This window comes from Colossoma macropomum, unplaced genomic scaffold (genome assembly GCF_904425465.1).
Source record: "Colossoma macropomum unplaced genomic scaffold, Colossoma_macropomum, whole genome shotgun sequence".
NCBI lineage: Eukaryota > Metazoa > Chordata > Actinopteri > Characiformes > Serrasalmidae > Colossoma > Colossoma macropomum.
The window spans coordinates 34,177,664-34,249,752 of NW_023494805.1; the positions used below are offsets into that span (position 1 = coordinate 34,177,664).

General features: G+C 37.9%; 4 protein-coding genes and 1 non-coding gene across 5 annotated transcripts; 4 read left to right on the forward strand and 1 right to left on the reverse strand.

Moving 5' to 3' along the window:
* Positions 1-7,082: 7,082 nt before the first annotated feature.
* plag1 (pleiomorphic adenoma gene 1) lies at positions 7,083-13,295 on the forward strand. The gene is made up of 2 exons (XM_036597191.1): positions 7,083-7,311; positions 9,604-13,295. Exon 2 carries the CDS (start codon positions 9,608-9,610, stop codon positions 10,559-10,561), a length of 954 nt encoding a protein of 317 aa, XP_036453084.1. The 5' UTR covers positions 7,083-7,311; positions 9,604-9,607; the 3' UTR covers positions 10,562-13,295.
* A 7,211-nt stretch (positions 13,296-20,506) lies between these two features.
* Positions 20,507-22,655, forward strand: rps20 (ribosomal protein S20). Its single transcript, XM_036597215.1, has 4 exons — positions 20,507-20,639; positions 21,540-21,639; positions 21,824-21,897; positions 22,409-22,655. Exons 1-4 carry the CDS (start codon positions 20,637-20,639, stop codon positions 22,589-22,591), a joined length of 360 nt encoding a protein of 119 aa, XP_036453108.1. The 5' UTR covers positions 20,507-20,636; the 3' UTR covers positions 22,592-22,655.
* LOC118826807 lies at positions 21,688-21,755 on the forward strand. Its single transcript, XR_005008809.1, has one exon. It is a non-coding gene; the product is annotated as a small nucleolar RNA U54 (small nucleolar RNA).
* Positions 22,656-24,155: 1,500 nt separating the features above from the next.
* zgc:56231 (uncharacterized protein LOC406257 homolog) lies at positions 24,156-34,897 on the forward strand. The gene is made up of 19 exons (XM_036597684.1): positions 24,156-24,272; positions 25,557-25,681; positions 25,963-26,055; positions 26,154-26,273; positions 26,369-26,507; positions 26,878-27,062; positions 27,500-27,593; positions 27,913-28,092; positions 28,627-28,738; positions 29,110-29,172; positions 29,246-29,392; positions 30,580-30,745; positions 31,635-31,814; positions 32,120-32,259; positions 32,814-32,979; positions 33,281-33,407; positions 33,486-33,556; positions 34,153-34,272; positions 34,343-34,897. Exons 2-19 carry the CDS (start codon positions 25,559-25,561, stop codon positions 34,574-34,576), a joined length of 2,460 nt encoding a protein of 819 aa, XP_036453577.1. The 5' UTR covers positions 24,156-24,272; positions 25,557-25,558; the 3' UTR covers positions 34,577-34,897.
* A 177-nt stretch (positions 34,898-35,074) lies between these two features.
* Positions 35,075-49,968, reverse strand: LOC118826647 (tyrosine-protein kinase Lyn-like). The gene is made up of 13 exons (XM_036597674.1): positions 49,828-49,968; positions 48,033-48,147; positions 45,683-45,725; positions 45,276-45,381; positions 43,681-43,779; positions 41,482-41,585; positions 40,701-40,850; positions 40,038-40,190; positions 39,119-39,301; positions 38,283-38,359; positions 37,871-38,024; positions 37,204-37,335; positions 35,075-36,084 (listed from the first exon to the last, which is right to left on the reverse strand). The coding sequence occupies exons 2-13, from the start codon at positions 48,144-48,146 to the stop codon at positions 35,882-35,884; spliced, it is 1,518 nt and encodes a 505-aa protein (XP_036453567.1). The 5' UTR covers position 48,147; positions 49,828-49,968; the 3' UTR covers positions 35,075-35,881.
* Positions 49,969-72,089: the final 22,121 nt, after the last annotated feature.

Consider the following 72,089-nt stretch of genomic DNA (forward strand, 5'->3'; position numbering starts at 1 on the left):
GAAAGTGTTCCATATCTTTCATTTTTATCCTGGTTTGTTGCATTTTCAGTTTCAAAATAATTAAAGCTGTGAATGAGAGAAAAAGCACCTGGGCTGGTTTCACATTGAGTTATTTTCTCGCTGATAAGTGTTGTTTTTGTGGTGTATAATAAAGTCACAGTTCTGTTTTTGTGAATAAAAAATGTTTAATTAGGCTTTAAACAGAGAAATTTAAGTTTATAAAGTAAAAATATGTAAAGTTTAAGTGTGCATGTAAAAAAATGATGTGCAAGAAATTCAGGTTATAATTGTGGTTATTTTCTGTAATTTCTAAAGTTGGGCCATGAAAATTATTCATTCAGTTTTTAAAAACAACTTTTGTGGTGATTTTAAATTTAGATTCTGTTATTAGATCATTTCTGACTAGAATAAAATAAATCTGATAAATTTACAGCTCATTAAAATCATGAATGAATATTAAACACTTCTGAGAAATGATCTGAATTTTGGAGGCTGCATCGTCCATAATTAATGTGAAACTAACTTAATATGGAGCACTGTTTATCTAGTTCCCTCTGTTCATTCAACACAACTTATTACTAGTTTATAAATTACACATCTCATGATAAACCTGAAAAAAGATTTTCCTTATAATTAAATTAGTGATTTTACTGAATTCATGTCAGATTTAACTGTAAATTAACATAATTTACACCACAGAATTGAATCCAGTGTAGATAATTCCACAATTCCATTAATCTCCATTACTTGCAAACATTTTACCTAAAAAAGTAGGAATATAATTTATAAGGAATAAAAATGCATTTCTAATTCTTTTTAACTTAAAATGTCTTTATATTTAAGGTAAACAGTTATTAGAAAAAGTAAAGCTGAATTGAAACTGTAGAATGTAAATATAGAATTAAAATGCAACCTAAATTTTTTTCTTTAGTTTAGTGTTGCTGTCTGCTGAGTACAGTCAGGCAAACTGTGCAGGAGAACTATACAGCCAAATTTCAGAAGGTAACTGAAGCACCATGCCATAGAAGAACCAATTTTGATTCCCTGAAGAACCTTTTAATGGATCTTTCCTTTTGGAAATGAGATGTGTATGTTTGAAGAATTTTGTAAAAATGTATAGAAGCTCCAAATAAAGGAGAGGTTGTGTACCAATTATAGTTTTTTTTAGAACCATAAATCCAAGACTAGAACCATTCAGGAACCTTTACTTTTAAGCGTGTGGACAATATAGTCTCAAAGTGCTGCTGAAAGTGAAGCATAAGATAAAATGATGAATAGAATAGATATAGATGATTAATGAAAGTATAAAGCAGCTGGAGAGGATGAGTATGTAGTGTTAGATGAAGAAATACGAAGGTTCTCTAAAGTCCATGAAAGAAAAAGAACACTTAAGCAGTGCAAAATATCACTCACTGTCTTAATGGGGGTTCTTGGGCTGTCATTTTCTTCCCTATTTCCAAAAAAATATGATATTGGTATATATTATTATATATAAACTAAGATTATCATATCATATATAAAATATGTTGGTAAAATACTATTAGAGCATCAACAACACCTGCAACACAGAATCTTAATAACTTTACATTATTTTAGACAACATTAAACACTTAACATTAGTGCTATTTGCAAAACTTTGATTTTTGTTTGTATTTTTCTTTTTTGAAAAGCAGTATTTACATAGTCTGTTTATTGAGTAATTCTGCAGTGTGATCTACTGCTTAGATGTCCAAAATTCCTTTTAGTGAATGTGTTGTTTAGTGAATATATGTGCTTGTTATAAGTCCAAAATAGCCTTTTATTATTCAGCCTAAGAATTAACAGAATGGAAGAGGGTTTGTAATTTAATACACTGGACAGCAGTTAATGAAGGACACTTCAGGGCAAGCTTGCTGTGTGAAAATGAAGAAAATGTAAAGTTTGGTCATCAGACTTCATGGCCATTTGCCTTGAACGGTGCCACATGGTATTACATTGTACCAATGGATCATGGACCGCTTAATACATAGAATATGATTAATCTCTTTCCCGTGGGGTTGTAAATAGCTGCAATAGGCTGTTGAAAGCTGCTTGCCTAAAAGCTGTGCATGTTTCAGTGTCTGATCTCTGTAATATCACAGTCATGCTGCCACCACAGTCTTCTGCCTGCCAATCAGAAGCCCCAGGCATTTGGTCTACCTAGGCTACCACCACATTATTGTGACTTTTGGTGACTGCTGTCATTTCACAGTATCTCACACATGAACAGTCAGTTGTGATCTGGTTAGTTTTTTTGAATGCAGTGTACTTTATTCCTGTAGTTTCCTATATTCCAATATGTCCTATACTTTGTTCAAGCTCCATACTGGGTTCTATACACTTAGGGAAGCTTAATTATGCTCTCTTATGGTTGCTTCCTAGTCTGGACTTGATGCAGGACAAAGATTGATATTGTTAAAGAATGTGTCTACTTTGAAATTGCACAATCATATGTTCTAAAATGTAATCACTTGAGGCTTATGTTGGCGTTTTGTTGCTATTTTCATATTTCATTTATGCCTGACACCCAGAGCAGTATTTATCTTTATTTATTGTACTGCACTGTGATAACTGTAGTTGTTTTGACTGTTTCATGTAGATCAACAGATTTTAAACAAAACTATGAAGCTGACATGCTGACTGTGAACTGTAATTTCATTACATGTACAGTCATATGCAGATATATAAGTTTCAACATCCCCAGTCAAATCATGTTTTGTTGTGTGTGAATGTAACATCATCTACAAGAAAAAAAAAACGAAATATGGCAAACTCCTAGTTCAAAGGTTCTATTTATTTGCTTAGTTTAACATACTGAGGGGGAAAAAAAACATAAAATACAAATTTTGCACAGGCCACGTTTTGTTTCCCCCCCCCAATATGTTAAATTCAGCAAATAAACAGTATTTGTGCATTAAAGTGTACAGACGTGTGTTCTCTGTAAAGGATGTTTTCACTTTGAAAATCAACAAAACGTCATTTCACCAGTGTTGCCCAAACAGAAGGTCTAGGATTGATTCTACATGTGGCATTTGCATCTGAAGTTGCTGCTGTCTCTCAATATGAAGTGTCAATGTAAAGTCGGCAATCATGATTATTGCTATGAGTTATATCAACTGTTTGGTACAGTGTCAACATAAGTTACAAAACGTAAAGCACTACACCATGAGAGGGCATGCATTACTGTGGTTTTATCACAGGTAAGGGCTGTTCTTGGGCATGAAGCGAAGAACAGCCCATTATCTATGGAAAAATGTCATCAAGTGTGGCATCAAGCAGCATATTGCTTTTGCTAAAATGTATCTAAAAAGCCTGTACAGTTCTAGGACAAGGTGTTATGGACAGATGAATTGGTGATGATCTTGGACAAAAAGTGATAGGAAAAGTGTGGTGAATGAGACCATCTCATCTTTGAAACATGGTAGCATGGGCATGTAAGCCCACTCTCTCACTTCAAACTCTACCTTAATTGATGATTTGACTGGTAGCAGCAGCAGGATGAATTCTCAAGTGTACAGAAGAATCTTCACTGCTCAAATCTGACCAAATGCCTCAAAACTCAGAAAGGTTTTAAAATGTTCTTGACTGGTCACCTGACCTGGATCTTACTGTGCATGCATTTCACTTAGTAAATACAAGACTTAAGGCAGAAAGTACCTGAAATAAACAGGAAGTGACATTGGCTGCCTGGCACAATATCAGCAGGGATGATATGCAGCATCTGGTGATGTCTATGGGTCACAAACTGGCAGACAAGAATCTGACAGTTTTATTATTGTAAGATTATTTTAATTTGCTGTTTGGTTCCCTGACCATTAGGACTACACGGATATTTTATATAGCTTTGTCAATATAGATGTAAAAGACCTTAAAATGATTTTAAAAATATTTAAAATAATAATTGTTTCAGCATTTGGTTACATTCTGTACACACTCCCCTGTATCACCTAAACAGAGTCATCTGTGCACACTTAATTCCCCATCTTAAAGGATTTGAATACACGTGAAATATCTGTCTGAGCCCGACATTACACGACTATTTCACGGTGGGTCAGATTGGGTTCTGATAACAGTTCTCAAATGTTTGTCAGGCTCAATTAGGGTTAAAATTTCACAACTCGCCCCTCTCACAACTCCTCCCTCACTTTTAAAGTATTTTAGCCTGCATTTACTCCTGCGTTTCTTCTGATTTTATTATTACTTGTTATTGGTTCTTAATACTGGCACTGGATACAAGGGAACCCTACCAAGCGCCCTCATTAGGACTTAGAACTGAAGGTTAAAAATCTTTATTTTGTGCAGTTCATCGCGACTAATCGCATTTGTCTTATTTTGTCAGGTTTGACCCTAAAGAGAGACTTGTTCCATTTAAAAAGCAGCGCATTATGTTATGTTATCTATATAAGACTTTTCCTAAAAGCTGTTGTAATTCAAAGTGCTTTACAGATTTGAATGAAGAAAAATGATGACTATTCAGTTGTGGCATGATCTACTAATGAGACAAGAGCTGAAAGGTTGCTGGACTGGGCTGTTGTTTGGTTCTGGTAGGTTGCAAATTTTAAACAGTCAAATTACTTTAGATGGAAAAATTAAAGGAGAATTTCATTGATTTTTCAAAAGTTTTGCCTAAATGAATACCTGAGATGGTTACCAATATCATTCATAGTGGTTTGATCTGAAATGGTTCATTGTGGAAAAACTTACAGAATCTTTACAGTAGTGGTGAAAGGAATTAGAAGTCCTTAATTAAGTCCGTAAATTAATGTCCAAAACAACCAGTGAACCTACATGTGTCTTCTGGGTTTTTATTTGTAATGTTGAAAATGGTAAAAATATTCAAAATTACAAATATTTTGCCTCATAACACCCTGCATGTACATCTCCACCATGAATGGATTTAAAAAGTATCTAATGTATCTCAAAACTATCCATTCATATCCACTTTGTAACTACTTCATGCAACAGCTTTGTCATGTTGCCTTTAGATGCTCTGATTCCTGTCACCATAGCTTTGAACTTTAAACTAGACTTTACGTTTCTCTAGAACAGAGCTTTTCACAACAAACTATGTTGATGTGAAAATACTAATAATTAGTGTTGGGCGTTATCTCCTTTTTTAATACCTTCAAACGATTTAGGCAAGCAGCAAACAATATAGGGAGGCGGGGGATTTGAGATAATGCAAAAAGCATTATGTCTGTTATTTCAAAATAGAAAAAAAAAGTAGTTCACTTCACATGGCTACCAAATAAGTGAACACAGTGCACAATTTTCAAGCCATCATTCAAAACATCTGTCGAACAATTAATATATGTTAAGCAGTGCTGCTAGCTAGGAGAATATACTAACTAGCTCCTCTCTTCTGGCTAGCAGCACTGTTTAACATATATTAATACTATGCTAGCAGCTCTGGCTACCACAGAACATGACCACAGACCTAAACAGTGCCGCACATCACAGTACAGTTTTGATTCTGAGAATTGGTACTCTGTTAACGCAAGTTTAGATGGTAAAAATGCTTGAGAGAGTAAAAGTAGAGAGTGACAGTTAGCGGAAATTGAACCTGTTCTCTGGTGTTTTCGGAGAGAGCTTAGTTAGGAGGTGTTTACAGAGAATGTGGTTCTGATACTAGCTTTTTGCCATGGTTAAGTTGCTATCATGTAGATGAAACTGTGCGGTATAAAATGTGCTGGCAATGTTCAAAACATACGGATACACATAAAAACAATTTCACCAAATTGTATATTGAAAACCATGAATTAAATTAGCAGCACTATGCACTTTTTGTTTGTGTAAACATTAAAATAATAATACAGCCAATACCTTATTTAAATATATGAATATCATATCAAATGGCCATATCAAATGTGCAGTAACAGTAGAGGTGGTACCATTTGGCCATGAGAGGTTCAAAAGGTTCAAACATGAGAGCTTTCAAATGTTTTACCATGTTTTTAATGTTAGTTCAGTACAGACTCAGCTTAATAATGGCTCTGATTTCCCCCGTTTCTGTTAGTGCTACCTATAGGTGAGCTCCTACAACACCAATCAGTGAGCCCTCTAAAATATAAATGTACGGAATGTGTTTATATATCTGTTCAGATGTGGAACAGCAATTTGACACGTAAATTTAAATAATTGTTAAGTACTGAAGTATACCGTATTATTGTCATACCGCCTAACTATACTCTGAATGACTTTGTTTACACTTTAGCCATTTAATCATGCTGAATAAACGCACACACACAAACATGTCTCCATGAGTGTAGCCTCTTGCTTTCAAACTGGAATTCCTTTTGTCAGTTTCTCTCCTGTGAGCACTGTCCATCATAGTGGGCTGAATTTTCTGATATTGCCACATTAGCAGTGTTTTGCTCATAAACAATTCTTCAGACTTGGTGTACTTCAACAATAAATAAGTTCACGGCATTTTGGTAGCTATATCTTTGTTTTATATCAAGAAAGCCATCAATGGAACTGTCCATTAAAAGTTATACTTGTATAAAAGGACTACAGTAGACAATCGTCCAAGCAGCTGGGCTTCAGGGTGGAACTTAAGATGGTTTGAAGGACAAACTAAAAAAAAAAAGTATTAATTGCATTAAAAACTAGTGATGTTAATAATTTATCATGGTAATTTGTCATTAAACGAATGTTTAGTTATATTCAGTCTCCGGTAGGTGGAGGTTAGATTCGAGTCGAGTGTGGACACATTTTTGTCAGGCTACAATTGGATTTGGCTTCAAAACATGGTGTTGTGGGTCAGGCTGGACTCCTGCAGAATGCTTTCAGGCTGTTTTGTTTAAGATTAAAAATTCAGGCCTGATTAAAACTTTAGTTAGATCTCTGCAATGCTGGGATCAAGAGTAAGAACCAATGTTCGATTTTGCTCTTTGACTATTATTTTCCTTCACTTTTTGGAACTCAGCCAGCATCCTCTCTTATTCCCTCAGGGCCTGGTCTCTCTGTGGTGTTGAAGATTCCGCCTCTCTTGCTCTGTCAGCATTCGGACACATTTCTCGTGTCCACCGCGTGGCTGGCCCGTGCTAAGCTGCCATGGCCACGGTCTCCCCTGATGATGACTGCCCCAACCCGGCAGAGCGCGACCGAGTGAGGAAGAGGAGGCCAGAGGGCAAAGGGAGGAAGAACTTCCTGTGTCAGCTGTGTGAGAAGGCCTTCAACAGTGTGGAGAAGCTGAAGGTGCATTCTTATTCACATCACGGGCGAGAGGCCGTACCGCTGCACGCACACCGACTGCACCAAGGCCTTTGTCTCCAAGTACAAACTGCTACGGTGGGTCTCACAAGCCTTTTTCTCAGTCTCATTATGGCTAACAAAAGCACAGCAAACACACATAATGAAACAATGGGTGCTCTCTTACGTTAAAAGAGAGGCAAGCATTAAAACAAGATAAAGACCTGCTACTTTATCCTTGGTGGTCCCCAGCAGAAGTGCACCAAGTTCTCTTGAGGGGGCACATTTTTACAACTTCATGACCTTGCGCAATATTGTCACAACTCCAAAAATACCCAAGCTATGCAGGGATAAGTATATAGGATCAGATAAAAATATCTTCTGAAGCAAGAATCAGGATGGTGGACATGAAAGTCCAACATACTCCAAAATACTGTACGTGAATTGATTCAAGTTCAAACTGACTGAACAGCTTTATCCAGTAGAGTCATGTTCACAAAGTTTCAGCCTCAGACGCTCCATTTACGTATTTTTACATGCTATTCTGGCCACCACTGTAGGGATTTTGTCAGTTGCATTCTGATTGACTATCCACACTTACGTGTGTACACAGTTCCATGCAGTGGGCTGTATCTGTCCAACGAGAAACACAATTACAAGAACTGTGATTGAGACTTTCAGAGCAAGGACTGGACTGAAAAAATACAGTTTGTGACAATCGCAGCATTACATCTTTAAAGGTTAGAGTTTTTTCAGAGGCATTAAGTAGCTTTAAAGTGAGTCATGCTTCTGAGTTTGTTTCCTGAGGTTTTTTGTTGCAGTCCTGTTTTGAAAAACTGCCCACCCAGACTCGTCATGCTGAACTAGTGGCCTGTGGCTGGTTATATGAGGTGATCCCCAAATGGCCTTTCCTGTCATAGTAGCGGTTAAGTGGCAAAATGTACCAGACTTTCTGATGATATGCAGAAGTCTGGCTTATGAGACTATGGTGCACATTATTTATGAATTAAATGATAAATACTTCAGTCACTTGCGTGAACAATGTAATGCCATATCAAATTGGACCTTCTGTGGTGTCCTGTATGGAAGAAACCAAGCCAGTTCCCAAGAAAGGTTAGCCTAATGAAAGTGGGAAACAAATACAGTAGCTACACAGAAAGCATTGTTTCTCTGTATTATCACGGTTTATCGTAGGCCTGCGCCTGGTGACGGTTAACCGAGGTGCAGCGACAGCAGTTCTCACTGATGGTTAAAACTTGTTTACCACAGCTTTATGGTCAGAACATGACAATCACTATCCAAACAGAGGAACATTATGCAAATCTGTCCATGATAGATGGGAGAAAATTTCCCAGGTTAGCTGTTTTTACCAGCTGGTTAAAGCAGCACTCTCACATGCACAGCACAGCCACGATTTTTGTAATATGCATAATTTAAAAAGAAAACAGATTATTTATAGCTGTCTGGTGAAAAATGCTAGGCCATCTGGTTACAGGTGCTAACCTCAGCAACATCAGCTTAGTGTGAGCAGTAAACATGTTATTTATTAACATATATATCATATAATAATAATATATATATATATATATATATATATATACATACATATATATATATATATATATCATATTATATTATATATATATTAAATGTATAATATATATATCAAATATTTATCAAACATTTTTATCAAGGAAATTTATGTCAGAATAATTATCGTTATTGTTTTATTGCCCAACCCTACACTGATACCACATTAATTGTACCTAGTATAGATAAACTTGTACTATGAATGCAGCTGGGTAAATGTGCTCGGTGCAGCAGACCTAACATGCCTGTACAAAAAGCTGCTTATGTTAAGGTGTACATTTTAGCACATCCTGAGGCCACAGCATCAAGTTTCACACAGGTAAAAAAGTAACGTCTCGGCTCTTGTAGATCAGGCAAAACTGGCCTTTTCAAACAGCCTCAGGCGAAATAGCTTTGAAGAAGACGGTATCAGACGAAGTGACCAAAAAGATTGTGCTTGTATACAGTTTTGTTCTTTCTTACTAGATTAATTACAGTTTTGTGGCCAAATCTAAGATGACAATATACCACAATGTTCTTTAACTTGACAATGATTAAGCTTCAACTCACATGATATGTGCTTCCTCCTGTGTCTGCTTCAGTGAAAGGACCTGTCACAAAATTACTGGACAAAAAGGTTTAGGAAATACCCCTCCTCCCAGCCTGGTTTAACCGTTTACCGCTATTACTTTCCACACCATTACCCGTATAAGAGGACTCTGGCACACTGGCACAGGCCTAATTTATTCAGTATGTTTCCTACAATCCCCAACGCAGCCTTATTATTTGTCATCATACCTGCACTCTTGCTTGTTTCTACAGGCACATGGCCACACACTCACCAGAGAAGACCCATAAGTGCAGCTACTGTGAGAAAATGTTTCATCGCAAAGACCACCTGAAGAACCACCTTCACACGCATGACCCCAACAAAGAGGCCTTCAGCTGCACGGAGTGCGGAAAGAGCTACAACACCAAGCTGGGATTCCGCAGGCACCAGGCTCTGCACGCCGCTCACCGCGGGGATCTCACCTGTCAGGTCTGTCTGCAGCCATATCCTAGCACCCCACTGCTGCTGGAGCACCTGCGCGGCCACGCTGGCAAAAGTGCTGCTGGAGCCAAGGAGAAGCGGCACCAGTGCGAGCACTGCGAGCGCCGTTTCTACACGCGGAAGGATGTACGGCGCCACCTAGTGGTGCACACAGGCCGCAAGGACTTTCTGTGCCAGTACTGCGCCCAACGCTTCGGCCGCAAGGACCACCTGACCCGCCACGTGAAGAAGAGCCATGCCCACGAGCTGCTGCGGGTGAAGGCGGAGCCAGTGGAGCTGATGGAACCGCACCAATCTCCTACGTCGGGGTCCCTCGCGTTACGCTATCCGTTAGGTCACACTTCCTATTCTCCGCCACCCCCTCTGAGAGCTGAGCTTGAAAGCTATCTCTTAGAGCTGCAGGCAGAGGAGACGCCCAAGCTGAATGCTGCTGCTGCTGCCACGTCCGCTGGAGAAACTACGCCATCTTTGGACTTCCTGTCTCCCTTGTTCAACTTCTTGCCCTATGGTCAAGGGGCAGGGCCTGCCTTGGGGGTTTCTTACAGCCAGGAGGAGGGGCTGCCTGTGATAACACCTTCTCAAGACCCGGCTGACCCTCTAAGCTCGCTTCATACGCTCCCGCACCCACCCACGCTTACACAAACGCACGGGCTCACTGCTAATTACACGCACTCACAAAGCCTGAATACAACCACCACCCTGCCTCGCTTCCACCAGGCCTTCCAGTGACCCAAATATATATGTACACTTGTACTTAGCTACCTTAGCACTTACTCAAAAGCATACCTACACTTTACCGTCAACTTGGCACTTAATTCTAAAGAAAAAAACACAAGGCAACACTCGTTTCTCAAGCCAGTAACACATTTTAAAACGTGCCTTTGAGAACATATCACATACTTGTTTATATCTACTTCAGTCTATATCTGGAGGCGTTCTAGCAATAGAGGATGTTGAACATCATCTGATAGCTGTCATTCAAAATGAAATAATCACTTTGTCAAAAAAAGCATGTCTGCAAAGCAGAGCTCAGTTTGCAGTGAAGTTTTGCTCTCAAACGCTGAGATCATGTAGCTTTCAAAACCCTCCCATTTAGCACTTTGAACTTCAAGTGATGAAGTTCCATCAAAGCTAAAAAAAAATTACAGAGATTTTTTTTGTTGTTTGTTTGTTGGCCCATAAGCTGTTGGGTACTGAAATGCCAGCATTTGAGTGACAGTGTCAGAACTCTACACAGCCAAAGGCAACCAAACCCCTCAGAGCCAGAGTGAGGAAGGCTCATCTCGTTTTGCTTTTAGTTTTTACTTTATTTTATTTTTATTATTTTTTCTTGTTGATGTTGTTGATGGCCATTTGCCTTCATGCTGCTGCTCATTTTAAGGGCCTGAAACTATCAGTGCAGATCTGCTTCACAATACAAAGCAATAAAGGGAAACATGGACAGACTTTATATTTACAAAGACTCTCAAACGTACACACCAACGTTAAGCACTCTCCTTCTCCGTCTCTTTGTCTGCCATTTCCGTCTTTATTTTCCTTCTCTTTGCTCTTCAGATACCAACACAACTCTCAACCTCATCCACCAGAATGCTGTCCATTGCACTGATTCAAGTCAAAAACAAAACAAACGCATTAAGTTTAATCTGTGCATACACAGAACTCTTAAGGACAAATGCAGTTCTACAAATATCTCTACAGTTGCCATTTACACAGGCTGTAGAAGCCCATCTATGAATGAAACAGTCCTTTTTTATTTCCGCAAAACTCCCAGCCAAACCCCTCTAGGAACAGATTTTTTTTTGTGTTTGAGTGCGCGTGTGAATTTTTGTGAGGTCATGTTTAAGGTGACTATAGACAATAGAGATTATAGATGGTGCGTGTTGAGTGAATGGTTCATGTTGAATTTTCGTTGGGAGCTGAAGGTTGTTGGGTGCTGGAAAGCCTCCATGTTGGGCATATTTTTCATAATAGCACTTTCTACAAAAAATCGGATGCCTTTGTTTTGTCCTGTTATGTTTTTTTTGTGTTAAAACCTTTGTCATGAACGGTTTAGATGTCATATATATAGCTCTTTATCAGATTGTTAGCATGTATATATAAAATGCTACGTGTGATATTTTTACAGGTACACTTCATACAGTGTTTTAACTTTGTACATTTCTCCTGTTATTTTGCTTTATTGCACAAAATGTCTGTGTCTCTCACTGAGACTTTAACTTACATGACAAAAAACAAAAGTTTGTTCCACCCATACTTCTTCAAAGCACTTCCTTATTTGTTTGTTTTTTTTTTCCTTTCCATTAGGTTCTAAAATGGTTTGTATAAATCTATTCATGAATCTAAAGCAGTTTGTAAATACTTCAGTATTGTCGAAAGTGTATAGAACTGGGAAGACCGGAATGCCTCAAAACTTCAAGGTGTAAAACAGTGATGTCATTGATGCTGCTGAGTGAATGACTCTGATTACATGGAGAATCTGATCTGAATTGCTCTGTTCCAGGGCGTTTTCACTGGGAGACACAGACCTTTAGCAATTCAACTATTCAGTTTCAGTGGTACCATCATTCTGCGTGCGCGTATATGTATGTGAGGGTAACACAATCTCTCTGTTTTGGATAATGCTGCTAATGGACAAAGTATAGCCCTTGATGGCGCAACAGAACTTCTCTCCTCTAGTTGTTGTTGTTTTTTTTTTTTTTCTTTTCAAATCTAAGACTGTATGCTAAGGAGGGAGCAGGAGTGTCCGTCTGCGTTGTATTGGGACGTGTCGGGAAGAAGGCGAAGCCTTTATTCACAAACCTGTTTGGGAGCTGGACGTTGCCATAGTAACGTTCACAGGGTCCGAGCGGAACTGACCTCTTAATCTCACAACCTGTTGAAGAAGAGAAGAAAAGGAGAGAGTGTTTAGTTCAAGAGACAGCATTCCAGCCATAATGGTGTTTTACATTGTGTCCTTTTATGTCCTTATTGTTTTTAATCACATTTCTGTAATGCCATCCTGTGATAGTGGCTATTGCTAATCATGTATATGTTACTTTAATGTACTTTTACAAACTACTGTTGTATGTGTATAGCCCAAGACAGAATGATTCATATATCTCTATATGTGTGTGTGTGTGCGTGTGTGTGTGTGCGTGTGTGTGCGTGTGCATGTATTTGTAATGAGAACTTGCTGCTGCAGCCTGCATTTCCTTTCGTCTCCTCCAGATGACATCATCCAAAGAGAAAGTTATTTATTGGCTGGCTGGGTGAGCCAGGTGTGTGTCGTAGAAGGTGAACGGCTGGCTGTTAGCGTGTGTGTCTGAGAGAGCGAGAGAGCAGGAGAGAGAGAGAAAGAGATTGTGTGTCTGTGTGCATTCAGACGACCTTTGCTGCTATGTGAGGAGAGGAGAGATTCGGTCCAGTGTTAATACTGTCCACAGTACTGAGCTCAATAAACATACCAGAAGGACTCACTTTACTAGACTTTTTTTCTTGTCTCTATTTGTAACAGATGCATGTAGATAATCATCTTAAATAAGGGTGGGTCAATGTTTCTGGCTAATATTGCGATTTAAACACGAGTACTGCCTATAAATTAACCCCTTAAATCTCAGGGGTTTGTATGTGGGCTCTCACTTCAGTTCCTCACTCTCATATCTACACTACCATTCAATATTTGGAAACTTCTGTTAAAAAAAGTTTCAAATAACTGTTTTCAATAATATAAAACCAGTTTCGTTGCAGATATATGCATGACTGTAAAATGATGCTAATATTCTATAGGTTTCAATGGCTTGTAGGAAGTTGTAAAAATTAAGAAATATTTGATGATAAACAGAGCTGTAGATGATTCTATAATAACTTGAGAAAGAACAAAAATAATGATAACAAACTTAATTTAAAATAGTAATACAATGAATCTATATACATGTGTGTGTGTATATATATATACACACACACATATATATATATATATATATATATATATATACATATATATAGCCTCTCATATAAAACACAAATCACACTGAACAAAGAGCTATTTATAATAATTTTGCGATCAATAAAATCTGTTTTAATTTTTTACATTTATTGCCATAATTTCTTTTTCCCAAAATGCTTTAAATTGTGAATTGTGAATACATTGTAGCGTCTATTTTTATATTATATTTAATTATATTAGTCTACACTGTACAACAGTGCAAACTACTGAATGGTAGTATACATAAATTACAGTGTTATATTGATTTTCCAAGTTAAAATAAGTTAACACCTCATCTTAAATAAAAACAAATTATTGTGCACAATTTCTATTTATTTATTTATAAGTTTAACATATTGAAAAAAATATGACATAAAATATTAAATTTGCCATAAATTTTCAAGGCAGGCCACATTCTATGTTTTCTTTTTTCCCTATATGTTAAATTCAGCAAATAAATAGTAAGTGTGCATTAATATGTGCAGAACAGTGTTCTCTGTAGAGGATGTGTTATTTTTAGAAAAATAACAAAGCGTGAACATAAACATGACGAGTGCGTCCCTGAAGTATACACTATGATTCAAAATCACTCATTGTAATCATTTTTACTTTATATACAATAATAACTCTATAACTATAATAAAATATTGTTGTAAATATTATGAAATATTAAGACATCAGAAGGTATTTTTGATGTTTTATCCAATATTTAAAAATTGATCGATAGATGAAATAGATGAAATATTTACAAACTTTTCCTCCCAAATTTTTCACCTTTAGTTTTGATCACCACTTTTGAAATATGAATCATTCTGGATATTTACATTACGTTACTGATGTTATACAGTTTTCTCAGTCATTTCAGAATCTTCGACAGCCCTGATCACAATTCTGGACATGTCTAAAATTTCTTAATTGTTTTTTCTTGCCGTTTTGTAGATTCCTACTAATTATGTGAAACCTGTGAAGTTGCACAGGACTAGCATATTAGAATAATTTTATGCATTTTTACTACTATGCAAAAGTCAACTCAGCAAATTGTTTAAAACAATTTATCTGGACAATAACTGTTTTTATTTGTACACATACTATTCACTACACTGTATACTGTATAACACTATACGATTTTAATAAACGCAAATAAATTTTAATGCAGTAAAAATAACAAAATTTTTAAAAAAACAATTGACATATTTCACACTCAAAAATAATCCTTTACCTACTTTTTCCATTCTGAATTGAAATGGCTTGCTTTCAAAATAGGGCAATCTTGTTGATCCAATAATTTACTAAAATTGACCAACCTTTATCTGCTATCAACTCAACTCTTTAACGTTCACTGAACTTTTCTATTACTATTGCTACTGTTAATGTGACTTCTGTTGGTTCAACTTACTAAACTTAGCTTAAATGTGGTCCATGTAGTGCCCAGTTAGTTAAGACCACATTGAGCAATAGGCAGTATGGTAACACGCTCTTACAACCAACAATAATCAGGCTGAACGATTAACAAAAATACGGAATGTAAACATACATGCAAAGGAAGACTGGCCACAGGAGGAAAGACAATACAGAGCTGAATCTTTGAATTTCTTTGTCTCTGAATACAAGAAATCATGATAAAAGTTCCCCTGACTCTAAAGAGTATAATTACAGTTATATAATTTAATAATTTTGGATATATATAATTTAAGTACAATAAACATAATTTATTTGGGTAAGTGTCTCATCACACGTAGAAATGCAATGAGGCTTGGAAAAACACAATTTATTTTCTTTTATTTGACTTGATTGATTTGACTGATTTGACTTGATTTGCCTGATTTAATGCTTTGGATAATTATGTTCTTTCATTGCTTCATTAAGAACATTTTAAAAACAGGCCAATTCAATTATACCAACTTGATTTGTTTTCTTAACACGCACAAGAGTCAGTTCTATGTTTTCTGAGAATGGAAGTACAAAGGTTTGGTTCTAGATTTGCCCCTAGTCATTGTATGAATTTGTTCAACTTCATCATTATTCCTCCTGATTTAGTTTAATGAAGCAGTGATTAGATACACCAGATATGGGATGATAATTACAAGTAATTCTGGGCATTTTCGAGAAAATCGTTGAAGTAAAACACACTGACAAACATAAAATCACTTTTTATTGTATTAATATTATTAATATTATATTATTAGAACAGTTACATTCTAATATTTTTTTTCTGAGCAAATATATGCTTATTGCCCAAATAAATATCTTTTTAAATATAAATTTCTCTGGTGGCTAATTATTGTATCTGCACCCAGATTGGTTTTAAATTATTGAAAACACTGATTCCAACCTTTCAGATAGCAGTGTATCATTACTATACGTAAAGACATTTAGTCAAGTACAGTCAGGGCTGGGATGTAATGGAATACAAGTATTGGGGATATGTATTCAGAATACAGAAGAATCTGTATTCAGACCAAGTTACATTTTGTATTCAGAATACAGAAACGGTGTGAGAATGAGAATACTTTTAGAATATTTACCTGCTAAATTTATGTATACACACACACACACACACACACACGTGTATATATATATATATATATATATATATATATATACACACACACCATCAATGCCTATTTAACTATATAAAATCAGCAAACAGCATGAAAAGACTCTAAAGAAGAACTCAAAAAACAACTTCTTTACAAACACTAAAGTTCCTGCTAAAACCTTTGTAATCAGTTATTAATCTGAGTTTCAGTAAACTATTTTTAGGGATGACTGAACTGAAGTCTCCTCAGCTGTGGATATTCACGAATGATAAACTCACCTCAGCTTTGTTACTGTACTGCACTTGTGCATGTGTTTCATGGCAAGTTACTTGCATGTTATTGATTGACAATCACACAGCTACTCACTTTACAGTCAAATTAGCAAAAATGTGGTATTGGGATATGACGAATTGCTGTCTTAGGTCATGAAAGGACAGTTGGACTGAAGCAGGTGATGAGAGACAAAATAATATTGAAAATTTTGTATTCATTTTGAATGAATGATTGAATTTTTCACAAAACATTATCAATTACATGAAGAAAACTGCCAAACAGTAACAATGAGGCACAATCTGAATTAAACATAAACTACAGCAGAGTTTTTCCAATGTACTCTAATGTAAGTATATGTATTCTATATTTTTGACATTTACATTTAATGCCGTGAATGTAAACATTACTTAGAAAGGACACCAGCAGAACAGCTGTGCCACATTTAAACAAGCTTTGAAAAATATGAGCCCAGTGATTTTTAATTCAACATCTGCAAAAATAAACTTAAGAACTTAAGGATAAAAAAATTGGTAAAAATGAATTAATAAAACAGCACAAAGAGCTCTGTTACTATGCAGTTTAAGCAGTTACTATACATAGTGTACATGTTAACAGGCTCTCAATAATTAGTATTTTAAAATACGCAGTTCTTCAGTGTTCCAGAAATACTAACAACACTCATTATGTACTCAGAAAAGCCTATTGTGACCAAATAAATTATTTTATTTTGTATGAAATGGAATAAATAATGGTGGGAGAATATTTTGGAGGGTTGGCCAGAAGTCTATTTTTTATATTCATCAGGTAACATTAGGACTGAAAGTTTAAAAATGAAACCCCAATTTGTTACGTTTTATTTGCTCTTTGACTGATTCTAGGACACAATTAAAATAGGTGTTCATAACCTTTGCAAAATCCACAAAAGTAAAACTTGTGCCTAGTTTAGTTAGTTTAGGAGTTTTGGTAAAATTACTAAGTGCTATAGAGAAAGGGAATGATACAGCCATGTGCTTATTCACTCTTTAAATCAGGTAGTGAGAAATGAAAAGCATGGGGAAATAATTTAACACGTTTATTGCATGCCTCTTCTTAAAAATGCTTTACTGTTTAGAATAAAATGTAATATCAGAGCAATTTTTAATCACAGACATGACAGCAGTGAAAAAAATATTTTCTTTTAACTTTTATTTATTTAATTTTATTTAATTTGCCAGTTTTCTATTCAATTTTCCAATTTAACTGAAACCAATTAATGAAAGGTGAAAATCTAAACATTTATTATTTATTTGAGATTAACTTCAATTTTACAAAATAATAAGATAGGGAGCAAAAGTGACATGGAGTGGAAAAATCATAATATAAAAAAGACGAAGGAAAAAAAAAGAAGAAATAAAGAAAGAAAAAAACAGAAAAAAAAACAGGAATACAGTTCCTTCACAAAATATTCTGAGAATTAATAATTGTCAGAATAAATGGTCAATGAACTGTATGCACATAAAGTTACATTTTACAGGCTTTTGTTTAAGCAGTGTAACCCCTGGACTACAGTGTGTGATATAAAATGATGTATGTACATATAGGATATAATTAAGTCAAATGAATCTAAAGTGTTTTTAGATTTGATGAAGTCTACTGCTTTGGAATTATAACACCACCTCATTTTTACAATGCAGTTTTGTGCCCAGACCCTCATACTGGAGGACAAAAATAAAAGTGAACTCAAGCACAATAAAATTTAGCATTTGTCTATGTACAATAATTACACTGTACATGCTTCATCTTTTTCTACCATCTTTCTATGAGATCCTTTACTAGGCTGTTTTAGTTGTTGGGTTGTGCTGAAGGACTCCTCACTTCAGCTGCTTTTTTATCAAGTCTATCTTATTCATTATGTCTTTTGTTGGATATAATAGGGAATTGACTTGAACAGCATAAAATATTCCACTTCTCTCTATAACACATTCCAGTCTTGCTACTGTTGGTAACTGCAGAGCCTTTCTTACTGTTGCTGATTAGTGATGCAGAGCCTTTCGCTGATGAAAGATCTGAAAGGACAAAATGCTTTTAAACATTGCTGAAACCAATCACCAATGGCTGGGAATGACACTACTTCTACTGTGTAGACAGTAAACAGTTCTTTCCTGGTCTTTGCTGATAGCACAGCATTACAGAAGGCCTACAAAATATTACACAAAGTACAGAGGTGGGCGATATGGCAAAAAAATAACATTGTGATACTTCAAGAAATTTTCACAATACACAATATTTATTTTCTCAGACATCCGACCAGTTGGAACTTAGAAAAAGGACAAGCGGTGCTACATTCAAAAAATACTATTAAAAACTGTAAACACTTTTTTTTACTCAGTGTTTGTATCCAGTTAAATCGGGCTAATTTTGCTCCTCTTATAATGAAACTTGTAGTTGGTCGGTTTTCTACAAGTACTAATGATATTCACGATTCAGGAAAGCATACTGTACTGTATTGTGACAGAATTTATCAGGATAATGATATATGTTGTCATGTTGCCCAGCCCTAACAAAACACTATATAATATCTTGCTATGCCTGATTCTGATTTTCCAGTTCTTATGCTTATGTAGGCTAAGCATCCAAACATATTTATTTATTCACTTTTTTGTTGTTTATTTAAGACACCAAAGAGCAAAATCACTTGTTCACCTTCCTAGTTTTTTATGCTCAGAAAACGTAACGTTACGTTGTGCTCTAATCTTAGCCCCTAACTCCAGCCAGGGGCTAATTCATATTAACCATATGGTTACGCTAATTTAAACTGGAAAGACTCGACACACAAAGCTAACATTAACTCCAAAATAAACAATATAAAATGGTCTGAAACGTAAACGGTCACACTCTGTACCTTCACGTTACTACTTATATGTAGGTTAAACAAGACGAAACAAATTACACAATGATAATGATTAGTTTAACCGCTTGACAGTACTTACATTGTTGACACAACCTCTACTCAGCAGCTGGAGTTGAAGGAGTCCACCCCAAACGCAGTCTGTGCTAACGCTCGCTGAACTAGCCCTGTGAAATCTGTTTCACAGACGAACTAATTTCTTGAAACATTACAAGTTAATGCCGTTCGTGTGAATCAATGTATGTACGAAGGAAAGAAATATATCAGTTACTGAGGTACATTTTTGCCCACTGAACGTTACAAAGTACACTCATAGCTCAGCTCTGCTAACTAAATCTAACACACACGACGGTCCACTAAGACTGCGGCCGGCCACTAGCCAAGGCGTCGGGGAGCCATTTTGTAGCGTCGTTCCAAATCTGTCTTGGTGAAGAAAAAAAATCCGGTAAAGGGCCCCACAGGGAAGGGGCCAGTGGATGGACCCACCGCATTCCTGAGATTCCTTTGTGGCATTATTGAAGTGCATAAAAAAACAGCTATTACTCAGTGTAGTCAGTTAAAAACATAAAATAACGCTAGCTAGGAAAACAACAGTTTGTAGTTACTTTTGTAATTTTCTTTTACATGAACGGTCAGCCACTGCACAATCAAAACTCCAACCAGGGGCCATGCTAACCGAGCTAAATGAGAACTGGTGACGGCCTCATTGAATTAGTCAAGTTTTGCTTTTATATCTGATCACGATAAAGTGTGGCATGTTTGTTTTACATGAAATTTCCCCGAACCGCGGAAAAATACCGTTGGTTGCGTTCCAAATAGCAGTTATTTTCGACCCCTACACTCTGACACCCTTAAGAGCCTTTCTAGGGAGTAGGGCGTAGGTATCATTACGTCTAAATGGAACGTACCATAGATACGCTGAAGCTTCGCGTCCCCCACGTGACGCTGTCTGCTCCCGCCTCCCGCTCTCTGTGATTTTATTGGTGGAGCGCCGCAGTACCCGGATGGTGGTATATAAAGACGTGAGCAGGCCGCTGCTCTTCCTTTTCCTGAAGACCAGACGAGTCGGTGTGTCTGCGCTTCCTGACTCACCGCTGTTCGCTTCATAAACACGAATAAGTCGGTCAGGAATACACAATCATGGTAATTTCCCCCACTTCTTTCTGGCTCTCTGTGAAAAGTGTGCAAGTGGTCTGTGTTAATCTGCCGAAGCCCAGAAAAGGCGAGCTGTTGTGTTTTCAGCACGTGTGGCACCACATAGCTAGCGTTAGTTGGCTAGCAGAGCATCCATCAATGTCCCACACGTTTCCCCTGATACTAGCTGGGCTGTGTTTGTCTTTTCAGCGCTTGTTAATGTTTTGTTAGGTATCAGCTTTCTAGTTACGTTGGTATATTTTCTTGTAAAGCAACGCGACTAAAGTTTCGTAACGTAAAGTTAGCTACGTTTTAATGTACTGTTAGCTAGCTAGCTAGCTAACCTAGCTTGATGCTAAATCCCGCGCCACTGACCCGGCTACAACACGACTGATGTTTCCTCGTTTCACGTGGGTTATAAAGCGAGCTAGATTTTACATGATACTGGTACGGTTTAGTCGTTTTTGTATATAATTAACCGGTTTGACAACATATTAAGCTGTTTAGACTGGCTGCTGCTACTATGCTGCAGATTCACTCTGTTCTGTGTTGTAACGTCGCATAGTGGCTAAGGGGTGCTGTCCGGAGTGGTCCTTTATTAAAGCCGTGTAAATGTTTAGAACTAGAACTTTCATTTAAAAGTTGAACTGCACCTCAAGGGTTCTGGCTACTTTAAGTTTGGTATACAGTAAATGTTTACTTGCCATGTTCAGAAAGTCTCATCAGTCCTTTGCTTTTCTCGTTGCTGATTCTCACACCTGTAGCTGAAGTTCTGATCTGAGCGCTGAAGCTGTGGATGGATTTGAAAATATAGTGAACACTAGCTCAGCTGTAAAGCAGTATGTGCTCAAGAATGAGTCTTAATTTGTTTTCTAGAAACTGAACTTTTTTCTCCTTCCAAATTTGCAGGCATTCAAAGACAGTGGCAAAGCTCCTGTTGAGCCTGAGGTGGCCATTCACCGCATCCGGATCACCCTCACCAGCCGCAACGTCAAGTCACTTGAGAAGGGTCAGTGCATGTGTTCAGATCTGTCCCTACCTTTTTAAGAAAACCTTCAGGCTGTGAGGATGACAATTGTAGAATGATTGTCTGTGAATTATTTAATACGCTATTCTGAGCCTTTGTACACATCTGAGTCAGATATTGCTGTACACTTGTGTTTTGCTCATGAGAACCTCTTACAACTTTGCAGTGTGTGCTGATCTGATCCGGGGTGCTAAGGAGAAGAGCCTTAAGGTGAAGGGGCCTGTGCGCATGCCCACCAAGGTAATTGTGCAAGTCAGGTTGCTTCCCAGAATCTGTTTGTGTTGTCAAGGTACATGTATGCTGCTAGGCACTCGTCTGAGACCATACTCACTGTCCAAAGTTGGCAGTTTCATGTAACTACTCAATGATCATTGTATCACATACATCTACAGTATAGGTGCACTTTGTTGTTTAGTTACTGATTGTAGCCCATCTGTTGCTGCAGTTTATCAGCCCCCCTATGCGATTCAGAAATGGACGCCAACCATATGTCAAGGGGTGGTCCTTTCTCAGCATGACTGAGACCAACCAAAAATGTCCAGTTGACAGGGGGTGTGTGATTAGAAATTAGACACTGATGAAGGACTACATTTATGATAAAATGGCTAATGAGCTGAGGGGTATGTAGGTCTGTGTGGTTTGTGACCATGTATAGCCTTCAGGTATTCAGCATGTATAAATAGTTGGGCTGAGGTAGGTTTAGTTAATGTCAGATGTGCCCTGGTCTAATCCCTTCTTGTTTTTCTCTCAGACCTTGCGCATCACCACCCGTAAGACCCCTTGTGGAGAGGGTTCCAAAACCTGGGACAGGTTCCAGATGAGGATCCACAAGCGCCTCATTGACCTTCACAGTCCATCTGAGATCGTCAAGCAGATCACCAGCATCAGCATCGAGCCTGGTGTCGAGGTGGAGGTTACCATCGCAGATGCGTAAACTGCTTTGAGTTGCCAGATTGAGCTGCTCTGATCATGACAGCACAATAAAGAGAGAGAGTGGATTTGATGTGTACTGTTTTTCTTTTGTTTTCCACTGGACACTGTGAAATCAAGGTGACAGATTCTTTGCTATGATGACCCCCTTGATGAACTCTTCCTAGAAATACTCAGTCCTGCTGAATTGACATGCTGTCAAAATGGGATGCTGCTTTTAGCGATTATAACTGGAGTTGTGTATGGAAAGAGAAATGCACCTCTGAGCCACTTTAACAGATTTCTATGTTGATGGTGCAGTGATTTCCCAACCCTGTTTTAGAAGCCCTGAGAATCAAGTGACTAGTTGTCTAGAGCAGTAGTACTTAAGAGGGGGTGTAGCTATTTTTTCCATTTGCGTTATGTACTTTACTAAACATATTTGATTATCAAGTCAAGGCTTATTTTTGTATTCCATATTTGTGAGTGAACTGAAGGTACTTTACTACAGAGGAGATAATATATTGGTCACCTTTTTAAAGAAAAAGTTCATTTGCTCGCCTGAGTATAGGAAGGTGGAGGACTGAAGTTAGGCAGATGTGTTAATGTAATGTAGCTAGTAGTTTTAGTTCACACTATCTGGTTTTATATCAGTGGTTCAAAAAATGTTCCCATGATGAAAACAAAGGTTCTCTAAACAGAATTCTCCAACAGGCATCCTTTGCCTAGTAGGAGTTTCAAACAATACATTCAGGCTTCAGCAGAAATCACCTGAGATTCACACTGAAGTCCCTTTGTTCGGGAAACTATTATTTGAAATTGACTACATTTCTATTTTCATTAAGAAAAAAATCTGTTAACAATTAAAGCAGTTCTGTGTGTATGTCTAAAGAAAAAAATAATGAAATGGTCATAGATAAAACCATACAGTTTAAAGCATAAATAGTCTATAACTTTTGAAGTGAAGTTGAATAGTCACAAAGAGGACAGGGGTGTTAAAGTTTTAAAGTAGGGATGGGCAGATTGATACTGAAATATTTACACTTCCAATTATGACAATATTGAAACTAGGTACTTTGTTTAAACACTGAACTGAATCTACATTATTAATGACTTAAGCAAATAAATGTGTAGGATAGAGCTACTTTTCCTTCCATCCTCTGCTCTCACAGTCAGGCACAGACAGACACAGTGAACAGTGGCAGATCTTTTGTTGTTATTTCCCTAATCAGACAGTTTATATGGCAGCTTATTTAATATAAATGCAAAAGCTTTGAAATTAAACTTGTAATCTCAACTTTTTAACTGGTTTTTACTCTTGAAATAACAAATAATCCCCTGTTCAGACGTATGGGTACTGGTGTCTCCCTGCCTGTTTAAAGCAGTCTCGGAGGACGCGCTCTGCAGGTCAGCTGCACCGTTTGCTCTCATAAAGCTGATTGTTCCTCGACTCTGATTGGTGCCTCAGTTTTCTAACTGAGACGTGATTGGTTGGTTGCCATTTTTGGGTGGTGCTTCAGCTCGTCACTGAAAGTGGATAAAGCTGCTTTTCATTGTGTGTCGTTGTTGTTGATTGTCAGTATGAAAACCTGCTGCTGTTAAAATGTTTTATTGAAGCAGCCGGTCTGTTTTTAGCGAACCAGTTAGTTTCGGTCACGCGAACTGAGGGCGGAGGAGTCTGTGTATCTCCCATTTCTCTGAGTTTGGTAAGACTGAAAACGAAAGGAGTGTAAAATACTGATGACTGAACTTTATTATTTAAGTGTTATTTTACTCACCTGGAGTGTGATCGAAATTAAGTAGTTGGACTTTTGTTCCATTATAACTCAAAAAAAAATCACTCCTTATTTTTTCATTAGACCTTCGAAGTGATCTTTGCAAATCTCAAAGGCCACGAGGTTTCTATTTTTCTGTACACTCTTAAAAAAGATTAAAGGGTTCTTTAGTAAAGGCAGTGGTTCTCTTTACACCCATGAGTTCTATGTCGAAGCATTTCATGCTTAAATGGTTCTTCGCATGGTGAAATAGTTCTTAAGATTAATGGGGGATGTGTTGTTTGTGGTTCCAAATAGCACCAAAAAGGGTTCTGCTATTGTTACAATAGAGCTTGTAACAATAGAAGAACTCTTTTTGATGTTTTACAGAACTAATTTCAAAAAGGTTCTATATCGAACCATATGCAACACATTTTCCGTCGATCTGAAGAACAATTAAATATTAAATAAGCATTAAATATTTCTATATGCACTCTTAAAGATGGTTTATGTGTGTGTGTGTGTGTGTGTTTATATATTTATATATATATATATATATATATATATATTTATTAATTACGCTATTATAATTGAGAGAGAGATATCCATAAATGTTCGAAGAACCATTTGCATGATTAAAAGGTTCTTTGTCTTGTGAAATGGAAATGGTTTTTCAGATGCAGAATGGGTTGTATATGGTTTGTTAAAGGACCTTTTAAAAAAGTGGTTCTGTATATCACCAAAGAGGATTGGTTACGATGTCAAGCTTGTAACAGTAGAAGGACCTTTTAATAGACTGCTCTGTATAGAACCATGAATATTTCAAGAACCATTTGCATGATTAAACATTTTTGTATGGTGAAATGGTACTTCAGATTGATGGAGAATGTGTTGTATATGCTTCTGTGTAACCTTTTTGAAAAAAAGGATTGACATTGTAACAACAGCAGAACCCTTTTTGGTGCTATATAGAATCCTTCTCAAAAAGATTCTGTGTAGAACCATAGACAACACATTGTCAATCTGAAGAACCGTTTCACTGTGCAAAGAACTATTTAATCATGCAGATGGTGGTGCATGTGCACTGTGGTTTTTTTTTTTGTTTGTTTGTTTTTTTAAATTAAACTAAAGAACCCTTGAAGAACCAGTGTGTAGCTAATCAGTAAATCACATTTAATAGCCTACCAATGTGCCTAATGACGTCTGGTTGCTGTTTAACTGTGGATTTTCTTGAAGCTATGGCGGCAACTATTGACCTGACGCACGAGGGCACACTTTTGGTGGCCATGGAGTCAACAGCTTGTGACCCCCACCACACTGCCTTACCAGAACTTTCTGGACTTTCCTCCATCACTTCACAGGTATGAGTAGTGCCACGTCTTCATATACGATCTAGCAGGTCATCATGAGTAAGTGTTTGTTTTATGATTCTTGGGCACTTTTTTCATTTTTCAGCTTCAGGAAGTGGTGAGGCTTTTTTTCTTAATTTGTTTTACTTTTCATATCTGTACTAAATTTTGGTCAATGCCGTCAGTCCACGGATGTTATGCCTCCGTTACCGCATCCCATTTACTGCATCTGAATACTTATTTTCCAGCTCCATGTAGGATCTAACAGATCATGAGTGTCTGTGTGTTCTCAGAGCGAGTCAGTAGATGGTTCTGAGCAGCAGCTTCGAGTTTACCTCAGGGTTCGTCCCTTCAGTAAAGAGGAGCTCAGCAATAATGAGGACCAGGTTTGTGCATTCTGATCTAGTACGTGTAATCTAGTACATGTGTTCATGTCAGTTGAACATGCAGCTGAAGTTGAATAACTGTGCTTGATCTTTTTCAGGGTTGTGTCGTTTTGGAGAGCACAGAAACTGCTGCACTATATGCTCCCAAAGGCTCCGCTACCATGAAGAGCAGCGAGAAAGGCATTGGACAGCAGCTTCACAAGTTCAGCTTCACGAAGGTGCTCTGATCTTGTCTTTCTATAAAAGTCTAAACTCTGTTTTATGATCTCCTTTGTGCAGCTCTGGGTAATGGTTTTTGATGTTTTTGTTGTAGATCTTTGGGCCAGAGTCAACTCAGGCAGAATTCTTTGATGGAACAATCAAATCTCAAGTTCAGGACTTCCTGCAAGGCAGAAATGCATTGGTGTTCAGTTATGGAGTGACCAATGCTGGGAAGACCCATACCATACAAGGCATGTGCCTTCAGTGTCTGCATGAAGTTTCTCTAAAAAATTAAAGTGCTTTGTGTGTGTAAAGGAGTTACAAAATGCATGTCTTGACCAGCTCCTTTTTCTCATCACGTCAATTCTTAATTCTGGTCATGTTGCCTTACTTGCAGCAGATCTTCACTACTCCTCAGTAGTTTGGAATATTAATTAAGAATGTTTACAATATTTGTGAACTACACACCAAAAGATATTTAGATGCTTTCAAAATTTTAAGTATTTTTGGAAGTAGCTATTAGGATCACTTTTTGCTTTTGATGTAACCAAATTAGTTATATTGTTGAACATGAATTCCAGACTTTTAAATGGAAAAATCCATGTTTATGTGCAAATGCAGGTTCGCAGAAGGATCCTGGGATTTTGCCTCGTGCTCTGGATGCAGTGTTCAGGCACATCAGTGGGCGGATGTATGAACACATGGACCTGAGGCCGTATCTGAGCTCAGATGTGCAGAAACTGGACCCAGATCTGCTCAGAGCAGAGAGATGCGCCAAAGCAGCCCTGTTCAGTCTGCTTAAGGAGGTACTAGCTAGAGGCGTAAATCTGACTTCACAGTAATTCAGTTACAGCTCTTTAGGAAATGGTTCAGAAGTAGTACAGAAGTGTCTAATTTGATTTTGGATGAGTACAATAGAAAATTGTCTATTTTGGCTAATGTTCTGAAATCAGAGGTTGTTTGTTTGTTTGTTTGTTTGTTTTACCCATTGTGTCAGCACAGCTTAATGCAGCTAAACATGTGTCAGGTTTGGTACTCGCAACCAAATCAAAGTTCATTATGAGCTAGAAAAAAATTCTTTCTACAAACTGTGTTGTGAACTTTTGACAACTTTCAAAATGTGCTGTGAGCTCTACTGTCCATGGCCAGATTTAGACCTTTCCTGAAGCAATAATAATAATAATAATAATAATAATAATAATAATAATGAGGTCTATTATGGAATGACTTAATTTGTGTGCAGGAGTCAGAGTCCATCAGAAACAGCCAGAGTAGAAGCTCTTCATCTTCCTCCATCAACAGTCTCTCTTTTTCAGGAGTTTCCTATGACCACACAGGTAATACATATATTGTCATACTCAAAGAAAAAAAAAAAAAATTACCAAAATAACTATGGGAGAAGGGGTGGGGAAATGTTAACTTTAACTATATTTTAATGTGAATACTTTATTCCAGGTAATTTTGGATAACTTAATTTTTTATTTATTTTTTATTTTTTTGTGGTCCATTCAACAAGCACACTGTTCACGCACTGAAAGTCAGCTCTTGTTTACAAAAAGTCTCTCATTACTTAACTTCATACTGTGCTTTTACAGCAGAAGTCAGTGTTTCCTGGTTGAAAAAACATTTTTACTGCTCTGTCTTCCTCTTTCTCAGTGGACAGCACAGAGGTAGCTGTGGATGATGTGCAGTCGCTTTACTCTTTATGGGTCGCTTATTATGAGATCTATAACGAGCATGTGTACGACCTGCTTCAGCCAGCTCTCACCAACAAGACAAAGAGGCGCCCCGCGCTGCGCGTGTGTGAGGACAGCACTGGAAACTCCTACGTTAGAGGTGACTGTGTGCTGTAGTCATTATACTCCAGTAGCTCAGGGTATTATGAATCCCTTAAGTGTGTATCTCTCTGCTGTAAGCATGCCCTCCATAAGGAATGTTAATATGGGTATGATGATTTAGGGATGGAAGGGGGATTTAATGCTGTATTGCAGTATAAAACGACATCATACTTTTTCAGGTTTGAAAAATTGATAACTGTACACAGTTATAGCTTAAAATCACAGAAGAAATGTATTCCCTGCAAAGCATATGTGCAATGCAGTGTGGGTTTGGTAACTTGCTAGTTTATTAAAACTATGGTAGATCAAGTTAATGTTGTTATATATATTTTTTTTAAATGTAATGGTAAACTTAAGTCAGTAAAAATCAATGATACATTGATACATAGTCATATGTAAACATTTATATGACTTTAATGTGTTTTTATTTATTTATGTATGTATTTAGGCTTGAGGCATGAGAGAATTGTATCATTACTGTTAAGTGTGCAGTATGAAGATGTATGGAGTGTTTGTCCGCTGCATGTTGTAGATCTGAGGTGGGTTAATGTACAGACGACTGAGGAGGCGAGTAAAGTGCTGCGTGTAGGGAATAAGAACCGCAGTGCTGCTGCCACCAAAATGAACCAGTCATCCAGCAGGAGGTGATATTGCTTCTCTGTGGTCTTACTGAATGCTTATCTTTTCACTTATTCAAAAGATTCCCTACAGCATATTTCAAAATTGTGCAAACAGGGGAAGCCAAACTTTTCCAAAGTACCCAGAAAGTCTTTGACCTAAAGAGCTCTGTTTCTTTTTAGTACTATTTAAGCACTGATCTTTAATGTTTGCTGTTTTTACCATTAACTGTCAGAACTGACTCAAGCTTTTTACTGTTTGAAAGCCTTTATTGCAGTACCAAACTAGTTGTATTTAGTCCTGTTTGCAGATCTATGTAAATATTGATTTCTTCATGCTAGTTAATATGGGTGCCATTCTGTGCTTTACTAAAACTTTCTTTTTGTGCTTCTTACAGCCACAGCATCTTTACAATCAAGCTGATGCGCCTTGATGGAGGTGATGTCCAGGGAATGTCAGAGTAAGTGTTTCAGAAGCGTGTGTGGCTGTGTCCGTGTAGTTTTGTAGTGATTTTTCTCTTTCCTCTTTTTCAGGCTTTCTTTGTGTGATCTGGCTGGATCAGAGCGATGCAATAAGACCAGAACATTTGGAGAGCGTCTGAAGGAGGCGGGGAACATCAACAACTCTCTGCTTATCCTGGGCAAGTGCATTGCAGCTTTACGCAACAACCAAAATGAAAGGTACAGCTGCGTGCCATAATCTGCATTAGGTATACAATCCTGTGCAAAAGTCTTAGGCCAACTGAGCATTGTTTACTTATTAAAGCAGGGCATTTTAAACTAAAGGTGCAGTGTGTAAGATTAAGAGGAATAATTTAGCAGAAATATAGTATACAAAATCAGGTTTCATTTGCATATAATCACCTATAACTATGAATTGATTCATTATCATAGAATAAGCCCTGCATATCTACATAGGGAACAGGTCCTCTTCCAACAGGGGCTGCCATGTTTCACTACCATCTGTCTACAGTAGCTCAGAAAGGACAAACCAGACACTGGCCTTAGAGAGTGCCTTTGATGTTGCTTTGATGAAGCAGCAGCTTGAAATTTTGGTGGTGCTATATATGGTTGGAAGACATGGAAAGGCATAAAGAAGAATCAGTGGTTGTAGCTGGTGCTGACTAACTATTATTTAGAACAAGGAAAAAGCAGGGGAGGGTGAATCCCCGTTGTCAAAGAAGGGAAAACATTAAGAAGCAAAACGAAATTGGGACGGGTGACTGCAGAAAACAGAGATAAACACTGCTGTGACTTTTCCCAGATGGAAGTCTCTCAAACGTTTTCAGATTGATGCTGTTGCCTGTTTTCTGCTGGACAAGTAATTTAGTGTTCCAATCTAAATGCGAGTTGCTGTTTGATGGCTTAAGACAGAACATAGGGAATATGAAGGTGTAGTTACCAGCCCAAGTAATCCCCCCCCCCCCATGTGTCAATGTTGAAAAATATCACATTGCTATATTGCTGTAACTTTATGTTCATGTGCCAAAACTGTAATTTCTTTAGTATTTGGATCAAAAAGCCAGTCCATCACAGGGTAGACATACACATTTCCTCTGCTGGCATACTTGATTTTTAGGTTCGTGTTTGTTTTTTTTTTTTTTTGTTTTTTTTTATTATTATTATTTTTTTAAATAGGTGAAGCTAGTACTGGATGGTAACTACAAATACTGGGCTAACGTAAGATTGGGAATGGATGATCTGATATGCTGACACAATCACATGGTTGTTGTCCAAAAAGAAAAAAAGGGTGTAACACTTGCTTCCCAGATAAAGTTTGAAATATGATTTTCTCAGACCTTTTCATAGTCCTGTATGTGTTGTTGTTTAGATTATTTTAGGTAAAATGTCTCTGAATTGTTTTCTAGGGTGAAGAGCAGTTACGTCCCCTTTCGTGAGAGCAAGCTGACCCGCCTCTTCCAGGGCGTTTTTTGTGGCCGTGGTAGAGCCTCCATGATTGTGAACATCAATCAGTGTGCATCCACTTATGATGAGACGCTTCATGTCATGAAGTTCTCCGCAGTGGCTAAAGAGGTACAACAGTGGCTGGTGGCATAAATGGTGTAAATCTGTTTCTCGACCCTGGTCCTGCAGTTTTCCTGTCCAGTGTGTTTTGGTGTTTTCCTTCTTGCACTCACCCAATTCCGCTCAACAGGTAGTTTAAGGAGTTGGAGTGAGTTTCTTTTGAGCAGTATAATGTAGAGTCTGGAGAACCCACAGATTAACGTTAGATAATGCTGGGCAATTGTCTGAAACAATGTCTGTGGTGATGGTCAACAGGCTGTAAAGGTTAGACCATGTTAAGGGGAAATTGCTCTGATTTGTCAAGATTGCTGCATATTTCAGATGTAAACAATCATTCAGAGTGGTCTGATGTGAATGTGGTGCATTGTAGAAAAACTACCAACTTGGATTTCTTTACAGTGGTGGTAATGGGAACCAGGGATCATGTTTACAACACAAAACAAATGACCATTTTATTTGCTATCTAAAATGATTAGTAGACCTACATGCAACATCTGAGGTTTTTATATGTAATGTTGCTAACACTAATATGTTGGTGAATCTTTTTCTGTGGGTACTATTATTACGTACAATGCCCGGCATTCACCTTTCCGCCATCTCAAAGCTAAAATAAAACAATTTGTATCCCTTTCATGGAGCGGCTGTCTGTGAGGTAGCTTTTAGAGGCATTAAACGCTTTGGAGGTTTGGTTTCTGTCACTACCACTGTAAATGCTTCTGACTTGGTAAACCACTCCATATGACTAAAGAATTTACTGGAACTGTAGAAAAGTGGCATACATGGTTTATTTAGCTTTGATTTTAAGCCTGTTTACATGTTTAAGTTCACTGATCGTTTGCTGAAGGCTGCTGGGTTTTGTGGGTAAATTGCTGGTTTATAGCAGAGTTTTGTTTATTAGGTGCTTCAGGTGATCCCATCCCGCTCTCTTGAGTCTCTGGCGCCACGTCTGATTGGTCGGGATGGTAAACCTTTGTTAAGCAACCGGGAGATTGACAGCCAAGCAGTGGATGATTTCATATCGGAGGACGAGCTGTTGGACGGTGATGAAGAGGCTGACATGTCCATACTACCCCAGGAGGTGTTTTTACTCTAACATAGTCTACCTAAATTAGACTGAATGGAAAATATAATGGAATTGCAACAATATATGCTAGAATTTCAAGAGAAGTGCTCATGGTGAGACTACCCAGTGTACACTGTAATACTTCGTACAACTTGAGTAAAAGTAAAATGAATTATTTTTCTGTTCATTAGAAGTTCAGTGAGCTTATTTGTACATTAACCAGGTTACTTTAATTTCTTTTATCTCTCTTTAAAAATGTAGACAGCAAAAATCACACAGAAAATAATGGTTTAATATGGCAAATAATTGTCTTTGTGTAGGATCTGCTGAATTTGGTGGAAAGTCTGCGGGCAAAGCTATTTGCAGAGCGCAAGAAAAATCTGCTGCAGGAGATTCAGATACGCAAGGAGATGGGTGATGCCATGCAGCAGGAAATCATGGAGATTGAAGAGTGTCATAGGTATGACCATTTGTTGATTGAAAAGCTGCAACAAAGGTCTAATGTCATTATGATAAAGGGTGTACACTAGGCGTGGGTGATGTGGGGCTTCAGCAAAGAAAGGATGCCTTGAAACTCTCACGATGTGCTATATAAATGTTTCATTTTTCTGAGGTTTGATATTTTGGAAGTGATGAGAACCAACAGTACCACACTTGTATTTAAAAAAAGAACAAAAAAAACAAAAAAAAAACTCAGAATTCAGTGTCTTCACATACTGTACTGCACTAAATCTAATTAAACAGGACCAATTATGCTTTCTTTGTAATGAAAATATTCCACAATGTGCCTATCATTTTTGTGTTAAATGTAATTGGTCCTTCAGATTTGTGCCTAATAGCTAAATTGTTTAGTGGTAAATGGGCTTTAGTACTCTGTGACTCTTATTATTGATGGATGTTTTCAGCACTCAGCAGAGTTTTAAAACCTGGTGTAATGGTTGTTTTTATTGAGCTTGTTTGGTTCTATCTCATGAGGAACGTCTGTTAGTGGGTAAGCTATTGCCTGTATCTTAGTCGTCAGATGGCTGATTTGAAGGAGAGTTATGAGGAGAAGATGGACAGCACGTTTGAGATGTATAAAGAAGCGCTGAAGGAGCATGCCTACCAGTGTGCTCTGGAGCGGCTGGAAGACGACTACGTCACTATAGAGGAATACACAGCAGAGCAAGACCGGGCCAAGGTGTGTGGTCAAATAACATCAAGCATAACAAATCATTGGGTATTCTACCAAATACAAAGATAAAGGGGAAACTGCAATGGAGAAGCTGTTTTAGTTGTACTAAAGTATGGGTTTTGAGTCACTGCAATTGCAACGCTCTCCATTCTTTAAAACAGATCAAGCTGACACTCAAATCAGGTCTCAAGTTTGACCAAAGCCGCTGTTAGTTATTTTCCCTTTTGTACAAAATATTGGATACGCCGATATTGCAATAACAAATATTTTGCTGCCCTGTTTGCTGATTTGTTTATTGTCCAATCAGGAGCTTGAGAGGCGTGTGAATGAATTGGAATGGAAGCTGAATGGTTCTGAACCTGCTGCTGCTTCGTCTGTTCAGCAGGACAGCTCAACACAGACTGACCCAATTCAGCCCACCACTGAGGAGACAGGTTGGTTGTTTATATGTGTAGCTTTTTCTTTTACCCATTTCAGATGCTTATTTGCCTACTTTATCTGCCTGTTTTTAGATACTGAGCGGTTCAAACATCTCTACAAGGAGAAATGTGCTGTGGAACAGTTGTGTGCTGAAAAACAAGAGGTAATGAATAAAAAGTTACAGTAAATGTTATTGATACAAACTGCTTATTGAAAGAGTGGGTTTTGACTTGATCACCTTACTTCTACACCATATGTTCATGTTGTATTGCAAACAATCAAAAGATGGTTTTAACATAGCCTTTCAGTAGCCTTATTTGTTACTTGTTTTAAAGTAACAGTTATACTTTAGGTTATGTACCACAATGAGAGTGAAACTCTTACAGAAACCTGTTTATCCTGTGAGTACAATTACTTTTCTCTTGGCCAAGGGACTCCGTTCTCTTGCTGTAAGAAAGGGTCCAAATTCCTGTTCATCATGAGGCTTATGTTTTCCTCCTCCTTTAGCAGGGTAAATAGGTTGCACACGTATGACATAACTGAAGTGTTTACTTAAGCTAATATCAAGTTGTACCATTTAAAAGAACACTTTATCCAAACCCTACAGGAATAGACAATCCTTTACGTGGTCATATTTAAATAGTGAATGTAAATTGTGTTCATGTATTGTTACCTTCATGTTCGAACAAAAGTGGAATGCCTTATAAATAAGCTGGCCGTGCATGGTCATGTTCAAATGAGTGCATATCCTTTGTCTAGTTGATTGTATCTCTTGAGAAGCGGATCCGTGACTTGAATGAGACTCTGCAGGAAGCTGGAGAAAGCTACATGGAGAAACTAACCGAGGTCCAAAATCTGCAGAACAGGCTGAACAATCAGGTACGTGAACACGTTCGCATGCTTACTTGCTTACTATCACGTGTTCACACGGTTTGTTTATTGCTAACAGGAGCGAGATGCTGAGCGTTTGCAGCGTGAGCTCACTGATAAAGAGGCAGAAGCGCATGCTCTGAAGGAGGACCTGGCGAAACTGACCACTGACTCTGCAGGACAGCCTCGTCCGAAGCGGGGACTGCTGGTCAACATCAAGGAATCAATGTCGACTCCATCTTCTGGAAACCTGTGCCGCACAATCCGAAAGTCTGTCCGGACTACAACTTCTCTGAGGAAAAAACCCAACTGACTGGTCAAAATGTGCTGCATGTATGACTAAGCAGGGGTCTAAGCAAGTTTTTATGTAATGTCTGTCTTTTTTTTATTTATTTAATAAAATTTTACCACTACCGAACTGCTGTCCTTGGTTAAATTTGCTTGCATGAGTAAATGGGGTGGATGATATTTAATAAAAAAAAAAGCAAACTGCACTAAATGGTTAATTAAGGCTAATTGTCTTTGTGAGGAAACATGCAGTTCAGTGTGCTTGAAGTTCTGATAACTTTAATAACTTTAAGCCCAAAGTCAAGCCTGTTCAATAGGAAAAGAGCTGAGGGTCACTTATATTGGTTAATCCTATGCTTTGGGTTTGAGTTACTTAACTAAAAATTATGCTCTGTGAATTATACCCTTTTGATTAAAAGTTATCATGGTGCTAGCTATTTGTTCAATTAAAATAATTTAATATTTTAAAAAAACACAAATTTTGAAAAATACACTTATTTTATTGAGCAAATACAAAGTGGGCTTGCGCTACTTGCACCACTTGTGAATGCTGGCCAGACCTGTATGTATTATTAACCACTCTGTCCTTGGGAGGTTGGTGCCAGGGACCTCTGAAGTGACATTAAGGCTGTGAAATGAAACTTGTGCCAGAGGAGAAATGGAGAAACAAGACATTACCAATAGCCAAGATCAGTTGCTACAGAAGGCCAGCCTGTTTACTTCTGTGTGAATTGAAAAAAAATGGACTTCCTGGGAAGCACATACTAATATTTGCTTGGTGTGAGGCTGCTTCAGCAGGTTATTGAGGCAGACAGCAAAATGTTGTCATGAATTGTCATTTGTTTGGAACATTCTTGGTCTCCCATTCATTTCTCTGTTCAGTCCGAGTTTCTTTTGGAGGAGATTTTTTGGGTGAATTTGGTGTCTTGATAGGAGAAAAACTTGGCCACGGTATCCCTTCACAAAGCACCACTCTTGCGAACCACCAAAATAGCTCCTTCTTGTGGGTGAGTTACAAGCCCCCACGAGGAGCTTCACCTCTAAAAAGGTCAGCACAATACCATAGCGCAGTAGGGCCGAAACCTACTTTCAAGTCCTTTTTTCCAGATGCTTAAGTGAGCTGAATTTCTCAGAGACCCATCCTAATCCAGATTGCAGGGATGACTTAAACAACTGTTCTACTATGGATTGAGCTGCCAGGAAATTTGTGTCTGTGAGCATTTTCATAATGTCAGGCATTGAAAGAAGCTGCCAAACAGGCTTGTTTGCAAAAAGGTCAGTCTGAGGCTCCGTCCACTGTCAGTGTGTTCTGGTCCTTTGTCACTTTGTCTCATGGCTGTTGCTGATACTGGTCCTCAGTGGCAGTAAAGTAATCCTCCAGGACGCTCTGCATGTAGTCGAAGGTGGGCCGCTCCTCAGGCTTGGCTTTCCAACATGAAGCCATGATGTCATACAGCTTGTTGGGGCAGTTTTCAGGCCGCTGCATCCGATATCCTCGCTGCACTCTCGCCATCACTTCAGCATTGCTCAAACCTGCAGAAATGTAGATATGGCAGTAACTCTTTAAGATGATAAAAATGCATAACTGAATTTGTAATTTATTAATAATTGCTACATAATATGTTTCTTCTGTTTAGAAATAGATATATCTTTGAATTTGACTTCAATATGACAAATGTAAAATAACTTTAATCTGGGTGATGTTCATTATCAGTATGACTTATGAGGTAGTTTAGATGTCATGGGCTTTACTACTTAAAACTTTATCTATGTTCCTCCTATGATAGCTTAGGGCAACTTTAAGAACATATAGGAACTATATTTAACCTGGGGGGGAAATTGCTAAGTTACAGCAGCAATAACAGACCAATACAAATCACACACATTAGGTGGAGCTATGAAATTTACAGAATTTACAGAGGATTTAATCCACACTAAGGGTTTACAAAGGTGTTCTTGAATGACAGTGAACATTTCCGTGATCTAAATTAATGTATTCCTTAAGTTGAGGTTGTAAATACTATGTGTATGTACAGTATATATTTTGTTGTAAAATATGTAAGTAAAATATATAAACACATCCTCTACAGGGAACAAACTAACATATAGCATTTTCTGAGAATTTAAGGGCACAATTTCTATTTATTTAGTTTTTTTTCCCTCTAATTTGTTAAAATAAACAGTAATTGTAAGGTAAGGTTTTTGTGTTAACTTATTTTTACTTGGGAAATCAACATAATGTATTGTTCTAGATGAGAGTAGCTGGTAACTTTGACAGCTACACTTTCAGAGCAACTTTTCCAGAATGTTTGTTAACTAATACTGTCTCATAGAAACGAAACATGGTTGTCTTTGAATGTGTTTAGAAATAGAGTCTCTATCAATGATTCATATTTCTTAATTTGGCCACTAGGGAGCAGCAAACACCACTCAGTATTCACATGTCATATCACTGGAGTTGACACTCCACAGTAGATTCAAATCCAAATGTAACTGATATCACTGATGGATGACCATCCTTAAAAGTACACACTGTGGAAATATTACCCTATATGACCTGTCTGTTAAACAGAATAGCCGTTGTGTAAAAAAAAAAAAAAGCTGTTAAACCTGTTGCCGGAGGGAAAGGAAGCTCTTTAACGCCTGACTGACCTGTGTAGGGTATTCTCCCATAAGTGATGATCTCGTAGAGCAGGATGCCAAAAGACCACATATCCGATTTTATAGTGAAAGAACCGTAATTTATAGCCTCTGGTGCCGTCCACTTAATGGGGAATTTAGCACCTAAAGAGAGAAAACAAAAGCATGCAGTGGGTTCATGTCACACTAATAAAGTACTGATTTGTTTTGTAGTTTTTCAAATGTAGTGAATTTGTATTTTTAATACTGATTGTCATTGTACTGATGTGTGTAGTGCACTGTTTATTGAACTTATATTTACACCATTTTCCAGGTAATAACAGTATGATGCCAATAATAATAATAATAATAATATGTTCCACTATATAGACAATAAAGATATGATGGCATGCCAAAAATGGCATAATATAGTATAATATAATACAATATAATTTATCTATTAATGATATTTTTATTATTATTATTATTATTATTATTATTATTATTACAGTTTTTCACATATATAAACTATGTGTTTACTTCTCAGGGAGTTTTTAGTAGTTGTTGAAGTTGATGTTCATGTTTAATTTGTCTGAGGATTCATTTTTGTGCTTATCACAGTATCCACAATATGGTATAGTCCATATTATGAGACCATGTGTAATGGTACACATGTGACAATGGTAGTGTATGGCCGCACCTTCACTGGCTGAGTATTCATTTTCTTCAATGACTCTCGCCAGGCCGAAGTCAGCGATCTTACACAGCAGGCTCTCGCTGACTAGAATGTTAGCAGTTCGTAAGTCTCTGTGAATGTAGCTCATCTTCTCGATGTAGGCCATGCCCTCTGCAATCTAACACACAGACACAAACAGGCTTCCATTACGTCTCACTCCTACTGATGCTGAACAATGTTCTTCTTTTCTCTTTTTCCTCACCACAAACACCATGCTTCACAGGAGTCTCAGTTCTCTTTTAGTATTTCTGTAGTTCTGAGAAATGTTCATATAAATATCACACATCTGTTAAAAGCACAATGTAGTTTTTGCCATTTAACCTAATAAAACCCAATTTAGTCGTGGGCCTTTGTGTGCATGTGGGTGAATGCGTACCTGAGCGCCAAAGTCGATCAGTTTAGGCAGCTGTATTTTTCTGCCTGGTGGACTCTTCAGAAAATCCAGCAAGCTACCTACAAGCCAGACACATATGTAAAAGATATGCAGGAGGAAATGACCTGAGGGAACCTGTGGACTTGAATTGTGTAAATTATACTGCCCTGCCATTCAGAAGTATAGAATCATTAATCATACCAAAACTTGTTAATGTACACACAAAGACAATTTGTAAATTTAAACATTTGAAACTAGAAACCAATGTTTAAAGTAATTTGACAACAACAAGGTATTAAATTATAATAATAAACTGTAACTATCTATTTAGGTAATTGTTTTGTCAAGTTATCTGCTTCGAGATTTGACCCAATACCTTTGAAATAAGCTGAATTATGGATATTCATTTTATTAGTACTTAATTCTTAATGCTCCCCAGCTTTCATTCTGGAATGATCTATGGCGCCGTTCATCATTCTGAGCACTTTAAAAATGTCTTATTTTGTATTTATGGCTTCCTAGCGCCATACTTATTATTTGAAAACTGTCAAGTTGTGTGGGATTAGTGTATTAGAAACATTTTACACATTTATCTTTAATCAAATTGGTTTTATTCTATTGATAATATTTATTCCAGGCTTTTGAATGGTGGTGTATACAGTCCTATGCAAAAGTTTGGACACCCCAGTCAAATTATGTTTTGTGATTTTCTGAGTTACTTATTTGTTTGGATGTGTTACTTATTTACACTTAGAAAATCATTAAAACATGTCATTTGACCAGGGGTGCTCAAGCTTTTGCAAGTGACGGTGTGTATGCCTGAGTATAAGTGTGTTTACCATTAGCCATGAACTCTGTGATGATGTAGATGGGCGTTGTTTTGGTGACTACGGCGAAGAGGCGGACCAGGCGGTCATGCCGAAGAGTTTTCATCAGGTTAGCCTCCTGCAGAAATGCCTCCACTGACATAGTGCCAGGCTTCAGAGTCTTCACTGCCACCTTGGTGGTGTTGTTATAAATGGCTGAACAGAGACAGAGCGAGAGCGGGTGATATGAACAGCTTATCCAAATCGCTCTTTCATAACCAAATGAACACAAATAACTGGGAAGTGGAAAATAAAACTACAAGTGCTGTTACCGAAACTGACGACATTTACATTCCTAGAAAGGATAACAAAATGCAAGCGCAATAAAAGTGAGAAAGAAAAGAGAGAGAGAGAGAGAGAAAGAGAGAGAGAGAGAGAGAGAGAGAGAGCAAACAGGAAATTGTGTCGAATCATAAACATGAAAATCTACAGTTGCACGCAAACGTTTGAACACCGCTGGTAAAATCCCATGTTTTGTTAACACCTTACACGGCAGGGGGCCCTAAGGTTCATTACACACTTCTATATCCTAAGAAAAGCTCAGCCAATTTGCACTGAAGTCCCTGTAGTTAAGCTTTAGTATGTAAACCTCCTACGTCCATTTTTTGTCGTTCTTCAGTTTTTGACATAATTTGAAAAGGCCTCTTGCCCTTTACATGATTTGTAAATTTCATGATGAATGGACCAAAAGAAATGACCCAGAATTACTTGGAAAAAGTCTGGTTCCATTGACTTACATTAAATGTAAAGTACGTTTTTTCCTTCTCCTGTAAAGTTTGGAGATATGAGGTTTTCTTCTAAAAACAGTGGTATTAGCAAATCAAGAAAACATGATATTTGACCAGGGGCGTGCAAATCTTTGCATACAAAATACACACTTATACACACTTACCCAACCAGACCTCTCCAAACTGACCAGCTCCAAGTCTCTTGACCATCCGAATATTTTCTTTTGAAACCTCCCATGCATCTTCATCCCACTGAATTTCTGCTTTTGGCTTCACACACGGTTTGCCTAATCGCCGACATAATCCGTCAGCTTGTTCTGAAAAAAGATCCACATGAAAGGCCAAGAAAGAAATCAAGTTTAGTCCAACAATCAACAACTTTTAATCCTAACTAGACACACACATCCACACACATATCTAAGCTCAGCTGGCTCAATTATGAGTCAAAGATTCATTAAGACCACTTACCTGCTTATTTTTAAATGCACAGAAAAATGTATGACACAAAGTTTAACACATTCTAAGTTCAGGTGTCTGGTGTTCATATGAATTATTTACACAGGATTTGATTTAGTGCTGCATTTTGTGTAGGTTGACACTAATTTTTACCCAAAAGAACGTCCTGGTTGGAACTTCAAAACATACAGACATCTTGGCCTTTCAGTATTTCTACATGTTAACTGCATGTCACCTGATTTTTAAACAATTATATCAGGAAAATCAGTTCAGGTAAATAGAAGTATTTCTTCATACTGGTTCAAATGCGCAAATACAGTAATATTAATGTGCAAGTTACTCAGCATGGATCTGATGAAATTCTTACATACTCTCATAGTACTTGATGAGTTCATCCATTTTTTTGAAGGTGACTCTTGGGGAAATGTAGAATCCTCCATCATCCAATGGACGGATCTTATAATGTTTTACCGCAGCTGAACCGTTAGCACTCACGTCCCGCACTGACATGGAGTAACACCCTACACACAGTGACACAAACAAATACACAAAGAAACATTAAAAAACTATTCAAAAGTTGTTATATGAATATGTTGTTACTATATGTACAATAAAATGTGAATAGTTATAAATCTTATTAATTAGACATCAGTATTAGTAGATGTTTTATTCAATATTTCAGGCATTCAAGCAATGTATGCTAATAAATATGTGATTTGTTCTCCGCAGAAGTGGCACACATGTACATTCTTAATTGGATATATGTTACATTCATCCTAACGATGGGCTGTTGTTCATCATTGTTGTTCAAGCATTGAATTGGTTTCACACTCAGTTTGTTCTTACCCCAAAAAGTCTACAGTCCCACCCACTTTTAGCCCAAATTTTCCCATGGTTGTCCCCAAACATTCTTATGAGATCACATCTGGCCCAACGAGACTAGTATCACTCACTCATGGTAAGCAGGCTGAAGATTCTCCACAAGGGGGCACTATTAGTACTAAATAGATTGTGGTGCTTTGCATTAATGACTCTGTGTGTCTTGTTTTCAGAGAATATGTTCTTTTATTTTGACTGATTTACCCTGATTTTACTGTGTCTGTGTGTGTGTGTGTGTGTGTGTGTGCGCGTATGTATGCTTGCATTTCAGACCTTCAGTAGTCTCACTCTTTCGGATGAGGAAGGCACCTGGTTTATTAGCAGGAGCCAGCAGGTATCTCTCTGCATCTCTTCTGGGGATGTTCTTAAAGTACCAACTGTAAAATAAAATAAATAAAAAATTAATAAATAAGCAAAAGTAAAAAAAAACAGAAATGTGGTAGTTCACATGTGTCTGCATCTAAGAGACAGTTAATAATAGTAAAGATCTGGGTTGCTTTGTTTTCTAAGAGCACCTCCAGTAGTTCTTCCTGGAAAGTTAATAATTACACATAGAGAGTAAGACATATAGAAAATTAAAAAGACCACATTAAAAATGTAAATGGCTAATTAAAGTGATTCATTTGTAAGTGAATTGCAATTACAAACTCAGCTAGACTGAATGCCAAGTACCAGCATGGGTCTCCAATGACAGCAACAGGTCAGCAACAATCAGAACAATCAGAAGTTAGTTGGTGTTTAAACTGAGGTTTGAAAAAGAGATGGCACAATACCAATTTTTCTTTCTCCGACACAGAATCCGATATTGAAACTTGGAGTATCAGCTGATATCGATATCCTATATATATACTTATATATATATATATATATATATATACATGTTCTTTTTTAACACTGAAGTACTTCTCTTAAGATGGTCTTCTAAAAGCTGGCTACAATAGACAACTAACAACATCGCATCACACAGTGTGAAAGTGTGCTATTTCAGACTAGATTTGTTACAGGGTTGGATTAGGTTCATTCTTTTTCCCTCTGATACTCTATCCAGCATTTAACCACCACTGGTTATTTTTTATCTGTTCCAATTTTTTTTTAAATGTTGTGACAGGGTGTATCGAGAAAATTTCTTGACGAATTGCAATATTTTGCCACATCACCCACCCATAGATTGGTGTCATATGTAATTATAAAAATGTTAAAAATGAATGTGTCATAGGGAACCATGTGGGAAAACATGGATAAACTGCATCAGCAAAGGTTGCAGCTCAAAACTGCTCAAAGTAACCAAAGCACTGAATCAGAACCTCTGAATCTCAACAAACACTTCACTGCGAGCTTCACAAAGCTAGAATTTGACAGTTGAGAACTGCTTAATCTCTCAAAGAACTGAAAGGTTTCTTCCTTGAAGGTTATAATATCCTCTTTCATTCAGTTCAGGACTGTATGAAAGCATTCTAAGAAAGACTGAAGCTGTTCTAGCAAAAGATGGTCTAACTTCTTATGTTCTCCTTACTGGTTAACTTCTTAATAGTGAGATGTTTCCATTACTTTGTCTACCTTGCATTTTGAACTGTGTCAACTATGAATTGGATTATTTTTGAAGTAGAACAGATCTACTGCCGGGTCATTGTGGGTTAAAGTTTTCAATAATAAAAACAAAGAAATTCACTTGATTTTCATAATATGTGTTTAACATTCATGCTCACTTCTGCTATAGTCTCTCTTGACACATGAAAAGGTTTTGCTTTATCTGGTACAGACAATCTTGTTATCAAGGCGACTAGCTAGTCATTTCATTTTACATACTTTTTTGCATGTTGCTTCAATACTGTAGATTACAAATAAACAGTACTGTACAGTACTGTGCAAAGGTTTTTGTTACCTGAGAAAATGAGTATTAAAAAGCACAGTAAATGGCCACTTGCTCAGAATAAATACAAATAGCATCAATACAGCAAGTCTTGATTTTACATATCTCAGTGTTTGCATAACCAAATGGCGATCCAAACTTCTGCTTGTGGACGCTCAGTATTATTTGTTAGTATCATCCAATATCTAGATTGTTTCTAGTTATTTATGTGTATTTGCATTTGCTCTAATGTTTAAAACATATTTTAAGCAATACGTTTACGTGTGGAAGATTTTCACAGAGTACTGTATATATTTTTATTTGATTTATTTCAGAAATTAATATGCAAACCATGGATAAATTAATGGCAACCCTACATTAAAATGAAATATTGAACTTTGCAGTAACTAAAAGGACTTCAATAAATGATCCCTTTCAGTTTATCATAGAAATGTACATCATTTACAATTTACAGTCTACTTAGATAGGCAATTTAAATAAGTGAAATCGCAATACTTGGTATGTTTTAGTCACAAAATATGACTTTCATCTGGTATTTCCATTGTTTTGTTTCCCTACTGAGGATATGGTATGAGCTCATACAGGTTCTGAAGTGCACTTACTCATTTGACTCTATGCTTTCTTCTGCCTCCACATAATTGTAAGGTATCAGGCCTTCTTTGCCAGAGGCCAGAGACTTAGCTCTCCACCAGTCACCATTGCTGCCACACACACAACACACATAGTGACAAAAAAGTTTATTACAGCCACATTTGGTGTGTGCACTCTCTCAGAAAGGTGCTAAATTAGTACTAAACTGTCACTGAGGTGGAACCTACAAGTGTACGTCTTTAGTAACATTAGTTAGGGAACACACCCTTACAGAAAAGTCACAGAGATTTCAAATGTGAAGAGTTCATAAAACCATGTGTTTACAAGTAATCACACGTTTTTCAACATGTGAACGTTTTCACATGTGATCACACATTTTTTCACACATGAACACGTTCTTTCACACGTGAAACTCTTTTGTAAGGGTAGTTACCATATTCGATTGCAGTTACACTGTATGTTCAAAAGTTTGTAGACACATGCTCATCCAATGTTTTTTCATAAATCAAGGGTATTAATAGGGAGTGCTGCTTCAGTAACAGCCTCTACTTTTCTGAGAAGGCTTTACACTAAAAGTTGGAACATTGCTGTGAGGATTTGACTGCATCCAGTCACAAGAGTATTAGTGAGGTCAGGTAATGATGAATGATTAGTTCTGGATTACAAACCCCACTCAGAAGTGTCTGGATACCCTTGATCACACAGTGTATATTTATTATATTTTTCCATATGCCTTGTCTTGACTCCAGGCTTTTTTTCTCCAGGCTCCAGGCTTTTTTCTCTATTTTAAAATGTTATGAAAAGGTACAAATATGCCCCTTTCCCAATTTTAAAGCTAATTAATTTTGACAATGCCCTGCTGGTGACATCCCGTATAAATAAAAACAATGCCTGGCCACACTGTATTAACCTAGTAAGGCATGAAAATGAGATAATTAAGTTGTGGTCACAACTTGGTAAGGCATGGGGACGAGATCCTAATGCATGGCCACGACTTGGTAAGGCATGGGAATAAGATAATTAAGCCTTGACTACAGCTTATTGAGGCATGATCTCATTCCCAGGCCTTACTAAGTCGTGGCCATGCATTAGGATCTCATTCGCATTTAATTTAATTAATACACTATGGCCACTCATTATTTTTCAAACAGGATGTCATCAGCAGGGCTCTGAAAGTTTTGAAATTAGTAACTGAATAAAGAGCCTGGAGTTCAAGGAGCTCAGGACAAAAACCCAACAGCCTATGAATTATGAATGAGTATAAGCAAAGGAAGAGTTGTAATGCCAAAAAAAAAAAACCTTCCATTGCCCATATAAGTAATTTAATTACTATTAAAACAATACACACATTTAAAACCTACAGTAAAAATGTGAAATCATCAATATATTCATGAAAAGGCTGTTAAATAGTGCAAAATGTCCCCTGTGAACATGAATGAAATTTACCTCTAAAACTTAGTCAGTCTACATAATTGGGCCTTAAGGATAATGTCATACCTTTAAAGATACATTTATGCTTGATAAATAAAAATGTAGCTGTATAGTGGCCTTTGTTCCTGACACACATGTATGCTTGAGAAAATTTCACAACATAAGTTATACTCACTCTTCCAATACTTGGAGTTTCTCTCCTTTTTTGAAAGACAGGTGAGTCTTATTTCCAGCTTCATATGCGTATAAAGCAACCACGACCTTCTGTTTTGCACTGGCGTCTGTGGATACACAAAGATCATATTTTCCATGCTGAGCAAAAGGTGTGCATACTTGTGTGCTGTCATAACCAAACTTTGTATCTTCTAGGTAATTTTGGACTATTTTTTATTAATCTGTTTGTCATAAAAACACACAATTAAAATGGCAAAAAAATAAAACTACTGCCCACTACTAATCTGAAGCTTCATTTATTTCAGGACCAAGGCTGTGAAATAACAAAAGTAAAGAGGTAAAAAGAGAAGAAACCTACAGTAACCCCTACATATAAACACAAATATATGTTTGCATGTGGCGTCATACCATCTATACTCTGCAGATCCTGTCCAGGCAGTAGAGAGGAATTCTAGAGAACAAAACACCAGAGTGAGCGTGGAAATACAGTGGAAACTCTGACATGCAAATTCTGAGGGTGTTTACCCTTCTCATGGGAGTATCAAACTTCGTCAAACTATTTGAATGTGTACACAATTTGACTGATGAGTGACAAATGCTTTCCATTTAACAGTTGTGTGTTCATGTGTGTGTATTTGCAAGTAACACAGTTATGATGTAGCTTTACTAACAGCAAAAAAAGCACCTGGAATCTAGAAAAACTGAAATTAGCATTAATGAAACAATGAAAGGAATAAAAATAAACACTTAATTTTGATTTTGTGCACTTAATGTAGTGTAAAATGGACACATTCACTGGGAGGTTTTTTGTGCTATTTGCTTGCCATTCTATAATCACTGACAGAATATCAGTTTTAAACAAAACACTGTAAATGCAGGTTCTAATGGGTCATAGAATTTGTGGTGTGGCTGTAACCCTTTAAACTGCAATGTTCCACATGTGGATCCACATTTCAGTTGCTCACTCACATGACTACTTAAATTCTGACTACTTAAATAAAAAATTTGTAATTAAGTAATTAAGATGTAAATAAGTAATTCAGAGAGGTCTGATGTGAAATGTTTTGTTCTAGAACAACTTTCTGAGTCAGAACAACAACAACAAAAATGTGGCTTTTCCTAAACAGGGTATGTAAACAAGAACATAGTTTCATTCTGAGAGGGCGTGGGGTGGGGGGATACAATTACTGCATCCTGTTTTGAATGAGCCACCTATCCATGCTAAGCTGGCTAGTTAGCCGGCTAATGACTAAACCAGTGGCCACCAAGTGTGCTGGTAACACGTGGCTTGCAAAACGTGAAAACTCAACTGTTAAACTTTACATAACTGCTAATATAACTTAAAAAAAACCCAGAGAAAAGTGTAAACAGTTTTACTTGGGTTGCTGAGAGCAGGTTCAGCAGTTCCCTTAACCATGTATGTACCGCATGTGTGAAGAAGTGTCATAGTTTCACGATAATGTAAAGGAGCAGCACTAAGCATAACCACACCTTCAAAACAGCCAATAGGAAGGCAGTGCATCTTTTTTTTAAAAAAAAATATGAACACTTAAAAAATCCCACCCGTAGACACGCCCCTGCTTGAAATAGCTAAGAATATGTTGCCTGAGACATTGTTTTACAACTTTTTTTGAGATGTGGTTATTGTCTTTTAAAAGCCATTCATGGTGGCGGGATACATGCATTATAGGACAAAATAGTGATTTTTCCAGATTTACTATTGTTTTACCATAAATAAAATAAAAGTAAATAAAAGGCTATACTTGTGTTGTAAACATTGCAACCGCTGATTCCTATCACTTCCATTGAAAATACATTTTGCATTGGTAGGTTTCTCTACAATTAACCATTTCACCTCAAACCACTCTGAATAACTTTGTTTACATCTCAACCACTGAACCATGCAGAAGTTTAGAAAAATTGGTGGAATTCCCCTTTAACCTCTGAATTATGAATTATGAATTTTGAATAATGAGTCTTAAAGAGGAATTACACCAATTTTACACCAAATTTATGCATAGTGCAATTGAGAAAGTCATCCAGAGTGGTTTGATGTAAAATGGTGCGCTATAGAGCGATTTGCTGACTTGGATTTCTTTACAGTAGTGATGATAGAAACCAAGGGTCGCAATGTCTACAACACAATTGTAGCCATTTTATTCACTATCTAAAATGACCCATGATATTACACACATTCTGATTTTCTATATGTAATGTTGATCATTTTAAAGTAGTGGTAAACTTAGAGGTAAATCTGGAAAAAAGCTCTGCAGCAACCTGTCTACCATGAATGAATTTTAAAAATACATTTTGAGGCCACCAAAATCTTACCTCAAAACTATAAAACATTGTCATCATGTATCTATAACTATTTCCTGTAAGAACTTCCTGTGCATTGTAGCACTAAAACCCTTGGATGTCTGGTTTCTGTCACCACCGTCGTAACAATTCTGACTCGGTTATTTACTCTAGAACGGAGCATTTCACATAAAATCACTTTGAATGACTGTTTCATTATGCAGACATTTTGAAAAACTGGTAAGATTGCCTTTTAATATCAATAACTACATAAAAAATCCTGGGGTTAAGGATAAAAACAGTCTACGAAGTAGCTACAAGTCATTTAATGCCAAAGACCACTAATAGCAAAGGGAGTTGTAATGACAAAATAACCTTAATTTCTTCATGAAAGTGATTCAAAATTGTAATCTAATCATTAGAAGTGAATTTAAAGATATAAACTCATAAATATAATCACCTTTGTATTTGGTCCTTGCTGAGTTGGCTCTCTGGTATATCTGTTTTTGTGGGCTGTGTGATTTTGTGTCTGTTCAAGGGTACCATTTTTTCCCCTAGAGTTTGCACATCCCATACTTAAGAAAGAAAGAAACAAAGACAAGCAAACAAAGATGAAAAGAAAGATATGTGGTTAAATATTGTTAGTTAATTACAACTCTTTAGTTACATATAGTACACAGTATATAGAATGTAATTATACTCCATTACGATACAGTCTTCACAATTATACTGCATTTGTATTTTACAATACTGTATTGTAATGACTGTTAAAGTTAATATAACCAGACAGCAAAATAAATGAAATAATTTCTTGACAAAGCTAATTAAAGGTTTACACCTTTGTCAATGGTCAAGGATTAGAGAGAACAGATATTGGATATCTGTTACAGACAGACGCCTTGCTTCATACACGTGGTCATATCCATAAGTAGTTTTCCTCTAAGGATCTAGTGCACCTGACACATCAGTAAGGCTCACAAACGCAGATCCCCTAGTTTAAAACTTTATTTAAGACAGCGTTAAATGTTTGATGTTATGTGAAATGGTTTCCAAACCAAGGCAGAAAATTGGACAGCATAAACCCTCAATCAAGATATACATACAATCTCAAAAATGATGGTTCTTCAAGGGTCCTTTAGTAAAGGGAATAGTTCTGTTTAGAACCATGAGTTCTATATAGAACCATTTCATACTTAAATGATTCTTCGCATGGTGAAATTGTTTTTCAGATTGGTGGAAAATGTGTTTATATACGGTTCTATATAGAACCCCTTTTGGTGTTATATAGAACCCTTTTCTTTTTAAGAATTTAGCTTTAACCAAGACTGACAGTTTTTAAATGACTTTGGAAAATAACACTGGTAAAACGTTGGGGAAAGAGGAGATGAAGGAGAGTAGTGGGCAGGTTCAAAAACTAAAGCTCACTGTAAGCCAAAAGACATAGTTTCACACTGAGGTTGGTGGCTCTGTCTTGAAAACTAAATGATTGTCTGTGAAAAAGAAATGAAAATAGGAATTGGAGAAGAAAACAGAAGTAGGAATTTAGCGTGAAAAAAACAACAGACCAGTAGTATGAAGAAGCAACCGGTGCACCACACAGGTGGTGACTGAGAAGTGCTACATATTAGATTCATCTGAATAAACTTTACATCTGTGCAATAAAATTAAATATTGATTACATGTACAGTTGTTTGCAAAAGTTTTGGCATCCCAGTCAAGTGTTTTGTTGATTTTCTAACATCCTCTACAGAGGACACACTTCTGCACATCTTAATGTACAATTACTGCTTATTTGCTGAAGTAAACTTGCTGGTAAAAACAATAAAACATCAAATGTGGCTTGTGCAAAAGTTATGACACATTTTATAGTTTGTGTTATTTTTTTTCAATTTGTTAAACATAGCAAAGCAAAAATTGTAGACTAACAGTTGCAAAAAAAATGCTATACGTAAATGTATTCCCTGTAGAGGATGTGTTAACTTACTTTCACTTAGAAAATTAACAAAACATGTAATGTTGGAATTTTTGCATATCACTGTATGTAAATAAATAGAGAAAGAAATCACCATTACAAGTCCAAGCCAATAAAGCTGAAATAGCAGTAACATAAGATGTATTAAAATGATACATTCAAATGTATTGGTTAAGCTGTCATGGCTCCAGTGTGAGAGACAGTAAAATATGACCTATTTTTGCCAAGTTGGATAGCCGTCCACTTGATCAGGTGTTGATCAGTATTGCTCTAGTTTACTTACCTAATCCTGTAAAGTTCCCTCAGTGCCCAGACTCCAATCTCTGTCTCCTTATGTCAGCTTGGCAATATACTACAGTCTTCCTGAGTCTGTGAAAGTGTATGTAACCTTTGGCATAATGCTGCGTCTGTGTTGTTCACCATCCAGGCCACTCTGTCTATCAGCTCAGCTAGACTCGATGACTTTATTCCACTCTATTTGCATACAGTCAATTGAAGAAGAAAAACAGAAGTGAGTGTAAATGAAGTCATTTACAGAACACCAGCAGCATGAAGTGGCAAGCTAAATCCACACTCAAGTAAAATTTTTATTATTTTGGTAAAACAATAACTCAAATAGAAGTAAAGGTACCTTTCAAAACTTGAGCAGGGGTGCAAAACTACTAGGCCAAAAACTACTGAGTACTGAGTAACATACAGAACTTCAGTGGAACGTCTTAGTACATCCAGCACCTATCAGCATCGGAACTGGAGTTAGGCTCTGTTCTTCTCTTTCTGGGATCCTTTTTTGACCAGAATGACACCTCAAAAAACAGAAATGTAATTAATCATAAAGCAGTACAGATGCAGAAAAAATGCAATATGAAATTGAATACAAAAAAGAATTAGTAATTAAATGTTAATGACTACAATTTAACTTTGAAAATACTCAGGAAAATACAAATCCATTAATAAATTACTTGAGTACATGTTACTGAGTAAATGGATCGACTAACTATCCAGCTCTGTATGTAAGTGTGGTAAAAAAAAATCACATACTACATGATACATTTGTGTAAATTGACTAAATTGACTAAATATTAGTCAATAATAACTGATAAATATAAACACAAAGAAAGAAAGAAAGAAAGAAAGAAAGAAATGAGAACATGAGGGACAAAGGAAAAAAAAAGAACTGCCAGCCTTTTCTGGTTTTGTGAGCTCACTGCAAAATCAAATCGGATTCAAGCCACAGCTACATAACATCAAAAACAGAAAAAAATGAACACATTGAACAGAACACCCCTTCAAAGAACGCTCTGTAATACGAAATTACGAAACTAATTTACCCCAAAAGACTACATTTCCCATCAGCGCTTAAGGCACGATAGTGTAGAGCTTCCTGTTTATGTTACTCTGCGCCGCCTGCTGGTAGTGTCGGTAGGGACCGGGTGAGCCATTTGAAGGGAGAAGAGTGAGGCGTCATGCTGAAGGCAGGAAACGTTCCAAACCTTACTGTATTTAGTCACGACGCTGTTGACACAGTCAAAGCGATTATATTTCAGCACTTTAACATCACACAATGTTGATGTGTCGACGTTTCTGACCATAAAACCTAATGAGTGTGAAGTGATGAACCAGTACTTAACTACATGCTTTCAGTCGGCCTACACATTCATATAATCAGTGTTTGATATTAGCTATCATTATTTGAATAGTTTTGTTCAAATATGGTTTGTTTCTTATAGCTCTCCTGTCTTATAAAGTTACCTTTTCTGTTATAAGTTTTCCTCAAGTGTGTTCCAAAGGCACTCACCATGACAAGACCATGAAGCATAGTAGAGAGTTCCTGTCTATGGGATGTGCAATGGTGGCCTCACACATGCCTTTTGTCATTGTGTTCTTCGTCTATCTGTCCATCCTTTTCTTGTACATTTATAGAAGGAAGAATTAAGTGGGGGAGACATACTCTAAAGAGCTGTGGCCAAGTGCACGGAAAACACTTTCACAGTATGGGGTGCCCATGGAACCATCTGGTATGGTACACCCACACATACACACTAGGTGTGATTCAGTATGATACAGTGGTGTCTTAGTGCGATATTTTTTAATACAGCAAAAATAAGGAGTGCCCAAATATGAGCCATGTGTTCATAAACTATATGGACCGAAATATTGGGACACACCTCTTAATCATTGAATTTAGGTGTTTCATTCAGTCTCATTGCCACAGGTGTATAAAATCAAGCACCTAGCCATGCAGTCTGCCTTTACAAACATTTGTGACAAAATGGGTTGTTCTAAAGAGCTCACTGAATTCGAGCGTGGTGCTGTAATATGATGCCACCACTGCAACAAGTCAGTGCGCGAAATTTCTTTCCTCCTGCAAATTCCACGATCAACTGTGAGTGGTATTATTGAAAGTGGAAGCGTTTAGGAACCACAGCAACTCAGCCACAAAGTGGCAGACCACGTAAAGTTACAGAGCAGTGTTGCAAAGTGCTCTCTATCTGTCAGTCTGATGGACAAGTCTGGGTTTGTCGAATGCCAGAACGATACCCGCCTGACTGCATTGTTCCAACTGTGAAGTTTGGTGGAGGACGGATAATGCTATGGGGTTGTTTTTCAGGGGTTGGTCTAGGCCCCTTAGTTCCAGTGAAGGGAAATCTTAATGCTCCAGCATACCAAGACATTTGCCCCAGTGCACAAAGCAAAGTCCATAAAGGCATTGTTGGGTGAGTTTGGTGTGGAAGAACTTGACTGGCCTGCACAGAGCCCTGACCTCAACCTCATCGAACGCCTTTCGGATGAACTGGAACGGAGACTGTGAGCCAGGCCCTCTCGTCCAACATCAGCGTCTGACCTCACAAATGCTCTTCTGGATGAATGGGCAAAAATTCCCACAGACACTCCAAAATCTTGCAGAAAGCTTCCCAGAAGAGTTGAAGCTGTTATAGCTGCAAAGGGAGGACCAACTCAATAGTAATATCTATGGATTTAGAATGGGATGTATTAAAAAAAGCTCCTGTGGGTGTAATGTGTAGGTGTCCCAATGCTTTTGTCCATATAGTGTATGTTTATGTTACTATGTTAATGTTTGTACAGCTTACATGCATGCACACTAGGGGCATAATGATGCATATATTTTCAGTTACAGTGGATTCCATGAAAGATGATAAATGAGAGAAACCGAGGGACACATGGGTGAAACAGTTTTAATTTTGACGCACTTTGTCAAATTATATTTTTCGATTTCACATATTGAAATTGTTGCATCTTTAACAGAAACACACTCAGTGGGGGTAATGTCAGAGTTATGGATATTATATAATCTTTCTTGTAATGTTTCCTTACAGGGTATTAGTGCCATGGAGCCATACCACTACTTCCTGGCCAAATTCATTATTCTGAAGGGCCGGATGTGCCACTTAGAAGCTGATCACATCCTGTTTAATATGCCAGGTAATGTGTTTTGTGTGTATTGTTTTTTTTTTTTGAGGTGCTTATGACAAAGTTCTCATATTTAGCACATTCTACTCCACACAATTGTGTTTCCTTTTAATTAGGCATTGATGCATAGTTGTGCATTCTGTGTGCCCACAGGAAAGAAAGATCAGAAAAGCAAGCTACTTAATGTCTTAATATCCCATAAATAACAGTGAGATCAGAGGGAAAGACCAAGGTATCCTGTCCTGTGCTTTTCACATTTTTGTCCAAGTAATCTCACGTCTCCTCTTGAGTTTGAGTAGAGATGTAAATAAAGTCACACACTGTGCTGAGATTTGCTGAGATAATAATGATCGTTTATCTGCAACTAACTTAAAGGCTGGAATCTCAATATGAACTCAGTTGTTTTCATTCAAGACTAAGAGTCTTCTCAGTTCTGATAATAATTCAGCTGTGAATAACTATTATAATTTTTTTCTGTACCTGAAGTAGCTCATCCCTGCTTTTTGTGTAATGCTTTTCTCCTAAGGAATTTTAGGAGAAACACCCTTAACACACTTAACTCTCCTGAGCCATCAAAGAGCAACACTGAAAACAGTAAGATCTTCCTCTGGATGCTTGTGTATTGAACATGCATGTGTATAAGGGCTTGCTCAGTGTGCAGCTGAATGTTGGTGTTTGTGCATGTAGGGTTTAAGCTGCTGTTGGAGGTCTTTAGTGTGATTCACAGCGCCCCTGTGAGGAGTGTGTTCTGGCACTGTGGGATGGGCATCTTTTAGGAATTCCCCCAGTGGGTGTACAGGATGCATTGTTAATGGTGTTCTCAGGTGGCTAGTAGTGTGCTGTCTGACATAAGTATTCTGAGCCATAGTAACTTAATTTTATTACATGTTCACAGAATTATTTAGAAAAGGTTTACAAAATCAACAGTAGCCTAAATGAATTTTTGTATATCTGCAAAATACAAAACAAATGAAGAATTATGAATTTGCATGTTGTCCACCACTTGCATATGCATACATATCTTCTGTGTACATCTGTATATGTCTTTGTTTTAACCTTAACACTTTCCAAGTATTAGTCACATGGTGATTCAAAATATCTGAAAAGGAATATCAGCGTCTCCTTATTAAGGAAAAAAGGGCACTGTATACTTATTATTGTAAATAAGTTATGATTATAAATTATTCTCTATATTTGTCATGTCTTAATGGCAAATTCAGCTTTAAAGCCTTTTTAAACTGTTCTGTAACATCTTAATGGTTTTTATTCCTACATCACAGTTTCTGATAAATGTTGATTATGCGTACATGTGCATTTACATATCTGCATGCAATTGGCAACAATTTCAGTGAAAGAAATGCAGTCAATGCTGCCATTAAATGTAGGAAAATGTCACTGCAGCAGATATTGTTTTATTCTGCCATCTAGTGGTGCACTTGTTATGGTTTTATTGCATTAATAAATTGTAGAAAAAAAATACAGAGACAGGATTATAAAACAAACCTTTAATTGAACAAATGTGTATTACAAGTCACAGAAAAGAAGCTTAAATATCAGCTGCCATTGATTTTACAGAGCCATATTTGGGATTTTGGACAACTATTTTGCTTTCTTTTTTCAAAACACTGTACAGTCATTTTATTTTAGGAGCACAGATTTTACACATATGTACAACGTCTATTGATAAAAAAAACAAATCTACCAACTCTTCACATGGCAGCTATAATGCTAAAAGCTAGTTAAGTGTATATACAACAACAAATGTACATATATTCACAAACAGAAACCAACACAACATCAAGTAATTGTAATGCAATGCAAAGACTAATGCTGCAATGGCATTAATCATCCTTAAGAACAATGATTGGCAGGTTTGTGGCATATGGGGGAGTTGCTGTTGGTTTATATAGAGCACATGACATTTGCGTGTGAGTTGAGCATATGCACCAGTCCCGTGCTGGGAGCGAGAGCTGATCACCCTGTTTTCGTGACTCGTTTACCGCTGAGCACTTTAAAGCTTTTGGTCAAAATGAGATTAGTGTAATGCACAGGATGGCCTTGAAGACGTCAAACATACCTGTCTGTACCATGCTTTAGAAAGGCAGTATACTCAAAGTGTGAAGAAACAGACTCAGGTTAACTCCCCTTAGGGTAGCAACAAGCATATATACAAAATATCTAAAACGTGTATTTTATCCATGTATAGAATTAATTTAATCACAGTTCTTTTTTGCGTGAACACTTTGAGCACTGAATGTTTGACAGTTGAGTGGTACATTGACAGATTAGGCACTACATAATTCATGTTCCGTCACCTTAAGTGCTAATCAGTAACCAACAGCTGTGCTTCCTAAATCAAGGTGGTTCAAATTATCATTTTCAGCACCTCCAGCAGCAGTTTTCCTTAAAAAATCCATTATGCTAACCAGGTATGTAAGGCAGTTCTGATCATCATGAATATGAAATTGTTATTTTTTTCATCTGCTTATTGATTATTAACTCTTGAAAACGATATACATTTACTGGGTTGCTTGTATGCAGTGATAAACATTTAGTTTAGAGTATGGGACAGTGTTGTCCACAAAATATAAAGAGCATCTCCAGGACATCAGGTTCTGCAGAGCGCCTTGCGACCTCTGTTTGTGCACCCTGTCCCCTGACTGGCTGGGTAACCACAGGAGGTGTTAAAGCATCTAACAAAGGGTGCACTTTATTATCTGCTCTTTTGATGACTGGAGGGTTGAAGGCAGGTAGAATGCTGTCTTTCTCAGCCCAGGACTTAGGTGACTGTGTTACAGGGCTCACCTTAGCTTCTCGTTTTGGCGGGGTATCAGAATTTCGTCCTTCTGGCTCCAGCTCAGAGTCACTTGCGTTTGGAAGGTTGAAATAGGTAAACTTTGGTCCTAATAACCCAGGCAGCTCCTCAAGCTCAGTGGAAGAGAGAGTCCTATTAGGAGAGGCTGGACAAAATAAGGAATATGGAACATCTTCCTTTATAGCATCTTGCTTAGAGTCAACTAATATGGTTGTGTTCTTTTCCACAGTCCTTGGAGATTCTAATTCTGGGGCGGATTCACGAATCAGTTGGTTTTCACGAAGCAACCAGCGACCTTTGTCAATGAGGACAGCATCTTCAGGTCCCACTTGGGCATTCAGAGTGACACAATGAGTTGACTCAGTAAAGGCATCCACTGAGCTTGTGGCATTAAAGTATGATAGGTCAGTCATTCCTTGTGTTCGAGCTTCATGGATGGAAGCCAGAGTGGTTACATTTGCCCTTCCAGGACCTTCTCTTTGCTTCCCTCTGGAGGCAGATAGAGGTCTCCTATCATCTGGCCCTGTACTATTTGAATGACCTCTTCCATAGAGCCTCTCAATGGTTCTTCTGACAAAACCTTTGGCAATGGCTAATCGGCTAGTGTCATCCTCTCCGCTGGAGGCCTCAGGTGACGTTTGGGACTGGTTTCCTCCACTGTCACTGGATTCGGCCTGGTAGTCGGACATGTCAGAATTTGGACTGTGCTGACGTCTGTGCCCATTGCGGGTTGAGGTGTTGCTCTTAGCAAGAAACATCTCCCGGATTGACTTAACTCTGTTAACCTGAATGCTTTCTTCTGGCTCTTGTGCCAAAGAGCTGCTTCGGGAATCATAGCTGAATGCTAACGAAGAGGAGAGGGGTTCTGAGGTCAAGTCCATGTGCAACTGCTTAGTTGTCCTGATCTTCTTTGATGATTCTTTTGGTGACTGCTTCTCACTGTCACTTTTGTCTTGTGTTTGTACCTTAGATGGATACTTTATAAACTCCTCCACCCCGTCTTGTTCACCGGACATTTGAGAAGCATCATCTATTTTATCAGTGTCTAAAATATCTGGTATATCGGTGTGTGTCAAAAATCTTTCAACAGGCTTCTTGGGTATATCACTGGCCTTTTGTGCAACTGACTCAATGTTACCGATGAGCTCTGCCACTGAAGTTTTCTTTTTTTCTGTAAAATGTGCTGTTTTTTCCTCATGCTCCTCAGCTTTTTCTGGACCATACTCCTTTTCCTCCACAAAATGTTCTTGATAAATTGTATAGCATTCTGGTGCTTCCAAAATCACCTGCTCCTCCCCAGAATAAATCATTCTCTCCTCATAGACAACGTGTTGTTGCTCTGTTTCAGGTTGTGTCATGTCCTCTTTCACATCTGATTCTATGTGAATAGCAAGCAACGTAGCTTGCATTTCAGGTGTTCTGAAAAGAGTCTCCTCACAGTCTGTTTTACTGTGTAGTTGGCTTTGCGGTTGACTCACCTGGCCTTCATTTTGCCACTGAGAGAGTGTGGTGGTCATGGCATATTTTTGGTCACTACCAAGATGTTCGTCTTTGTCACTAACTTGATCTTCAGAAAAGCTCATAAGTTCTTCATCACAGCTGTCTTCTTCTTCCTCTAAGCTAGATTTTTCCTCTTCAGATGTTGTCAGTTTATTTTCACTGCTAGTTGGTGACGATTTAGGGTTCTTCTCAGTATCCCCGTCTTCATCAATTTCCCTTGTATCCACCACCTTTTTTGCTGATTCCCTTCCTTCGTCACTGTCTAGTACCTCCTCCATAGTGTCATTTGTCTTGGCATCGCAGTCCTCAAATACTGCCCCCTTTTCCATCGCTTCATTCTCCTTTTGTGGCTTGGCATTTATTTCCTCTTGGTCTGCCACAACTCCTCTGTCCTCTGTACCAATGAGCTCTGCAGCTCTCTCTTCTGTTGTTTTTTGCTTTTCTTCCAAGGCAAACTCAGGTGAAGACATGTTCTTGTCTATGTGAAAGTCAAGTACACAGTCAGCCTGCTTGGTTCTTTTTATTTGGGAGAATTCCCCTTCATGCTTGTCAGTTGCCACTTTGATTTCTTTTTCAGCACTAACCAATAAATGTGTCACAGAGACATCTGAAATGCCACAGTCATCAAGGTGTGCTTTAACAGCTTTGTCAATGACAGATTTGACATATATGTTTACATCTTCCAGCACAGAGTCGGGCAAGCTGATTGTTTTTTCCCTTAGGAATGACTCTGTAAATCCATTCATCTTTACCTCTGGGAGTGACTCACTCTGCTTTTCTAATCCATCCGCCTGATTACCTCTAATGCTCTCCTCCTCTTGAGTGCAAAGAGCAGCTAGCTCTTCTCTGACCCTGTCAGGAACACCTAGATCTTCCATGAGTCCTTGAATTGCCTCTTCCTCTGAGCATGACCCACTGTAAGACCCACTCCTTGAGGAACCTGAAGTGACACTTTGACTCCTGGATATATTGCTCAGTTCCTGGAACCCTTTCCAACTCTGCAGCAACTGAACAGATGTTGAGTTTTGCAGAGCATTTAGACTAGCTCTCAGCTTCTCTGCATCCTCTATGGTTGCCATCTCCTTAAGCGACTGAAGCATAAGCAAAGCCTCAGAGCAGCTCAGGTTGTCCTGAGCTTGGCGGCATGCGTTCAGATTGGCCAGACCATCCTTTAGGGTCATAACTGAGAGGAAGGCTAAGAGCACTCGAGAAGAGGAGCCAAATGTCGAGGCCAAGTGTGAGGAGAAATCTGGCATACTATTGGACTTTTCCAAACAAGACCTCCGCTTGTGCTGTGTGACTTCACGGAGTGACTGAATGGAATGGCAGAGCTCCTCTAGAACTTGTCTCATATCTGGCCTCACTGCCATTTTAACTGAATATGATTTTTCTCCTTGCAAAACTGACATTTCTGTGGGAGGTGTAATCCGGGCATCTGCATCTGATTGTGCCCTCAAAGATGTACATTTAATAGTTTCATATATGGTGATGTCCCCATGTGGAATGATGGACTTTGTTGCATCACTTCGTACTTGTGATTTGCCTAACAAAGTCCTTTTGGATTCAGACAGTGAAGAAGGTCTCAGTCTTGGCTTCTTGTTAGACATTACCTGTGTAGATAATGTTTTCTCTACATTTTGATTGTTGAAGAGTGATGCCTTGGTCAGAGTGTTGTTTTTAGGTATTTTTTCTACAGAGTGTTGGTTGGGTAGAAGAGTCTTTTCTGAAGAAGGGCTGCAAGGAATAGGTGTTTCTTTTACATGATCATTACCTGTAGATGCTTTATCAATGTTAATTTCTGAACCAAAATCTTTCGATTGTAAAGACATTCTCAGATTTCTGGGAACTGGCATTATTTCTTGATTTGAAGATAATTTTAAGGACTCTATTGATGATTCACTTGATGCTGAATCATTATCTGAGGTAGCCTGGCTTGTTTTTCCAGAGGCATTTCTTGCCAATGATGTTTCTCCTTGTGGGATATTTTGGATGATTTTTTTCTCAGATGATTTATCCTTCAGTGATGAACTGTCTTCTGAGGAAATGCTTTTCTTCCATGTATTTTTTTTCAGAGAGAGATTTCTTGGTAACGGTATCTTCTCTACAGTGTTATTTTGAGGAGACTTTACTTCTGTTGATATGTTCTTTTCAAAAGTATTTCTTTTAGACAGGGATGTGCTCTCTTCTGAGGAATCTTTGGGCAAGGAAATTCTTTCTGGAGAGGAATTGCTAGGTAATGTTTTCTTCACACAAGAGAATTTCTCTTCCATTGATGATTTTGCTGATGATAGATTTCTGGGCGATGAAATATTATCTACTGGAACACAACATGGTAGATCCTCCTTTGCACTCATAGTCTCACAGGTTATCTCTCCTACCTCTGGCGAAGGCTGTAACTCCTGAGGTGTCAGAAAGGTTGTGTTTTCCTGTAGTTCAGTGTGGGTAGATGGCACCTGTTCCTGGTCAGGTTCACTCTTCTGCAGCCAGAGGTTTACATATTCGTTGAAGACTGAGGAAGAAGAATGCAGAGCAGGAAGGGATATGCTTTCACTAAGCTCTTGTGTTTCTCGCTGAAAATCTCGCTCCTCATTCATAGATGTCTGCCTTGTTAGTGTACATTTACTGGTTGCTGCATGAAGCAGGTTTCTCTTTGGAGAGGCTGAACTTTCATTTAATTTCCTATAGGACATGTCTGGTTGAGCAGGACTCACTTCACTGGTGAACTGTTCTTTCTCAGCTGGTAATTCATTTGGACTTTGTATCATCAACTGAACAGGATTGTGTATCATGGAAGGAGTATTTCCTTGATGATTAGCTTGATTGTTTCTTCTTTTTAGAAGCTTCTGAACAGCTTTTGCCCGGTAATGCTCAGTACGTCTCGTTGTTCCGGCTCGGCTAAAAATATCAGCTCTTATTTTCTTTATTTCTTTCAACGTGTCCATTTTATCATCTTTTTGCTTTCGTTCAGGAGCAGCAATTTGGAAAATATGATTCTTTTTGACGATTACTCTCACTGGCTTTCTCCTCTTGCTAGTGTCTGCTGTGGAGATTATCCTAGGTTCTGAAGGTTTAGGAAATTCAGTGATAGGAGAACTTGTTGTTGACTTCTTATTTCTGATTTCCTGGGGGATGTTTTTTTGGTGTAATGTGTAGAGGTCTGATTGGAAGACATTCTTCTGTCTCATAAGTGACCCATAAGTGCTATAGGCCCTGGGCTCAGACTCCAAATCCTCGCTGGAAGACCGCATTGTTTTTTCAGAGGATGCAGGAAATACAGTATCAGATGACGCTGGCCGACCTCCGGCTGAACTGTATGTGCCCATGCCCTGCACACAGAGCTGTGTATTGGCAAAGAAATTCTCCTGGCAGGTCTGTTGTTCATAGATGTGGAGCACTGTCTCATGGACCGCCTCCCCATTGTCCTGCAGTTGCAGAATCTCTGCCGATTTATAGGTGTTGGACTGCAGTTGTGAGGTTGTTGCATTCAGTTCAGAGGGCAGGTTGCTGCGGGGTTTAGGTACAGGGCGACTTCTGCACTGCCGTACCATGCAGTGCTCCTGCTTCATCTCCCCATTACTTGTCTCTTCCCTGTAAGCATATGATCCCATCACATTCTCCTGGATCTCAGTTTCTGTAACTTTCATGGTGCTCCCAACAGATTGTTTCTGCTGAACTGTGCGCCACCCAGGGCTAGAAGGAAGGAAATGGAGGGGCTCTTTTTCCCTTATGATTGGCTCTGCTCTACCTGCCTCCATCTCTTCAGGACTTTCCTTAGGAAAGGCAAGTTCTTCTGGGCAATTCTCGATTACCTCTGAGGCCACAGGGTCAACTTCACAGGGAATGTTGTCAGATATGGTTGCGCCCAGATCAGGATGCGATTTAGAGGCAGTCTTCATTTGACTGGCCACGCTGGAGCGACTAAGTGTAGTTGTCCAATGAATTGTCTCCTCTTCTTTGATGGTTAGACGCACCTTCATCTCCACAGTCATGCTGCCATCTTGGTTGATACGAAAGGACTTTTCAATGTCATCTTCAGTGGGCATATGGATGTCTCCCTCACCTTCACCATCCAGACAGGCAATTGTGTCCGTCTCTGCAATGGATTCTGGCAGCTGACCGGTCTCCATTTCTACAGAACCAGTAGGGTTACTTGGATAGTCGCATGTACTTCCTGCAAAACTGTTGTGTATCTGATTCACAATGTAGCGCTCTGAGGATGGTGAGAAGGGACGAGATTTCGTGCTGCTGGTCATGGATTTCTTTTTCCCTTTAGTAGTTATAATTAATTATTAGTAAGTGGATTATCATTGGCATGATCATAAAGGGAAAAAAGAGGACAACATTTTACCAGAAGCAGGTGTGAAATGTGTTAGTTTGATTAGCCATTCCATGACAGCAGGAAAGCATTGACAGGGAGAGAAAGAGAAGGGGAAGATACTGGGATTAGAGAGAGTGAAGATATGGAGCAACATGATGCATGTTATAAGATGTAGGTCATGGTAAGTATTACTGGAGATATCAGAGCCTTAGAGAATTCCCTCAGATAATCTCAACCATAGCCAGTCATACATATATACAGGCCAGTAGAGCATTAGAAACATTAGACAGTCAAGCAGCTGAGTATTCAAAGGAAAGTAAAATTATATAAGAGGAATGAATTCTGAATTTTACATTGCTTTCACAGAAACTGTTTTGTTCAGTATTTGTAACTTAAATCTGCATGAAATTACCTATGCATAACACATTAATGCACACTTATACAAATCACTAAAATATGGTAGGCTTAAAAATGTGAATTTGCAGCATAGATTAAACAGTATTGTGAAATGGATAAAATGTTTTAGACTTACGGGACACAGGATGCAGCCGTCCTACACTTTTTGCTGGTAGCCAGGTCGGAGCAGAAGGTTTCTGGACATCATAGTTTCCTTTTCTAAAAGGCTCACGTCCAGCAGCTACCAATACCCCTGAGCACAAGATCAGAGCAGGAAGTCCATCCACCTGCAATACAGCAAATCATCTTCATTTTTATCCAGCTCTTCTTGGACAGCTTTTCAAATGACTTGTTATCTGTTAAATAATCTGTGATCCACTGATTGTCAAAGGCTATTCAATAGCTGTTTAATGTTCACTTGTTAAATTTAAGAAGTAATAAAATTTGTAGCAGTAGTCAGTGGATAGAGGTCTCATATACAGAGTATTTCTGATCGCCCACTTCAGGTACTTCCCAGGATGCAGTGCAGTGTAATAGGATGAGATGGTAAAGAAGCTTAATGCTGAAGGGGATAGGTTTTCTTCAACCCCCTCTGTGTTATTTATGCTCATAGCAACTACAGCCTACAATGCATTTAGGGGAACAACACAATAAACAGAATAGACCCTTCCTGCTCGGGCAGATACTTCCAAGGTAGATTTGTTTTCTGCTATTAACAAGCTATAAAACAAGGCCAAATTAAAAGCAGTCTCCTTCTCCTAACTCCTTCAGTTAACAAAATTTTGCCATTTTACCATTTTTTTTTTTACCATAATGCACTAGAATACCAAATTGTGAACCCAGTATCTAAAATCAAATCAAATAGTGGGCTGAGTGTATCATTACCACCCCTTTTCGATGGAAATATCTGTGGTTTACACAACAAACTGGATTTACATCTTCATCAGTGAGCAAGCTAGTCAAAATAGCAGTTGCATACAGTTTTTTGAAAGCTGTCGTTGTGCTTTCTATTTTTCTATTTAATCTAGGCATGGTCATCTTTGTGGAAAGGTGTGAATTGTTTTCACAGCAGGTGGTTCTCACCTTTCCCCTTTCAACCCTCATTGCTTGCTAACAGCTCAGCAGAGTCTCAACATTTCACATACAGAGATTGATTATATTAATTGAATTAATATTTGATTATATTAATTAAAAATATCTGACTTGATTGCTACTGTTAGTGGAATGTCCACTAGTTTAGCTGCAGAAAGATGGCAAACATGTTGTTCCTTAATAAAATTAAACCATTTGGCCAAGAAACTTCTCTACTGTTGAAATTTGTAAGAGAAATATGTTGAGCCTCTACATAGCCACTGGAACACAGAGAAAAAACAGGCAAGGTAATAATTAAGCTTTGCACTGTGATATTGATGTGTTCATCAGGTGTGGACAAGACAGTTTAATCATTTTATACACTTGTTAGGGTCACCAAATATTAAATTGTTTCTGCCATTAAAATGTTTTAGAAATAATGTGAGATATCTACCAAATTGACAATCCACAAAAAACATAAAGTAACCTTCTAAAATTGGAATATGATTTAGTTCGAAAAGTAAACAAGAACATGAACCAATCTGATGTAGACTAAACCAAAATTTTCATCAAAACTTATAGCTACAATTTGGAAAACATGTAACCAAAAACAATATTTCAAAAATATATTGATGCCTACTACTTAGATCAGTGGGAGAAAGCATCAACACTTTGAAGTAGTTAATTAATTAGAACTAGAATTAAGTTTTGGTCAACAATTTTTAGATGGAAAGAAGCACTAGCTTGATGTTTACTGACGTCCTACAAGAGGCCAGTTTCTAATGTAATTACAATTTCCTAGTCCATTTGTTTGCCTAAGGCCATAATCTGGTATTACTCGGAGGTAGCGATCTTTTGATCCTTTAATTCATCTGATATTTGATGAGAACCACAAGAGCACAGTTGGCATTCTGAGGTTAAACCACATACTGAAACTTTGATAGCCTGTGTCTTCTGCAACTTCTGACAACTGCAAATCACTTAATTAAGAGGTGATGCAAACCAACAAGTGTATCAGACTGGCACTAGAAGCAACAAAAGACAGAAAAGATGAAACAGTGATAGACTTCTCACCCTTCTTCCGTCTGGTGTGTACAGCTTCAGCACAGGAAAATGCATGACCTCAGATACAAGATCCAGCAGTGCCTCAAAAGAGTGAGTGGTCCTCTTCTGCAGCAAAAGTGTATGCTTGACTTCTGGATCTCTGTTGCGGAACACCACCAGCCGCTTGGGCGTGGGCAGCAGGGCTGCATGCTCGTTCCGTCTGGCCCTGCGAGTGCTGCGCGGGCCAGAACTCTGTCGCTGTCGGGCCTGGCGCCTGCTGCTTACTGGCCGGGCGTGGTACCATGGTGGCGGTTTGCGTCGTGCCCGCTCCAGGTCAATGGGCTTCACAGTGCGCTTGTCAGAGCAGATGTAGGAATGGCCATGGTGCAGCTGGTCAAGGGAGCGGACTGTCGTGTGGCCTCGTGGTGTGGTGATAGTACGCACTCCGAAGGGCAGTGGAACACGCTTGGACAGGCTGTCCAGTAGCGCCTCGAAAGTTTTGAAAGTTCGGTTATTGACGACCACAGGTAAACCACTGAACTGCGCATCGCCGCTTTTGTAGAAGCACACGCGCTTCGAGGCAATAGGCTCACTCATGTATGGTTGGCGGGATGTCATCAAAGAATGGATGCTGCCAGAGGACTGGGCCTGCGGTGGGGCTTTCCGCACTGCTGCAGCTTCGTTCATAATCTCACTGTAACAGAGCACAGAAGGAGAGAGAGGGATATGAAGGAAGAGAATCTGATTACAAAACGATTCAGTGCATCATGAAATCTCAGTTTTCACCGCAATTTCATTTTATTTGCTTCTGTTGGTTTGATTCATCATTTCTTAGTTTTAATTCACTGAATACACAAAAACTATTTAAACAATAGTGGAATAGAGACCATAAACTCTTACACTTGAGAAAAGCCTGGAAATTTTATTTTAGCCAAATATGCACATTTTATTTAAGATTATTATAATCAATTAGACAAATTGTAACAAAATCAATGAAGTTAAATTTCTATCTTCGTATTTGTGAATTATGATGCATCAGTGCATTTTGCACGCCTACTGAATAGAATAGTGAACAGAATAAATGTGACTCTACAGAATAGGTATAACAGAACAAAAAAAACTGACCTTGCTCGCTGCCAAGTTTTAGTTTTGAGTCAGTATCAGGTACCTTAGCATACACTGTGAAGAGCACATCAGGTTTATGTTTAAGTTTTTTGATTAAGTTATGATTAAGTTTTTTTTTAATGCTGTTGTTTGATATCATTCAGTTGAAAGTATTCACTTATTTAAAAAAAAAAAAAAACATTATATGAAAAATAACCACTAAGTTGAGAAATACATGCCTGTTCAAAAGTTTGGAGACAATGTATTCAGTGATATAAAACCAGTTTGGTCTCAGGTAAATGTACAAAATGTATTCAGTATGAGTGCAACTTCACAGCTTTCAAACAATTAGTTGGAAGCTGTAAATAAAAAGAAACATATCAATTACAGAGAATTACAGATACAAGTAGTGATAAACATAGAGGGCCCTGGTTTGTGAGTGTAATTGATTGTGTTGCCGACTGACAGAACGTGCAGCATCTTTAATGCCAGGTGTTGTTTACTGCCTCACCTAGCTAGATTAAACACACTGTCACGACATCAAGTGAGACAGACATGTCCAATTATTCCGACTTCCATCCATAGGAACAGTAAAACTAAGGCAACCAAATGAAAACAATGAAATTTTTTTACCTTTTTTCAATATAGGTGTAACTTTTACTAAAATAGCAGTTGGTCCTTCAGTGCTAACAGTTGTAATTAACATGCACGTAAACAAAAAAGGAATCTATTTGAAATAAACAAAGAAAAAAAGCATTGATCATTTGAAGTTAGCTAATAATACACGTATTTCACAACTTTCTTTTAAAATTTCTACATAATTCAATTGCTGAGTTGTAAACCAAGTATTTCAGAGTGTTTGGTGCATTATGGAGAACCTCACTGACTCATATTTCTTTACAGTGGTGGTGATGGGAACCAGGGGTTGTGAATTGTACAATGCAAATATAACCATTTTATTTACTATCCAAAATGGCCAGCGAGCCTTCTGAGTTTATGTTGATGATAGTAAAATAGTGCTATATCTGAAAAATAATGAATGTGCTTTGAAAAATATGTTTTAGGCCAAAACCTTCTCTCAGAGTAGTTTACCATTATAAACATTACATGTAAAAACTCAAGAAGGCTCACTGTTCATTTTGGATAGTAAATAAAAAGTGCATTGTACACATCACAATCCCTGGTTCTAAAAGCTACCTTACAGAGGCTCTACATGAAATCAGACAAAGTAACCATTTCATGTAATAACTGTCTATGAGGGAACTTTTTGAGGCATTAAGCTCTTCAGATGTCTGGTTCCTATCACCACCACTGTGAACAATTCTGACTCAGTAAGTTTCTCTGGAACAGAGCATCTCACATCAAACCACTCTGAATTCGCCTTTGAATCTGTTATCCAACTTAACTTTAAAATACTAATTTCAACAGTCACAAGAATTTCCATATGATTTGTCAACACTTTGACTGTTCATCTATGTAATAGGTACATTATTACAATTTTATGATGAACATTCGAAAAATGTATAATTAATGAAAAACCCACAGCTCCTATGTTATTTAAACAGTTATGTAGCCCAGTAACAAACCCCTTTAGTGCTCTGGATATAGACTCACCTCAGGGAAGATTAGCAGGGCAACTATTATAACTGCCTCTACAGACAACTGCTCAAAAAAGCAAGCAAGCTAACAAATGATGAATATCGTTTTTTTAAAAAAGGAATCACTCTAAAAGTCTTTTCACACTCACCAGACTTCCCATACCGAGTAGAAATTTTGAGCAGAGCGATCGCTTCCTCATATTGCGCTGTGGAGCTCCGTGCTGGAGACTGTGGGTTATTCTGGGCGATGGCTTCAGTATTAATTTGCTTAATCTTTGCTCACTACTAATCCCAGCCCCACTGAGGAGAGCCCTCTTCACGGAATACGTGTGAGTGTGTAAAAGTTACTGTGTTTCTGTGTGTTTCTGTGTACAAGTATAGAAAGGGTTCAAAAGGAAAACAAACTACTGTAGAAATTAAAGTCACCATCTTTATGATGTGAATGCCACTATAAACAGATATGAATAAACGTGGTTTGAGGCTAGGCTGGCATTAACAGTTTCAATGCGTATAACAAACAGATTTACATAAGTGAAGTAGCTGTTAAATCACCATTACAGCTCCTGTCACACTGGCCTGACTCTGTGTTTCTGTGTTTAAGGCCCAGGTGGCCACTGGGCCTTTGCCTAATCTAATTGTGCATGCTTACAAAGGATAAGGACACGACTGTGAGTGTTTTGTGTGAAAGAGACTGAGGGTTTAGGCTGCTTGTTTATGGGTAGAAGAAAAAAAAAGCAGTGTATAAATTTCAAAGAGTGACACGTTAGGCTATAAATGTCATTTAATGATTAAAGAAATGATTGAAACAATAATTAAAATAGTTAAAACAAAATTCTGAAATTTGAGAAATGAAAAGTAACTATAACGACATACATAGTGCTAGAGCAGGTGTTATGGGCCCGAAATGGCAGTGACAGAGATGCCATGTTTCCTATTATAATCAGTGTACCATCAAAATTAAATGGAAGCTGTTATTTTAAGGCAAATTTGTTAATAATGTTGCTTTAAAAGAGCACAAGAGGATTAGAGGAATCTGAGGCGGGTTTTAGAACGGGTGTAGTTTGCTTGTTTGCAGTGGATTTTGCCTCATTAAAATCTTATTTTCCTTTTAAAATTCTATTATGAAAGTATTTTAGTAACAAAATACTGTATCATGTAATATGTTATAAAATACAAAAACCTATTTATTACTTCTTTATTTATTGTTGGTCGTGAGCCCACCACAGACAATGCATTTTGGCTCCCCAACATATTACAGTACTTGGTCTGTGTGAGATAGAGAGCACCAGATAGTATGGTCTCATTCTGATAATTATGAAACAAACAAGAAGTCAAAATCTGTCCTTAAAGTGAATTAAACCAGAATCAACACAAACACACACACATGCATGTTATACTCACTAAATATTACACAGGAGCAACAGAAACACACAGGAGATATACAGAGCCACCCAAGGGAGCAATGATGAGTGGGAATGTGCACATGTTCCATAAGCATGTGTACATAGGGAAAGAATGCTGGACCTGCAGGAATTGAAGTAGTCTGGAATGCCGGTGTGGTCTCCTGCCGAGTCCGAACCATTCCCAAAACAAAACGGACAGGAGGAATGCCAAACATTCAGCAAAGCAAGCTCCTTTACCATTACTGATAAGAAACATTGTTTGTGTGTGTGTGTATGTGTGTGTGTGTGTATTTGTGACTGTGAGAGAGATTCCTCTGATAGAAAAAATCTGAATTGTGTCTACTCATTGCTTGATCAGCATGGAATTTCAGCTCTACTATTCCTGCATACTATTCCTCCAAACAGAAGTCCAAATGCTTTTAGTTGTGAGCTTGCAGTGTTGAGATAACTGGCTGGGATGTGTGTGTGTGTGTGTGTGTGTGTGTGTGTGTGTGTGTGTGTGTGTCTATATTTAACCCTTCACTGCAGTCTCGGCGCCGGCTCCAGATCCCTGAATGCTCTCTTACTGGGAAACTATCCGGGATACATTTAGGATGAAATAGGGGGATATGTCTGATATGTGAAACTTGTACGTGCACACACACACACACACACACACACACACACACACACACACAGACACATGCTCAAAACAACCAATGACATTTTCCCTCACCCCCCACTAGCCAGCCTCCTTTTCTGTCTCTGTCTCCCTTTTGTTTGTACTCCTAGTGACCCTTTGAGTTGCCGACTACTATAAATGGATGAACTGGGAGTTAAGCTAAGATTGGATGAAAATGTGAATTTGATCAGGCTGTTTCACAGAGTGTTATCGTCTTTATCGTCTTACTATAATTTCGATAAACAACATCACTGTGATCAAAATTCAGTTACAAAGTGCCTGAAGTTACAGAGCCTCACCCTATAGCTTGCATTTTCAATTGCTGGCTCAAGGGTAAGTTAAGCTGTCTATGTCATGATGCAGGGAGAATTCCAGGCTTTTCCAGAGTATCTTTTATGGAGGAAGCAAAGATTCCAGGCCCAGGGTTGACTCCTGGCAAAACACTTCCTCCTGCCCGGCTCCCTGCTGCTCCAGGTCCTGACCGCTCTTCCACTGGAATTCCCGACCGCGCTGCCCTCCAACCCCACACCATGCCAGCCTGCTAATCTGACCGGGTTACACACGGGCCTTTCCTCAGAGTGAGCGCGCTCATATATAGACACAAAAACATACACAAAAGACCCAGAAAGCACACTCACTGTAAGTCAGAAATAGGTCTAGACAATGATATACACACAAACTGGAACATGAAAGCTCAGAGAGCACAGATAAATGTTCTAAGACACACACACATACACCCACTTTTCTGTCATAAGGAAACAGCTATCCAACCAGATTTCTACAGAACAATAGTCTCACCTTTAACTCGCTCACCATAAATCTAACCTACACACATATACACGTACACGCACACACCCAGCCGCTCACTCACTCAAATCCCTTTTTGGACTGTTCTCTCAGATCATGTCCTCGCAAGTGAACTTTGGAAAACTCCCAAATTTCATTATTGATGTCCTTTGAGAAGGTGATTACAATGCACTAAATGTCTACTTTTCTTAGTAACCTGATTTGATGAAAAGGTATAAGGTATCCACAGGTTATTAGTCCTTGTATTTGACCATTATGTCTAAAACCACCAGTTATTATTTGTCACATTTGCCAAGTTAAAATATTTAGTCCCACTGATGCAACCTCAAAGTTGTGATGCATTATTTGTTTTAACCTTATAACTCTTAGAGCCATTTACTTTAGCATATACGTAAGAAAAATGGCTGTGTCAGAGCTGTAGGAAGAAAATGTGTTAAAGATGCAACTGCCATATTTGGTACACTCTTAAAAAAGATGGTTCTTCAGAGGTTCTTTAGTAAAAAAATGGTTCTATATGGAACGATGAACACTCAAAGAAACCCCTGCATGATTGAAGGGTTCTTTGTATCGTGAAAGCATTCTTCAGATTGGTGGAGAATGTGCTGTACATGGTTCTAGATGGTGGCTATATAGAACCATTTTCTTTGCTAAAGAACCCCTGAAGAACCATCATTTTTAAAAGTGTATATATAACATTTAAAGGGTCCATTATTGATATTTTAAGATAGTGAGTACTGCCACATTTATGTCATGCTTACAAGAGATCTAAATATCCGGACACCTCAGCTCACTGATATGGAAGAACATGTCAGCTCGCATGTGCTGTTTCTTTCATATAGCTTGACTTTGTATGACGTGTTGGATATAACATAACATGATAACCAAATATACAGATACATGCTTAAAAAAGACGGTTTGTCAGGGGTTCTTTAATAAAGGAAATGGTTCTATGTAGAACTATGAGTTCTTTATAGAACCATTTTGTGTTTAAACGGTTCTTTGCATGGTGAAGTGGTTCTTCAGACTGTCTGGCTTTTTGAAAATGGTTCTATATAGCACCAAAAAGGGTTCTGTTATGATTACAAGCTTGACATCATAACAGTAAAAGACCCCTTTTTGGTGCTATATAGAACCATTCTCAAAAAGGTTTTATATAGAACCACATCGATTTTTCATGATTTCACAATGCAAAGAGCCATTTAAGCACTAAATGGCTCTATATAGAAGTCATGATTCTACATACAGTACAGGTGTACAGATAATTTCCATCACTAAATCATTATATCTCTATTTGTTTTACGTAGGTTTCTGTTCAATTCAGTTGTCCTTATTTGTTGATTTCTTGTGTAATTGGATCTAATTGGTCAACTGATGTAACTTGTGACACACTTGTGAACCAGAATAAAACTTGTTTTGTTAATTTTCACTTATCTGTTTCTGAAAAGGCATGTAGTTTGTGTCACGGGGTTGTTCAGGGACTGAAATTCGTGCACAAGCACAGAGGTGTTGAAATGTAAATAGGATAAATAAAGAGCTAAAATAAAGGCATTTAGGTTTTCAGTGTAATGCGCGTGCTTGAGTTTAACAGCGCGCGCGCGCCCTCTGGCGGGCTTCCACCAACGGTCACCTGTGCCAGAAAACCTTTTAAACGATATCTCACACCGTATTCTTATCTTTCTTAGCTTGTGAAGTGCATAATTGAGGAAAAGATAGGTACTAAATCAAGCCAAAGTCTTTCCAAGACTACAAAATTCACCGAAATGTCGTGTTGCCTTTGTAAATAAAGGCAGGAGTCTTATAAAAACGACCATGGCTAATATGCTAGCGTCCAGCTTAACACTTCAAGTGTGCGGCTCCTGCATAGTTTGTTGTTCTGGCTCCTATTCCACTTTTGGACGTCGGTAAGTGCCTGATAATTATGATATTCTGGCTTATGTGACAGACATATTGGCCTAAAAGTCACACTGCCTGTTTTTTTTTCAGTCTGTATTTCTGTGACATCTTTTTTAAAAAGTCTTTGATCTGTCACTAAGCCTATAAAGGGAATAAAGACTAAGACTCAATATGTCTGATGAATAGTAGGTTCATGTACAGATTCTGGGCTAATGTCTTGCTACTGCAGTGAGGAAAGAGATGTTCAGTTGGCTTCTGTGGATGAGTTCAGGTTAAGGTGGTTATCCATCTAAAGTACACATCTGTTTTACAAGATAGGTTTCACAGTCTTGATATCAAAGTCCAAACTCTTTAAGCAGGCATGGTCGAAGGCTTCAAGTTGAGGCCTTATTAAAAAATGGACCATTTCTTCCCTTCCCCAGCCCCTTCATAACAGAATCGACCGATACATAACCACAGAAAGTGATCAAAACCATTAACTGAAATGTGTGTTTATGCTGGTGTGT

Coding starts and splice junctions, on each gene's coding strand:
- zgc:56231 (XM_036597684.1), top strand. CDS start 25,559: ATGGCGGCAACTATTGACCTGACGCACGAGGGCACACTTTTGGTGGCC. Junction 26,056..26,153: donor TCAGCAATAATGAGGACCAG/GTTTGTGCATTC, acceptor GATCTTTTTCAG/GGTTGTGTCGTTTTGGAGAG. Junction 26,508..26,877: donor GAAGACCCATACCATACAAG/GCATGTGCCTTC, acceptor GTGCAAATGCAG/GTTCGCAGAAGGATCCTGGG.
- plag1 (XM_036597191.1), top strand. CDS start 9,608: ATGGCCACACACTCACCAGAGAAGACCCATAAGTGCAGCTACTGTGAG.
- LOC118826647 (XM_036597674.1), bottom strand. CDS start 48,146: ATGGGATGTGCAAACTCTAGGGGAAAAAATGGTACCCTTGAACAGACA. Junction 45,382..45,682: donor GGATCTGCAGAGTATAGATG/GTATGACGCCAC, acceptor GTGTATCCACAG/ACGCCAGTGCAAAACAGAAG. Junction 41,586..43,680: donor GAAAGCATAGAGTCAAATGA/GTAAGTGCACTT, acceptor TTTATTTTACAG/TTGGTACTTTAAGAACATCC.
- rps20 (XM_036597215.1), top strand. Junction 21,640..21,823: donor CGTCAAGTCACTTGAGAAGG/GTCAGTGCATGT, acceptor ACAACTTTGCAG/TGTGTGCTGATCTGATCCGG. Junction 21,898..22,408: donor CTGTGCGCATGCCCACCAAG/GTAATTGTGCAA, acceptor TTTTTCTCTCAG/ACCTTGCGCATCACCACCCG.